The 60,948-nt window shown below is 41.0% G+C and overlaps 1 protein-coding gene and 1 pseudogene across 2 annotated transcripts; one reads left to right on the forward strand and one right to left on the reverse strand.

The window, feature by feature from the left end:
• Positions 1-8,693: 8,693 nt before the first annotated feature.
• Positions 8,694-41,020, forward strand: XKRX (XK related X-linked). 2 transcript variants are annotated; one of them, XM_064362606.1, is made up of 3 exons: positions 8,694-8,759; positions 30,857-31,125; positions 39,090-41,020. In XM_064362606.1, the coding sequence occupies exons 2-3, from the start codon at positions 30,870-30,872 to the stop codon at positions 39,833-39,835; spliced, it is 1,002 nt and encodes a 333-aa protein (XP_064218676.1). In that variant the 5' UTR covers positions 8,694-8,759; positions 30,857-30,869; the 3' UTR covers positions 39,836-41,020. The 2 variants fall into 2 exon arrangements, with proteins under 2 accessions (XP_064218676.1, XP_021522346.2); XM_021666671.2 differs by lacking the exon at positions 8,694-8,759 and adding an exon at positions 24,468-25,934.
• Positions 41,021-42,969: 1,949 nt separating this feature from the next.
• Positions 42,970-43,749, reverse strand: LOC135268216 (ribosome biogenesis protein NSA2 homolog; annotated as a pseudogene).
• Between the last annotated feature and the right edge of the window lie 17,199 nt (positions 43,750-60,948).

The following is a 60,948-nucleotide window of genomic DNA, read 5'->3' on the forward strand; positions in this document are numbered from 1 at the left end:
ACTCCATAATCACACGACACAATTCCTTATGATAAATCTCTCTCTCTCTTTCTATCTCTATCTTCCCCCACCCCCTCTCTCCCCTATTGGTTGTTTCCTCTGAAGAGCCCTGGTTAATACACACACTTACCCTTTTTTTTTCAAGATGGAGTTTCGATCTTATTGCCCAGGCTGGAGTGCAGTGGCGTGATCTTGGCTCACTGCAACCTCCACCTCCCAGGTTCAAGCGATTCTCGTGCCTCAGTCTCCTGAGTAACTAGGGTCATAGGCATGCATCACCACGCCCCGCTAATTTTTGTATTTTTAGTACAGACAGTGTTTCACCATGTTGTTCAGGCTGGTCTGGAACTCCTGACCTCAGGTGATCCACCTGCCTTGGCCTCCCAAAGTGCTGGGATTACAGGTGTGAGCCACTGCGCCAGCCTCCTGGCCTGTTTTCTTATGGTGTCTGGGCTAAGAATGGTTTTTACATTCTTAAAAGGTTAAAAAGAAAAAGAATATATGACAGAGACTGTATGTGGCCTATAAAACCTAAAATATTTACTATCTGGCCATTTTTAGAAAAAAATTGCCAAACTGCATCCCAGAATCATTACTAAAAGTGCCTCCTTTCATTCACAAACGTGTCCAGGTTAGGATGATACTCTATATGAACACTTACCTTTATCTGAATGAGGCACTTTATAGCCCTTTGAAAGGTCTCAGCTGAAGGCTTTTCTAAATATGTAGAATGATTTTTGGCCAACTGGAGGTTGCATTTTCCCCTTCTTTTCCCCATACTTGCCATCCAAGGGGAGCTGTCTATAGCTAAGATATAGCCCTCAAGGGAAGTAACCCACTTGATACTACTGTTTTTCTGTCATGCACAGAAATGTGTTAGAGGAATAATTTACTGTACCTTTCTCCCATCTTGATTTAGTTGTTTTCTTATTTTATAGATAACTCTGAATTCGTGTTATTTGCTTTGGTACCTGCTTAGAAGTATGGAGGAAAAGTATTGACTGAAGAAGAAGAATGGAAATGTGACTGAGACAGGCTCAATTCTGATTAGATCTTGTATTAGTCCATTCTCATATTGCTATTAAGGAATACATTAGACCTGAAAAGAGTTTTAATTGGCTCGCAGTTCCTAGTGGCTATACAGAAAGCATGGTACCAACATCTGCTCAGCTTTTGGGGAGGCCTCAGGGAGCTTTTACTCGTGGCAGGAGGTGAAGCTGGAACAGGCACATCACATGGTGAAAGCAAGAGCAAGAGAGTTGGGGGAGGTACCACACACTTTTAAACAACCAGATCTTAGGAGAATTCACTCACTATTATGAGGACAAGCCATGAGGGTTCCACCCCAATGGCCCAAACACCTCTCACTAGGCCCCACCTCCAACATTAGAGATTACATTTCTTTTCTTTTTTTTTTTTTTTTTTTTTTGAGGCGGCAGAGTTTTACTCTTATCACCCAGGCTGGAGTGCAGTGGCACAATCTTGGCTCACTGCAAACTCTGCCTCCTGGGTTCAAGCAATTCTCCTACCTCAGCTTCTTTTTTTTTTTTTTTGAGATGGAGTCTTGCTCTGTCACTCATGATGGAGTGCAGTGGCGTGATTGCGGCTCACTGTAACCTCCACCTCCCGGATTCAAGCAATTCTCCTGCCTCAGCTTCCTGAGTAGCTAGGACTACAGCATGTGCCACCATGCCCGGCTAATTTTTGGTATTTTTAGTAGAGATGGGGTTTCACCGTGTTAGCCAGGATGGTCTTGATCTTCTGACCTCATGATCTGCCCGCCTCAGCCTCCAAAAGTGCTGGGATTACAGGTGTGAGCCACCGCACCTGGCTTACTTTTTTTTTTTTTTTTGAGACGGAGTCTTGCAGCGTTGCCCAGGCTGAAATGCACTGGCACGATCTCGGCTCACTGCAACCTCTCAAGTAGCTGGGATTACAGGCTGCTCCACTATGCCCTGCTAATTTTTGTATATTTATTAGAGACAGAGTTTCACCATTTTGGCCAGACTGGTCTTGAACTCCTGACCTCAAGTGATCCGCCCACTTCAGCCTCCAAAAGTGCTGGGATTACAGGCATGAGCCACTGTGCCTGGCTTAAACCCTTTTTCTTTATAAATTACCCAGGCTCAGGCATTTCTTTATATTAATAGCAGTGTGAGAATGAACTAATACATAGACCTACACAATAATTTGTGAATATGATCTGCTCTGCTGTCTTTGGAACCAGAGAACAGGGTCTTACAGTGGGAATGCAGGCTGCCATCTTCAAAACCACCACCAAGCCAGAGAAGGAGTGGGGCAAGGATGAGTAAAAATGCCACAAAGCTCTCCTGCCATTTGAGTTTCTTTTTGTTGTTGTTGTTTCAGTGTTTACTTAGGTTGCTGTAAACCTTTGACTGTTTTTCAAAGTTCTGAAAGAGTTGGCTTTGATGATTTCTCTTTGTTTTTCTGTTTCTGTAGAGGAATAGGAGTTTAGAGCTACCTACTCTGCCATTTTGCTGATGTAACTCCCCTATATATTATAGTATTGCTTTTTTTAAAAAAAAATTAATATTTCAATGTCTCTGTTAATTTGGTTTTCTCTCTATTCCTTTTATCTTTTCTTTCTCTTTAAAAATGATCACATATTAAAATTGACTTTTTAAAAACACATCTATACCATTTTAACACATGTAGATTCATGTATCTACCACCACAATCATTATACAGAATGGTTCCATTATGCCAAAAAACTCCCTCTTGCTATCCCTTTATAGTTACACTTCTAGTCTAACCCTCCTATCCACTCCCCTCACCCCTAATTTCTGACAACCAATAATCTGTTCTAAAATGACACTGTTGTCCTTTCAAGACTGTTATGTACATGGATCCACCCATTTTAGTTCAGTTTTGGTTTGGTTTGGTTTTTGCTTTAGAAACAGGATCTCGCTCTGTGGCACAGGCTGGAGTGCAGTGATGCAATAACTTAAAACAATTTTTTAAATGATTTTTAAAAACTTTTATTTTAAGTTCAGGGGTACACAGGCAGGATATGCAGTTTTGTTACATAGGTAAACATATGCTGTGGTGATTTGCTGCACAGATCATCCCATCACCTAGGTATTAAGCCCAGCATCTGTTAGTAATTCTTCCTGATGGGACTCCTCCGCCCACCTCCTTCCACAGGTGCCCAGTGTATGTTGTCCTTACTATGAGTCCATCTCTCATCTTTTAGCTCCCACTTATAAGTGAGAACATGTGGTATTTGGTTTTCTGTTCCTGCATTAGTTTGCTGAGGATAATGGCTTTCAACTCCATCCACGTCCCTGCAAAGGACATGATCTCATTCCTTTTTATGGCTGCATAGTATTCCAGTGTATATGTATTACATTTTCTTTATCCGGTCTGTTATGGATGGGCATTTAGGTTGATTCCATGACTTGGTGCAATCACTTTTGAGGATGGCTTTTTTCATTCATTGTAATGCCTTTGAAATTCATCCAAGTTGTTGTGTGTATGAGTAGTTGGTTTGTTTTTATTGCTAAACAGTATTCCATTGTATGGCTAGAACCACAGTTTATTCTGTTCTTTGAAGGGCATTTGGACTGTTTCCAATGTTTGGCAATTATAAATAGAGCTGCTATAGACATTCATATGGAGGGTTTTTTGGTTTTGCTTATTTTTACTCTTATTTATTTATTTATTTATTTATTTTTGAGACAGAGTCGTACTCTGTCACCCAGGCTGGAGTGCAGTGGTGTGATCTTGGCTCCCTGCAACCTCTGCCTCCCAGGTTCAAGCTATTCTCCTGCCTCAGCCTCCTGAGTAGCTGGGATTACAGGTGCCCATCACCATCTTTTAGTAGAGACCGGGTTTCACCATGTTGGCCAGGCTGGTCTTGAACTCCTGGCCTTAGGTAATCTGCCTGCCTCGGCCTCCCAAAGTGTTGGGAATACAGGCGTGAGCCACTGCACCTGACCACTCTTTATTTTGAAATAATTACAGATTCAAAGAAAGTTGTAAAAATAGTACAAGGAAGTCCCATGTACCTTTCACCCAGTTTTAGCTAATGATAATCACTTGTGTAACTATAGTACAATATCAGAACTACGAAATTGGCATTGATAAAATGCACAAACTGTATTCAGATTTCACCAGTTTTACATGTACTCACTTGTGTGTATATAGTTTTATGCATTTTTGTTAATTTAAAACTAATTTTTTTTCTTTACCTGCCCATGCCAGCACCAGTGGCCAGGGCACAGGCCACATTTTTTAAAATAACAGTTTGATTGAGACATAATGCACATATCATACAATTCTCCCATTTAAAATGTGTGGTTCATTGTTTTTTAGTATATTAAAGAATTTTGCCTCTATCGCTGCTATCAATTTTAAAACATTTTATCACCGTCCCCCTGCCCCAAACTCTATACCACTTAACATCCGGTAGTCTTTTTTCCCTACCCCTAGCCATAGACAACACTAACCTACTTTCTGTTTCTCTGGATTGCCTATTTTGGACATATCATATAAATGGAATCATATATATGTAATCTTTGGACAGGCACCTTTCACTTAACAGTATTTTGAAAATTCATCTGTGTTGTGGCATGTTTCAGTAATTTATTTTTACTGCTGAATAATGTTCCATTGTATAGATATACCATATTATGTTTATTCATTTATTAGTTGATAGACATTTGGACTGTTTTCATTTTTTGGCTCTTATGAATAATACTGTGATGAATATCCATGTACAAGTTTTTTGTGGGCATGCATTTTCATTTCTCTTCATTATATACCTAGGAGTGGAATTGCTAGGTCATATGATAACTCCATGTTTAACCTTTTGAGGAACTGCCAGATCAGTTTCAAAGCAGCTATACCATTTTACAACCTCACTAGCAATGTATGTAGGTTCCAGTTTTGCCACATCTTTGCCATTACGTTTTGTTATCTGTCCTTTTTTTTTTTTTTTTTTTTTGAGACAGAGTCTCCCTCTGTTACCCAGGCTGGAGTGCAGTGGCTGATCTTGGCTCACTGCAACTTTCACCTCCTGGGTTCAGGCGATTCTCCTGCCTCACCCTCCCAAGTAGCTGGGATTACAGGCACCTGCCACCATGCCCGGCTAATTTTTGTATTTTTAGTAGAGACGGGGTTTCATTATGTTGGCCAGGCTGGTCTCAAATTCCAGACTTCAGGTGACCTGGACAGGCGTGAGCCACTACACCCGGCCTATAAAACTTCCAGTACTATGTTGATTCACAGTGGTGAGAAGTATACATCCTTGCCTTTTTCCTGCCTTTTTTCTGAGAAAAAATCTTAAGGAGAAAGCATTGTCTATCAACATTTTTTTTTTCACATGGAGGCCAGTGGCCTCCATACCACTGCCACCCCTACTCTTAAGTATGATGTTAGCCCTAATTTTTTGGTGGATATTCTTTACCAGGTTAATGAAATTACCTTGTATTTCTATTTTGCTAAGAGCCTTTATCATGAATGGATGTTGAATTTAGTCAAATGCTTTTTCTACATTGTTTGATATGATCATGTGGTTTTTATTTTTAAGCCTGTTGATAGGTGGATTACATTGATTTTCAAATATTGAACCAGACTTGTATACCTACAGTAAACCACAATTAGTTGTGAGGTATAATTATTTTTATACATTGCTGGATTCTATTTGTTAATATTTTATTTATTTATTTATTTTTGTATTTATGTTCATGAGAGATTGGTCTGTAGTTTTCTTTTCGTACTGTCTTTGTCTGATTTTGGTCTCAGGGTAATACTGGCCTCATAAAATCAGTTGGAATTCCCTCCTTTTTTCTGGCAAAAATTATGTAGAATTTGTGTTAATTCTTTAAATGTCTGGTAGAATTCTTAGTGAAACCATCTGGGCCTGGAAATTTTTCTTTTAGGAATTTTTAAACTACAAGTTTAATTTCTTTAATGGTTATAAAGCTATTCAAATTATCTATTTTGTATTGGATGAATTGTGGTAGTTCGTGCTTCTTGAGAAATTGGTCTATTTAATCTAAGTTATCAAAGCTATCCATGCAGAGTTGTTCATAGTATTCTCTTATTATCCTCTTTTATTCCTGATATTGGTGAATTGTGTCTTCTCTCTTTTTTCTTTGTCAGTCTTTCTAGAGGTTTATCAATTTAATTGATTTTTTTTCCCAAAGGATCAGCTGTTTGTTACAGTCATCATTTGTATGCTTTTTCTGTTTTCAACTTCATTGATTTACGCTCTTAACATTGTTACTTCCTTTATTCTGTTTGCCTTGGGTATTTTGCTATTGTTGTTCTATTTTCTTTTTTTTTTTTTTTTTTTTTTTTTTTTTGAGACGGAGTTTCGCTCTTGATACCCAGGCTGGAGTGCAATGGCGCGATCTCGGCTCACCGCAACCTCCGCCTCCTGGGTTCAGGCAATTCTCCTGCCTCAGCCTCCTGAGTAGCTGGGATTACAGGCACGCGCCACCGTGCCCAGCTAATTTTTTGTATTAGTAGAGACGGGGTTTCACCATGTCGACCAGGATGGTCTCGATCTCTTGACCTCGTGATCCACCCGCCTCGGCCTCCCAAAGTGCTGGGATTACAGGCTTAAGCCACCGCGCCCGGCCTGTTGTTCTATTTTCTTAAGGTGGAATGATTATTTGTTTGTTTCCCTTTTTCTTTTTTTTTTCCTGGAAGATTCTATTTAATTGGATTTAATTTTTTATTTTAGATTTGGAGGTACATGTACAGGTTTGTTATATGGGTATATTGCATGATGCTGAGGTTTGGGCTTCTAATGATTCTATTACCCAAGTGGCAAATATAGTACCCAATAGGTAGTTTTTCAACCTTTGTCCCCCTCCCTCCCTCTGTCCTCCTTTTTTCTAATGTAAGTATTTAGTCCTATAAATTTTGTTGCCAACACTGCTTTAGCTGCATTTTGATATATCGCATTTCTATTTGCATTCAGTGCTATGTATTTTTAAAATTTCCCTTGAGACTTCTTCTTTGACCTATGGTATATTTGTGTATGTTGCTTAATTTTTAAATGTTCGGAGATTTTCCCACTGTCTTTTAGTTTTTAAATTCTTGTTTAATTTGTGCTCAGAAAATATACTCTATGGTTTCAGTTCTTTAACATGGTTTCAGTTCTTTTGTTCAGGTTTATTTTATGACACAGGATATGATCTGTTTTGGTGAAGATTTCATGTGCTCTTTAAAAGAATGTCTGCTCTGCTGTTGGTGGGTGAAATGTTCTGTAAATGTCAACTAGATCTTGATAGTTGATGGAGGTGTTCACTCCTTCTATATCCCTTTTGATTTTGATCTGTTATTTGCTGAGAGAGAAATGTTACAAGTTTTGAACATAATTGTGGATTTATCTATTTGTAGTTCCTTTTCTGTTAGTGTTTGCTTCACGTATTTTGCAGCTCTGTTGTTTGGTGTATATAATTCCATTTTCATTTATTTATATAGGTTATGAATATATATTTTATATACATATTTAAGTGGCTGTTCTAATTATTGCATTATACATACATTATATATATTATGTATAATGTATGTATAATGAACCACAGTCTTTTAGTGTCAATATTTTAACCTTTGGGAAGTTTTCAGCTATTATTTTTTCAGAACTTTTTCAGCCCCCTAGTCTTTCTTCTTTTCTGCTGGAACTCCAGTGATATGAACGTTCTGTTCTTGTTTAATTTTCCTTCAGGACTTTGAGGCTCTGTTCATTTGTTTTCAGTCTATTTTCTCTCTTGTTCAGATTGGGTAGTTTTTGTTGTTCTATATTCAAGTTCACCAATTCTTTTTTTTCTGTCATATTCATTCTGCTATAGCCCATCCAGGGAGTTTTAAAATTTTTGTTTTATTTTTTAATTCTAAAATTTAATTCTAAAATATTCATTTAGTTCTTTTTTATATGTTCTGTTTCTTTGCTGAGACTTTTTTTCATTTGTTTCAAGCATAGTTTAAATTGCTTGTTGAAGCACTTTTATAACGATTTCTTTAAAATCCTCATCAGATAATTTCAACATCGGTGTCAGCTCAGCACTGGAGTCTGTGGATTTTGTTTTCTCATTCAAGTTGAGATTTTTCTGTTTCTTGGTATAAGTGATTTTCTATTGTATTTTTGACATTTTAGGTATTATGTTGTGAGACTAAACATACTATTTCTGGCTAGGCACAGTGGCTCACACCTGTAATCCCAGCACTTTGGGAGGCCGAGGTGGGTGGATCACCTGAGGTCAGGAGTTTCAGACCAGCCTGGCCAACACATTGTGAAACCCCATCTCTACTAAAAATACAAAAATTAGCTGGGCGTGGTGGCACACACTTGTAGTCCCAGCTACTTGGCAAACTGAGGCAGGAGAATCACTTGAACCTGGGAGGCAGAGGTTGCAGTGAGCCAAGATCATGCCAGTGCACTTCAGCCTGGGCAACACCGCAAGACTCTGTCAAAAGAATAAAAGTAAGCCAGGTGCAGTGGCTCATGCCTGTAATCCCAGCACTTTGGGAAGCTGAGGCGGGCAGATCACGAGGTCAGAAGATCAAGACCACTCTACTCCACCCTGGGTGACAGAGCGAGACTCCATCTCTCAAAAAAAACCCAAAAAACAAAACATCCTGTTTCTTTTTCCTTCTTTGGAGGCAGTCACCCTGTGTTAAATGTGGTGTGTGGGTCTGTGTTGGAGTGGATATATAGCTCTCTGCTGGACCCTGCTGACGCTGGCAAAAGTGAAGCACCTCGCCCCACCTTGTTGCCAATGGATGTAAGTAAAAATTTAGTTCCCCACTCAGCCTTGCAGATTCCTCCCTGGCAAAAGCATAGTACAGACTCACGTCACTTTGCTGCTGCTGGGTCAGATTGTAAGTTCTGCTCCCTGTCAGGCCTTGTTGACACAGGGATTAGGGAGAAGCAGAATACTGACATACTGTTTTGTTCTACCCTGTTGGCACTGGAGGGAAGGGTGGAAGTTCAGCTCACTGCTGGGGCCCTTCCAGGTGGGAGAATGGGGAATGGAAGGATGACTTGCACCAACTCATTGCTGTCAGGTAGGGATGGCCCCACTGAGACTACCCCAGTGGGGAAAGTGGAGTGCCATCTAGCACTACCTCTCATAGACTGGTTCCACCTCTTTGCAACTGAGGAGACAGGGTGGAAGTTCACTCCTGTTTGGTCCTGCTGATACCACTCCTGTGGGGGAGGCACAAGGCCTAGTTGGCCTGCCTAACTGCTGCTATGTGGAGGCAGACATGGGTATCTATCTTTGTTTGGCACAGCTGACACCACAGGGAAGGGGCAAATTTTCCTTTGATGTTTGATTAGAGTAGAATGGTTACTATCAAAAAGATTTTCTGTTCTACTAGGCCACTCCATTTCCTGGTCATTTAACTAAAGGGAACAGTCTTTTCTAGGGCCTCTTTTTTGGGTCTGGGCCTGTTGGCAGTTTCAGGTTGCAGGCTTCTCCAGCGTCCCATCTGGAATTTATGGAAGACAGCTCACTACTGTAGTGTTCTTTATATCCTAAGGTCCCTAGGCAATCCACCTTGTCTTCTCCACCTTTCAAAGTCTTCTCATGCTTGATTGTTTTTACATCAAGGTTTTCTGTTTTATTGTAAGAGGGAGGACTAGTGAGAAATGGGTCATTGATTTTTTTTTTAAAAAAGTACTTAATTCTTTCTACTTTCTTTGGGCATGCTACTTTGTTACTTATCTGTATTCTTGAGTTGACTGTTCAGTGCATTTATTGTCAATCAAAATAATTCATGTATTGGCTGGTCGTGGTGGCTCACGTCTGCAGTCTCAGCACTTTGGTAGGCTGAGATAGGTGGATCGCTTGAGTTCAGGAGTAGAATACCAGCCTGGGCAACATGGTGAAACTCTGTCCCTCCAAAAAAATACAAAAATTAGCTGGGCATGTTGGCTTGTGTTTGTAGTCCTAGCTACTCGGGAGGCTGAGGTGAGAAGATGGATTGAACCCAGGAGATAGACGTGGCAGTGAGCCAAGATCATAGCCCTGCACTCCAGCCTGGGCAACAGAGCCAGGCCCTCTTTCAAAAAAAAAAAATCATGTATTATCAGTTGAAATATATTTGAATATATTGAAATAAATAAGTGAATGTAATGCTACAACTTTCTTATGAACCACGTTAAGCTGGATAGGTTTTGATGGGTTCTGATTTCCCTGCTGATTATTTTCAAACACTTTATAATCTCTGTTTTGATTCTCTGTTTAACCCAAGGGTTGTTTAGAAGAATGTTTTGAAAATGCCAATTGGATAGATGGTAAGCAGAGCTGTCCTTTGTGCCTATAGATTTCCACATAAGGCCAGGCTAGGGTTTTTCTGAAAAGTTTTCATATATAAATGAGATTGGAAATTTGGTTCCCTGCTATTTTTTTCCCTATCTTTATTCTTCAGGTGTTTATTGTATACTCATTATATGTAATAAGTCTAAGTTGCTTTGCTTTGATGAGGAGAAAAAGCAAGTTAATGCATAGTTCCTCCCCTTCAGAAGTGTAGTATTTAATTAGCGTGATGATATGTATACACAAGCCATTTAAATAGCAGTACTTGACAATAGTGTCTAAAGTATTGGCCATGGGAGTTCATAGACAAGGAAAATCAGTGGCGCCTGACGTAATTGGGAGAAAGACCTGTCAGAGGAGGGAGAGGTATTTGAATTGGACCTTAAAGGGTAAGTAAGATGTAAATATGCAGAGAGGAAATGAAAGGATGTTGCTGGCTGAGAAACTGGCAAGTCCAAAGGCTACCATGGGTAGGGAAATGGGAAAGCTAAATTATGGTGGCAGTGGAAGATGAATTAAGTTTTAGTTGTGTTGAGTTTTAGATGATTATAGGACATCTAATTGAGGGATACTCTGGAAATTATTGATCCTCATTTAGTGATTAATTAGTTGAGCTTAACCTTGTCCAAAATAGTAGTCTGTTCTCTCTTGGCTTGGTCAGAGGAATACAGTGTTCTCGTTTAGATGTATTTCAGTTGCGTATATGTGTCACAGGTGGGGTACCAGGTATCTTCTACTTACCCCTCCTGATCCACTCTTCACCCTTTTATATTCCGCTCTGTGCCCCCAGAGGGCAAACTATGTGGATTACATTCGTGAGTTCCTTTCCCATTTTGGCTTCTGGTAGGGTTTGAGTGGTGGAGATCCCTGACAGGACATCACAGGAAGGGAAGAAATTGAGGTTATGGTGTGTATTTCTGGCTTCCTCCTGGTAGGATTGCCTCAGGCTAGCTACTGTCCCTTAACTAAAGGTCACAGCTCTCTCATGGGGACTCTCTCTATATCACATTCTTCTTTTTTCTTCTGTGTATTTCTCCCCTCATCCTCTTGTGCACGGGGTAGTAATGGCCTCAAATTATGCATTCTCCCTCCCTGTTGGTTTTCCTATACCCTGCCCACACCTTTGTAGATAGTCCTTTTGTTAAGCTTTCCACCAATTATGCTAATTTGAATGTGCCATCTGTTTCCAGCTGGGACCCTGACTGATAGAGATGAGATATCAATTTTCAAAGAATTAGAATCCAATGAAATAAGCCTAACAAAATATGACTAAATATGATTCAATCTGTCTCTCTCTGATTAATGTAGGCTCTTGCATCACTTTCAGATAATCATTCTGAACTGCAGTCTTTAGCGCGTAGATGTGTCGGGAGTGACAGTTCATGGAATATTAATAATAACTAGCATTTATTAATTACTTACTCTTTCCATGCACCACGCTAGGCAGGGGTTTTTTTCTTTTTCTTTCTTTTTTTTTTTTTTTGAGACAGAGTCTTGCACTGTCGCCCAGGCTGGAGTGCAGTGGCATGATCTCAGCTTACTGCAACCTCTGCCTTCTGGGTTCAAACGATTTTCCTGCTTCAGCCTCCCGAGTAGCTGGGATTACAGGCACCTGCCACCATTCCCAGCTAATTTTTTGTATTTTTAGTAAACAAGGGGTTTCACCATGTTGACCAGGCTGGTCTCGAACTCCTGTGATTCACCCTCCTCGGCCTCCCAAAGTGTTGGGATTACAGGTGTGAGCCACTGCACCCGGCTGCTAGGCATGTTTTTATGTGCATCGTTTCACTTAGTCTCCACAGCAACCCTAGGAAGTAGGTAATTTTGTTTATCTCCTTTTTATAGGCAAGGAAACTAAGGCTCAGAGAGATTAAATAGCAAACCGAGATTTCATAGCTAAGAAACAGTGGAACTGGGATTGAAATTCAGGTCTGCCTGACTCTATAGCTCATGTTCTAAATTAAAAATGTGGTCTTCAGATCAGCAGCATTGGAGGGCCTGTTAGAAATGTAGACTCTTGGACTTTACCTCATACCTGCTAAATTAGAATCTGCATTTTAGAAAGATCCCCAGGTGATTACATGCATATCAAAATTTGAGAAGCAGGGCTGGGCACAGTAGCTCATGCCCATAATCCCAGCATTTGGAGAGGCCAAGGCAGGCAGATCACTTGAGTTCAGGAATTTGAGACCAGCCTGGACAACATGGCAAAACCCTGTCTATTCAAAAAATATATATATATTAGCCAGGCATGGTGGCGCATACCTATAGTCCCAGCTACTCGGGAGGCTGAGGCAGGAGAATCACCTAAGCCCAGGAAAGTCAAGGCTGCAGTGAGCCACGTTCACACCACTGCACTCCAGTCTGGGTAACAGAGCAAGACCTTGTCTTAAAAAAAAATAATAAATAAAATAAAATTTGAGAAGCAGTACTATAAACCATGTTGCTAGTACAGTCTGCCTATTACAGGCTGCTATAGAAAGTTCTCTTTGATTGATGCTGGGTACTGTGACATGGTAAAAGCCCCATAAAACTGCATACCTCAACCATACTTCGGCTTTCTATTGAAACTGCTCTCTGTAACCCAAATGTGACAGGCAAACAGTCCAAACCCATGCCATCTTGGCCCCTGTGACTTAAGGGGCCAAGTAATTAAGTAATTAAGTACTGTAATTTCCACCCTACCCAGACAATGTGTAAACAAATGCTAATCTTGACTTTTGTGAACCACTTAAGTAACAATCAGAATGTCAAAGTCCCCTGGCCCTCGGAGTGTCCGGAGCCCCTCACCCTCATCTCCGCCCAGGAGGTGATTTACAGAATCCACTAGCCCTCAGAACGTCTGAAGCCCCTCACCCCCTGCCCCTCACCCTCACTCCCGAGGTGGTTTTATGGGTATAAAAGGTATGGACACCCTCCTTTCGGGGCCACGGGTTGGAGAGACACGAGTCCTCCGTGGCCGCCGGCAATAAAGACCCTGCAATTTGGCATACTTTTGTCTTGGTGTTGACTTTCTATGCTCGGGCCAGTACAACAATACAAAGAGCATTTACCCTTATGTGCTATTTATCACTGATGCCATATGGCCTTCTAGCTGGAATCTGACAAGACAGTGCTGCCATTTTTGAAACAAGGGCATTGAGATTTAGTCGTGAACCTTAACTTGGTAAGAGATGCCAGGAAACAGTGTGAACTGCTGCTGTTGTAGAAAGGAGAGCTTGGCCTCAGTTCACTGCCAGGAATTTTTTGTGGTTGGAGTTCAAGGATGCAGCATTAATTGCTGTGCTTAGAAACTCCCAAATTCGTGGATGCTTGGCTAGTTCTCAGAAAAACTGGTGCATTCAAAAAGTTTGATTTGGCTGGACGTGGTGGCTCACACCTGTAATCCCAGCACTTCGGGAGGCCGAGGTAGGTGGATCACCTCAGGTCAGGAGTTTGAGACCAGCCTGGCCAACATGGTGAAAACCCATCTCTACTAAAAATACAATAATTAGCTGGGTATGGTGGTGGGTGGCTGTAATCCCAGCTAGTTGGGAGGCTGAGGCAGGAGAATCACTTGAACCCAGGAGGCGGAGGTTGCAATAGGCCGAGATTGCACCATTGCACTCTAGCCTGAGTGACAAGAGTGAAACTCAGTCTCAAAAACAAAGCAAAACAAAACAAAACAAAAAGGTTGATTTAGTGTCCTTAGACTCTCCTTTCTACAGTGTTCACTTCCCATCCTTATTTCATAGTCACTACCTTTCCCTCATGTTCATCATGCCACCCGTTTCTTATTTCTGTTGATATCTGCTTTAAGAGAGCACATCAGATGATAAATCTATGAAAAGTGCTCTGTCTCACTAGTAATGAGGGAAATTCAAACTAAAAGCACAATGAGATACTGTTGCACACCCATCAGAACAGCTTAAATGAAAAAAGACTGACATTACCATGTATTGGTGAAGATGGGGATTTATCGGAACTTTTGTACACTATTGGTGGTTATATAAATTGGTACAACTACTCTAAAAAGCTATTTGGCAGTATTTACCAAAGCTGAACTTAGGCATACCCCAGTGACAAAGTAATATCACTCTTAGATATTTAACCAAGAGAAACTTTTCCACATGTACATAAGGATACATATACATATGTAGATGTCCATTAAAGGATTTTGTTTGAGACAGTAAAAAATGAAAAGCAACCTGAATGATCATCAACAGAGTGAATACATGAACTATGGTGTATTCATCTGATGGGATTCCATACAGTATTTAAAATGAATGAATTATAGCCATATGTAGCAACACAAAACTACAGCAAAATTTATCAAAACCATACTGTTGGCTGGGCAAGGAGGCTCATGCCTGTAATACCAGCACTTTGGGAGGCCAAGGCGGGCGGATCATCTGAGGTTAAGAGTTCGAGACCAGCCTGGCCAACATGGTGAAACCCCATCTCTGCTAAAAATACAAAAATTAGCTGGGTCTGGTGGTGGGCACCAATAATCCCAGCTACTCAGGAGGCTGGGGCAGGAGAATCGCTTGAACCCAGGCGGAGGTTGCAGTGAGCAGAGATTGCACCATTGCACTCCAGCCTGGGCGACAAGAGCAAAACTCCATCTCAGAAAAAAAAACATACTGTTGAGGAAAAAAAAGTTATAGAAAATTCTGTATAATAGCATTAAAGTATAAAAATATAAAACAATATCCTATTATGTTATATATTATTTGTGCATGCATAGATAGTAAAAGGAAAATTAAAAAAATATTTATGCTTATGGTACATGCATAGATTTAATGTTTATGTTATGTGCATAGAGAGTAAAAGGAAAAGAGCTCTCACTAAATACACACACACACACACACACACACACACACACACAGAGTCAGTTGCATAACTAGGACGAGAAGCCAGTTTTCCTTATTCTTCCTTTCTTTCTTTCTTTCTTTTTTTTTTTCATTTTTTTTCTTAATAAGCCTAGTCTTGTCAGATACTGGACTTTTCCTTATTCTTCCTTAGCCGAAGTAGTAGAGGCTTCAAAATCTAGATGGTCTGCACGGTCATTAACTTGGCTCCTTGTCTCCGGTAGCTGGGCTTTGTGTAGCTTAGAACATGTTATGGGAGCCTGGTAAGTTTGGCAGGAGTGGAGTTAGTATCTCTTTTACATTAAGGCAGAGGGCAAGGTTGCTATAAACTTTTTTTCCCCCACATTCTCATTCCCTGTCTACCGGCCAGGAATGCTGAGTTTGACCTGATTAAAGTTATGGTAATATGAAACACTAGTAAGCTGGTGACTGTTCCAACCTAAAGCTGAACTCCTCCAGCACTTCTCAGTCGTGTTTGACTAGCTTTGGCAGCAGCTGCTGGACACAGAGCCAAACCCAGAGAACCAAAAAGCTACAAATGGCCTCTGGTATGATTAAAATGGACTATTTGCATAGTAGTTGGATCAAAATTCTGAGTTCTGAACAACGTAGGTTTTCATGTAAAGGGTCTACAGGGTATAGGAGAAGACGAAATTCTGGAAAATGAAAGGCAGTACATGGCCCCTGTTCTCCTGAATCTACTGTGGTTACTTTTTTCTCAAATACTTAGCAATTGCCTTTAAATTCCCCAGGCTGTCAAGACCTCGAAAATCTACCAGAGGGGTATGTGAGATAGAGTGAGAAAGAGAGTTTTAGAAGGGCAGGCAAAAAGGAGGAAAATAAAAGAGGAGACTCTTTTGAATGGGTTGTTTCATTCCTTTGATGATCTGACCTGCCTTTTTTTATGCATTTGATCTAGTAATGACTCATGAGGATAGCCTTGGGAGATGTTTGGGTTCTAGTCCTAATACCTCTATTTCAGTGACCTTGAGCAGATCAACTAATGTCTTTGAACTTCAGATAGATACCTCATCTATAACATGGAGATAATAATAGTATTTACCTAATGTGGTTGTTAAGGTATGTAAAGTGCTCGGCATGGTGCCTGGCACAAGGTAAGTAAATAATTAATAAATTTGTGATGATCTTTCTTCTTGTTGTTGTTACAGTATCAGAGAAGCAAAGGAGGAGAGCATTTTGAGTAGGAGAGGAAAGTCTGGTCTACAGAATGCAAAATGCAGCAGAGAGGTACAGAAGGATGAGAATTGAGAGAAGGGAAGGTTTGAGGCTTGATTAGAAATGCTGAATGATAGGCTGGGTGCGGTGGCTCATGCCTGTGATCCCAGCACTTTTCAAGGCTGAGGCAGGTGGATCACCTGACGTCAGGAGTTCAAGATTATCCTGGCCAACATGGTGAAACCCCAACTCTACTAAAAATACAAAAATTAGCCAGGCATGGTGGTGCGTGCCTGTAATCCTAGCTACTTGGGAGGCTGAGGCAGGAGAATCCCTTGAACCCAGGAGGCAGAGGTTGTAGTGAGCTGAGACTACATTTCAAAAAAAAAAAGAAATACTGAGTGATATTTACATTTGAGATCCATCTTTTAAGCTCCTTATTTTTACTGGAAATGGGAATCAGAGTTTAAAAAAATTCCATCACTTTTTGCTCTCAGGAGACATATTTAGTTAAGTTCACAGGAAGCAATGTTTATAGGGAGAATATGTAAGAAGGTAGCTGCAGCTGTGACAGCCACAGCAGACTCTTTATGCTTGTCCATTAGAACTTTCTGTGATGTGGACATCTTCTATATCTGTGCAATATATCCATACACATGTGGCTATTGAGCACTTGAAATATGCTAGTGCTCTAATGTGACTGAGGAACGGAAATTTTATTTATTTATTTTGAGACAGAGTCTGGCTCTGTCACCCAGGCTGGAGTACAGTGGCATGATCTCAGCTCACTGGAAGCTCTGCCTCCCGGGATCAAGCGATTCTTCTACCTCAGCCTCCCAAGCAGCTGGGATTACAGGCATGCACCACCAAACCTAGCTAATTTTTGTATTTTTAGTAAAGACGGGGTTTCACTATATGTTGACCAGGCTGGTCTCAAACTCTTAACCTCAAAAAGTGATCCACTCACCTTGGCCTCCCAAAGTGGTAGGATTACAGACATGAGCCACAGTGCCAGGCCTGAAATTTTAATTTTATTTAATCTTAATTAGCTTAAGTTTAAATAACCATGTGTGGCTTGCGGCTACCCTAATGGACATTGCAGCTCTGGCTGCCCTGAAAAAGCCATCATTGTTATTAGGGGAGCAAGGCATATACTCTTGAGACCAGTTAAATACCAAAAGAATTGGGGTCAGACAGTAGAGACTTAGTTATTCAGAAAACAAGTGATGTCCTCTTGGCCGGAGAATTTAAAGAGAGTCTTGTAAAGTAAGTTACAGTGTTTGGATAGGAGGAAAGAAGGCAAGAGGTTATTCTGGATGGGTTGGAAGGGGTGGGCAAATATTTGGAGTTAAAAAATGTCTCCTACATGAGAAGTTTGAGGACAATGACTATTCTAAAATAGAGCACTCATATTGGGAATTAGGTGCATTTGGGCCAGAACATGGACAGTCTTGAATCCTAGCACACAGAGTTTAGGCTGTCCACAGATGTTTTGCAGGCTTAAAACACAGATTCTCAGGCCCCACCTTGACCTACTAAATCAAATTTTCTGGCTTGGAGGCTAAGAAATCAGTATTTTGAGCAAGCTTCTCAGATGTAGATGATGCACATTCAAGTTTGAGATCTATTAGATAGACAGAAAGGAGCCCACGGGAGCTTTTGGTGAAGGGAGTGATGTGATAACAGCAGTATCTTAGGAAGCTTAATAGGGTAGGACAGTGTAGAGTGTAGAGACTAGAGTAAGGAAACCAGTTAGGTGACTGTTAAAGTAGTTCAGATATGAACTTCACAAATTCAGATTTTCTTTCTGGCTGGTATCCTTGGAATTGTCAAATTGACTCCTAAAACTTCCTTGCAGGTCATATTTTAATTTTCAACACAATTTGTTTGCTATTTTAAATGAATAGGGCCCAGGCACCAAAGCCTGACTTCCTCGGTTCAAATCCAAGCTCTACTACCTCAGCGATTTTAGCTTAGACAAGTTTTCATAACTTTTCTGTGTTGCAACTTCCTTATCTATAAACTGGAGATGATTATAGCTCCTATCTCATAAGGGCATTGCAGGTGTTAAATTAGATCATAGAGGGCTCACAACAGTACTTGGCACATAGTAAGCACTCAGTAAATGTTGGTATGATATTATTTAAACAAAAGAACTCTTTAGTTTATTACAATTTGTATAATAATTAAAACCAATCAATTACCTTTTTCAAAAAAAAGAGTTAAATGTGCCCATTTGGTATGTTAAAACTGAGTTCTAGAGTTTTTGCTGAATGAGTTGTATTTCAAAGCATAATGCTTCCATTAATTTTATATATAACTATCCTTCATAAAATAAGTCTCAACAGGATGAATTGCTTTTCCCACTGATTGTGTTAACCTGTGGTTAGTTCTTGGCTATGAATGATATATCTTTTTAAACTTTGTCGTTTTGAAAACTACTAGCTTTCAGTGGATGCTATTTGTGTTATTTATATCCAAAGAAAAGAACAGACATTCTTTTGCTCTTCAGGGGAACTGATAGTGGAAATAAAATTTGATTTGTTATCTTGGTGTGTGGCCTGGGGTCCTGGTGTCACTTGATCCCTTGACTTACCCTGGAGGTGCGGCAACAGGTTTCTGAAGTAGTGAGAAAGTCTTTTCAGGTGCCTTACTTGAGAGCATGTTAACTTCTGGTTGCTGCTTCACTCTCCTTCCAGACCTCACTGACACAGAGGCTTCTAGCCTCTCCAGTTTCCTTTGCATTGTCAGCTGCCTGAAGCAACTCTCAAGATGCACCTTCAAGTCAAGTGCGGCATGGAGGGAAGGAAACAGCTAAGACCCATGATAGCTACCTACATACTTCTGAGCCAGTCTAAGCCAGAACATAGCCTCAGAAACTTCTTTCTGCTTTCAGAAACAAAGTCACCCCTAACTTTGTTCTCTTAGGTTCTGTTAGATGGTTGAAAAAGAGAGGTCTGTTACACGGTTGGTTAAGATTCTTTTTTTAATGTTTTGACGAGATTAATACATATATTCCCTGCCATCTCTCTAGTTGTCCATTTCCCTTCCCTGGAGGCAATCAGTTTCCAATTTCTTGTGCATCCTTCCAGAGATACTCTGCACATGAATGTATATATATATAACCTTATATTTTTTCTTTATATCCTTAAGTTTTATACAAATTGTAGCATACCATAAATGATAGCCTGCACCTTGCTTTTATCCCTTAATATATACTGGAGACCGTTTCATATCAGTACAGGCAGAGCTTCTTTATGGCTGTAGGGCAGCACTGTGTGGAATCTAAGTATTTCATAATTACTGCAGATGTACCAGAATGTATTTTAGCAGTTCTTTATTGATGGATGTTTACATTGCATCTCATCTTTGGTGATTATAAACATGATTATACATATTTCACATGTGAGAGTATAGCTTTAGGACACTTTGGTGATTTACCTGTTGAAGTGGCTGTATAACCACAGTGCTGTGTGTAGAATCAATTTGCCATGCTTAAATAGGGAGCCACAGGATGTTAGAGTTAGAAGAGATCTTAGAAATTCCAGAGAAACCCAAGATGACATGAAGACTTAGAGACAGATTCAAGACTAAATCCCACAGTGTTTTTGTTTTGTTTTGTTTTGCTTTGTTTTGATAGGGAGTCTTGCTCTGTCTCATACTCCTGGCCTCAAGTGATCCACCCACTTCGGCCTCCCAAACTGCTGGGGTTACAGGTGTGAGCCACCACGCCGGGCCATGGGTATTTCTTTATAGCAGTGTGAGAATGGACTAATACACAACCCTTATCATGGTGTATTGTGATTGAATATTTTTGTCAGTTCAATGTATAATCCAGAGGGTTTTCAGTTGTGAGCAACAGAAATTGACTGGCAAATTTAGGCAGAAAATGTGTATATTGAAAGCATATTGAACAGCTCACAAAATCACCAGCTGGACTAGAGAACTAGACTCAGGCCTACATAGCCAACATCACAGCTGCCACTGTTACTACCACCAATAGGAGAAAGAGACTCCCCCTAGACTACATGATGATGCAATGGGCAAACTAAGAGTGGAAAGCAACAGGAAACATCATGAAACTTGGGCCATTGCCAGATCACCTCCCTAGCACTAATGAATGCCTACCACCCACCACTCCTACTGCCATCAGTGTTAGCTCAGATTCTCCAAGGAGCAGATACTAAAAGATGGGATTAATTACGCAAGAGATTGATTGCGGGAAATGCCCATAACAGGGTAAGAACTGGAAGAGGTTGGAAGAGCTGTCAGATTGCAATGTAAACCTGACCTTTATGGATAAGAAAAGGCAAAAAGAAGGTTGGGAAGGAAGAATTTTGGACTGAAGAGCAGTTCTAATAAAATTTGCCCTGGCTGATGAGAGTCCTGTAGCCAAAGCTGCCTTTTGGAATAGGTCTGTCTTCCAGAAATGGATCTGACTTAGTATCCCTGCTATGCTCAGTCATTGGCTGGAAGCAGTGTGGCCTCAAAGCAAAGCAGCAAATATTGGGATGAATATAGAACATACAGAAATTTGGGGCCGGGAGTGGTGGCTCACTCCTATAATCCCAGCACTTTGGGAGGCCGAGGCAGGTGAATCAAGAGGTCAAGAGATGGAGACCATCCTGGTCAACATGGTGAAACCCCATCTCTACTAAAAAATACAAAAATTAGCTGGGCATGGTGGCGTGCGCCTGTAGTCCCAGCTACTTGGGAGGCTGAGGCAGGAGAATTGCTTGAGCCCAGGAGGTGGAGGTTGCGGTGAGCCAAGATCGCACTATTGCACTCCAGCCTGGGTAACAAGAGCGAAACTCCATCTCAATAAAAAAAAAAAAAAAAGAACATAGAGAAATTGATGCTTGAACACTACCTGGCATTCAGGGGGCAGCCTAGGTGTCACCTCAGATGACCAGTCTGTGGGAGATCAGTGCTCTTAATGGGGAAGGAGTTCCTAGAACCTCAGCAGCCTTATGACTGCCAACATTGCCAGCATCTTTAGTCCCAAGAAGAGCTGGAATCTAGAGATGGCCTGAGAGAGCAAAGAGTGTTTGGGCAGAAACGGCGAATTCTCTGTTAGCTTCTCCCAGCAGGGCAAAGGAACAGGGAAATAAGAGACCAGAGGATTTAGTGACCTAAAGCGCCAAAGAGTCCTAGGGCTGAAAATAGAGAAGTTGGTGGGTGAGGGGGATCAGGTGACAGAAACTTTACAGATCTATACCAGTCATGGGGGAGTCCAACAAAAGTATAGTAATAGGGGCTCTGACCTCAAGGAGCCTGTGATAATTTAGTTGGGGAATAAAAATGAATACACTTGAAATAATTTTGGTGCTATACTCTGGTATAAACAAAAAAAATGCTGTAGAAATTCTTGAGAAGGGACAGGTCATGTGGCCAGGGAACCTCTGTGAGTTGATGGCTGAATGAGACAGTGCTCATTCAGCCAGGGGAGTTTATGCCCCAGCTACAGTGGCCATGCCACAGCTTTTAGAGATGAGTGTGTCTGAGCCTTGCATGGTTTCATGGAGGAAGTATGGGGGAGGAAGCTTCATCATCATCCCCATTTGTCAAGCACCATTGTCATCAACAAGTGGCACCATAAACAGTCATTACGTATTCTTCCCTCACTAACTTTACACTTTTTAGGGGGAGGCAGGACAAACACAGAAATAGTTGAAGGACTAGGGGCCAGGTGCAGTGGCTCACGCCTGCAGTCCCAGCACTTGAGAGCCCGAGGCAGTCGAATCATGAGGTCAGGAGTTCGAGACCAGAGTGACCAACATGGTAAAACCTGTCTCTACTAAAAATACAAAAATTAGCCGGGTGTGGTGGCACATGCCTGCAGTCCCAGCTACTCAGGAGGCTGAGGCAGGAGAATTACTTGAACCCAGGAGGCAGAGGTTGCAGTGAGCCAAGATTGTGCCACTGCACTCCAGCCTGGGTAACAGAGAGAGACTCCATCTCAAAGAAAAAAAAAAAAAAAAGAGTTGTAGGACTAGTACAAGAGAGCATGTGCCAGTAGCACAACGACAGAGAAAGTCAGGGTTGGGGAGGCAACAGAAGGCTTCTTGCAGGAGGTAGCACTTGGGCTGACCCTTGAAAGAAAGTTACAGTTTGGACCAATGGAGAAAAGGGTGAAGGGGGTTGTAAATCGCATCAACAAGGCACAGAAGTGGGAGTGAGCAAGGCAAATAGGAGAAGTGAGAAAACTGGCTGGCCTTGTGGTAGGGGTCTTGTGGGCAATAAAGTTTGAGAGGGAAGTAGTGTGGTGATTATACAAAGCCTCAAATGACAGACAGAGTTATTTTGGAACAAAGTAGGAAGGCATTGTAAATTTGTGTATTTGTGGAGAGACAAGGCCATGGAGAAGAAGGAGGAAAGGCTAAAAGGTAAATGTTGGGATTCTACATTCTTCTTTGTAGCTTTACGCTCTCATGTTTTATTTTTTTATTATTATTATTATTATTATTATTATTATTTTGAGATGGAGTTTCACTCTTGTCACCCAGGCTGGAGTACAATGACGCTATCTTGGCTCACTGCAACCTCTGCCTCCCGTGTTCAAGAGATTCTCCTGCCTCAGCCTCCTGAGTAGCTGGGATTACAGGTGCCCACCACCACGCCCAGCTGATTTTTGAATTTTTAGTAGAGACGGGATTTCACCATGTTGGTCAGGCTTGTCTCAAACTCCTGACTTCAGGTAACCCACCCGCCTCAGCCTCCCAAAATGTTGGGATTACAGGCGCGAGCCATTGTGCCCTGCTGACTCTCCCATGTTAAGGGAAACCAACTCACTCTATCCCAGTGAAATGGGATGAGTTGGTCACTTTGCCTGAGATTCGCCTTGTGAACAGGTACCCAAGGAGCCACAAGAGGTTCTTCACCATATACTGGTGGTGGAGAACCTTGTCCCAATTGGAATGTCCCAACTAATAAGAAAAAGAACACTCTCTGAAGTTGTTCTCAATAGTGTTGTCCTCCTTCATGAAATGGAAAGGAGAAAGGAGCAGCCTCCTAGCCCAGCTTCTAGCACAGGTGCAGACCAAGATGGGGAGTCTGCTTCAGAAGACAACAACCTTTAGATGTTGAACCTGTCTCTGAATCAGCCCTGGGGAAAGGAGGCAGTAATCACGGAAACCTTAAAAAACAACATAATGACAGGACAATCTGTAGGCCATCATTTTGGTGCCTGCTACTTGGCCACTCCTCACATAGATTTGTTTTACTGACTTCCTGCAGCAAAAGGAGATTGGCACAGTCTCTGCTACACTGATATTATAATTATTGTTATTGAGACGTAGTCTTGCTCTGTCACCCAGGCTGGAGTGCAGTGGTGTGATCTCTGCTCACGGCAACTTCTGCCTCCCGGGTTTAAGTGAATCTCCTGCCTCAGCCTCCGGGTTTAAGTGAATCTCCTGCCTCAGCCTCCTGAGTAGCTGGGATTACAGTCAGGCACCACCACGCCTGACTGATTTTTGTATTTTTGGTAGAGATCGGGTTTTACCATGTTGACCAGCCTGGTCTTGAACTCCTGGCCTCAAGTGATCTGCCTGCCTTGGCCTCCCAAAGTGCTGGGATTACAGGCATGAGCCACTGTGCCTGGCCTACATTTATATTATTACCAGGAGGCAGTCGTTTTCTGTTTTTCTGTGAGGTTTAGAATTATGTAAATGAAGACATGCAAACAAAAGCTCAGTGAGATGGGGGAGGATTACACTTAATACAGGTAATTTTCAAAGCTCTTTAAGACACCCCTCTCAGTTTTCACTAACAGCACTCTCTTGGCTCTTTGCCAGTCTGTTTAGAATTTGGCACTTCTTCATAACCTTTCAACCAAAGACCTGTAAGTTCATTCTAAAGCTCCTATCCTGGCCTCATTTTGCAAGTGGAGAAATCAAGGCATAAAATAGGAGCTCAGTGTCTGTGGGCTGACCTTGAGTTTTGACCTCTATCCTGTTCCATCTTCCCTCGGCTGAAAACGCTGACCCAATTCTTCCCAGTTTCTCCCTCTCATGATATTATCTGGAGGGCGATAGGACCTAGGGAGGTTCAACCCTGCGGTCGAGGGAGACACACCTGCTTAACCGCGTGGGTAGAGTGTGGGAGCAAGCCACTTAACTAGTTAGGGAGGGCGGGGTAGAAGTGGGTGCCTGCTGCTCTTAGGGAAGAGGGAAGCTGTAGCTCCCACCTGGGTCTGGAAATGGCGGTCAAAAGTGCTTCTAAAGAGTGGTCCAAGCCTCCTTTTGTCCCTCTTCTCCTGGCCACCCCCCTGGAACTCTCCAGCTGGTTTTATTTGGCCCCAGCCATCCCGCCCATCTCGCCCGCCCCCACCGTCCTGGTGCCTCAGTTCTTGAAGCTGACGACCTTTCGCAGCAGGAATCACAAGCCAGGCAGGACCCTGGCACCAGACGGCGTCCAAGAGTTTGGCGACATCTGTCCAGCCAGGTTGGCGCCCCGCACGTCGTGCCTCTCACTAGCAAAGTTTCTCCGTGGAGAAGCAGCCTCTCCAGCCTTTTCTTGATCTTGTAGAGCGCGCGCACTCTGCTTCTCTCCCCCAACACGGTACTGGGAGACAGGGTGGTGACAATACTCCAGTCCTGGGCCCGGCGGTCTTGGGGGCGGGGCTTGGGGGAATCCGAGGAGCCATCCTGAGAACCCTGGACTCAGCGAAGGTCCTGAGGGCGCGCAGGTGAGCAGGCAAGCTAATAGCTACAGCCTAGCAGTAGCTAGGATACCCAGGCACTGAACTGAATCCCCCGAAGGGACGCTCGCTCATACTGCGCCCCATCTTCTGCCCTGGCTCAGCTCTCCGCTGACTTGAGAGGACACACTAGTCAGGACTCTTTGTGAGGAGCTGCTGAGTGTCGGTGCCCCGACAGAGTGGCTACTCCCTGCCTGAGGGACTGCGAAAGGAACCACCACGGAAGCTGCTGCTCTCAGGACTCTTCACTTCCCTGGAGTTGGACTCTGGATGGGGCGCTGGGATGCTTGCTTTTTTCTTGTTCCAGTTTCACAGCAAGTATGTTGACGATTGGAATCCTGGGTCAATTAAGAGTCAAGTTCAAAGTGGTACTCCTGGGCTTTCCATCCCAGACTCCAACTCGAATCTGAGTCTGGAAGACCGTGGTCTCTTGCTCTAGCTAGTGAATCTCCGTTCCCAAACTGGACTTGAGCTCTCCTCACCTATACTTGGACTGCAGCGGCTACAGGGTTCTCTTGGGGATGGGTGGGAGGGTGCTCTGAACACCAGACCACAACATTCAGAAAGAAACTCAACAATGGACAGAGTTTATGAAATTCCTGAGGAGCCAAATGTGGATCCGGTTTCATCTCTGGAGGAAGATGTCATCCGTGGAGCCAACCCCCGATTTACCTTTCCGTTTAGCATCCTTTTCTCCACCTTTTTGTACTGTGGGGAGGCTGCATCTGCTTTGTACATGGTTAGAATCTATCGAAAGAATAGTGAAACTTACTGGATGACATACACCTTTTCCTTCTTTATGTTTTCATCCATTATGGTCCAGTTGACCCTCATTTTTGTCCACAGAGACCTAGCCAAAGATAAACCGCTATCATTATTTATGCATCTAATCCTCTTGGGACCTGTTATCAGGTGAGCAACTTTAAAATCTTTTCCTTACCCCGCAACCCCGCAGAGAAAGATGATTTACAAGATGGATATTATGGCTCTAATCTAATCAGTTCTCTCATTTCCTCCCACTCTCGGCTTACCTACCATCCAAAAAAACTTATCTGAAATCTTAAATGCCACTATGATGAACATGTGGTATGTAGCTGTTTTCCAAAACAATGAACGATACCATTGACAAGACTTTATTAGAGAATGTTTGCTGTCTGGATTTGGGTTGTGTCAACTAGCATGGGAACAACAAGACATGATCTCCCTGTGCATGTAGGCCATAGCTGCAGAGTGCGTAATTTTATTTTTTTAATTTTTTTTTTCTGAGACAAGGTCTTGCTCTGTCTCTCAGGCTACAGTGCAGTAGCGCAATCATAGCTCACTGCAGCCTTGATCTCCTGGGATCAAGCGATTCTCCCACCTCAGCCTCCCAAGTAGCTGGGACCAAAGTATGCATCACCACACCTGGTTAATTAAAAAAAAAAAAAATTTGTAGGCTGGGTGTGGTGGCTTGCGCCTGTAATCCCAGCACTTTGAGAGCCCGAGGCGGGTGGATCACCTGAGGTCAGGAGTTCAAGACCAGCCTGGCCAACATGGTGAAACCCTGTCTCTACTAAAAATCAGCTGGGCATGGTGGCGCACATCTGTAATCCCAGTTACTTGGGAGACTGAGGCAGGAGAATCACTTGAACCCAGAAGGTGGAGGTTGCAGTGAACCAAGATCATTCCACTGCACTCCAGCCTGGGTGATAGAGTGAGACTCCATTGCAAAACAAAAACAAAAACAAAAATTCTTTTTTTTTTTTTTTTTTTGTAGAGATGAGGTCTCATTATGTAGACTGGGCTCAAGTGATCTTCCTGCCTTGGCCTCCCAAAGTGAGCCACCCCGCCTGGCCTGAGTATATAATTTTGACTCTACCTTTTGGATGCTTTGTAAATTGGGTAAAAGTTTTCTTTACCCTGAGCTGCTTGGACTGGTGCTACTGCCATTTTCAAATTTTCCAGAGGAATTTGACATCTGGAAAATATTTTAAACCATCTGTGGTAATCTGGTACCCCAACCCAATGTAGTTCAGTTCTCTGTTGGGTTATCAGTCTCCTGTTTATCTCTTTGTATATTTCTGCAATAAAAATACGAAGTTGGGAGAGGGCAAAGGAAGACAGTTCATCTCTCTATGTGGATACAGTAGCACAATTTAGCAGTATCAAGTATTTCCATTCAGATTGCCTTGAAGTGGAGAGAATGTACTTAATCCTAGGGAGACAAGTATCTGTGTCAACAGTCTCTTCTGGATGCTATGGGGTTTTCAAGGTAGAGAGATATTGCAAAACTTATGAGTTCAGGAGTAAGGAATGGACCAGGTTTGTCTTGATTGCAAGAGAGGCAGACAACTGCAGTCAGCCAAGGAATATGGGTCAGAGTGTTGCAATGGGAAGATACCTCATCATTAGACAACTAAAAACAGTCTGTGAAACTTATCAAGGATGAAACTCCCTCTTTTATAAAATTTCATATCTGTACCTATGTATAATTTTTATTTGTCACTTATACCTCAATAAAGCCAGAAAAATTTATCAATAAATTTTTAAGTGGGGAGGAATTGATTAGGCTCCATCAAAGAGAATATGGGATATCAACAGAAACAGTGGCCTGAAATTCAGGCGACTTGGAGTCTAGTCTTCCCTCTGACATTGACTAGTTGTGTGTTCTTAGTAAAATCTTTGAAGATGCCTTCACAGGAAGGCATGTACAGTTCCCTCATCTGTAAAGCAAATGGGTTAGTCTAAATTATGGGTCTCAAACACTTGCAGGGACCAGGCAAGTATCATAAATTAATGAAGCAGACCTAGTATAAGAAAAAACAGTAGCCTCGTGTGTGATGATAAATGAAAATGAAGTCTCAGTGTTAGAGAAATACTGAGGAGTAGTGAGTACCATGGTAATCTGAAGTCTGCATGACCTGCCTAAAGGAGGTAGCCCCTCTACAGCCCCAGCCCATTGTTTCCCTGTTGGAATTCAGACCCAGTATTGACAAATCCCCTAGCTTTTCAGGAGATGCTCCAAAGACAGGATTTTTATATGAAATGTATGATTTTAAATGTTCACAACTGACTAAAAAAACCAACAACAACAGCACAGGATGGGCAAAACCACATCTGTTCATCAGATATAACAGCGGGCCTATATGCATCTTTGGACTGGGTGATTTAAAGGTCCTTTACAGTTCTAAATCTTTGAAGTTAAGCTGTAAAAGGAAGACCTCATCTCGACCTTGAAACCAAGAAATTTAAAGATGTCACTAGAGGAGCAAATAAACCATTAATCTCTCCTTTTTCAAATACAATATATTGAGTTAACCAATTGAAAACTCTCAAGATACAAACTTCAGAAAGTACCCAGCTGCACCCTCCCCTCTTTTTGACTTCCTTTGTTTGTTTTGTGAACCCTCTGTGTGGAGTATTGAGTACTGTTTTTTATTTTTTGTTGTTTAACTTCCACTAGAAATGATTGGGAAGCATTTATAACCTCAGGCAGCTAAGCCCATAGCAGAGAAAAGATAATTAAAAACTCATAAATTATACTCTGGATTTGCTTATTTTCGAGGCCAATTACTTGTTAGATAGGTAGGAACTTGATCAGACACATGAAGATGCTTGTAGGGTCTGGCTCCCTTACATGAAATGCAAGCATGCTTCTGAAATGAAAATGTATTCTAATTTACTGAAGCTTGTAAATGGGTAAACATCCTTACTTAAACCGGAAAATAGCCTTGAGAATAGAAACATAAACGGAACATTTCATGCCACCAACTTCTCCAATACTGTTCTCCAATTTAGCAATAATATTGATGGGTTTGTGTTAAAATATAAACTTTTTCATTGAAAATCCACTTATGCAGAACAAGAATAGGAAAAAAAGTGTTGCTTTCTCTTCTCTGTTCTTTCCTTGCATCTTTTTCTTTCCCAGGTCTTAGAGTTTGTCCCTAGAAGGTGAAAGTTTCAAACTACATGCTTCAGAATGGTACACATGCATCAATCTTAGGGTGATCTGTGGAGACTGGCAGCCAGCATATGTTCCAAACTTTCCTATCAGGAGCTAAAGCCTGGAGAACATATCACTCTCTGAGCTTGTCTTTGGTCTACTTTTCTGTTAAATTTCATTGCTGTTGTTATTATCCTCTCCTCCCATAGTTACTTACCCTGTATTCTTTTCTTCCCATTCTTTCATTTACTCAGCAAATATTTCTGAAATATGCACTAAGTGATAAGAGCTGTGAACAAGATAAATACAACCCTTCACCTCAGTCTATTGGGGAAGATGTCTTAATTTCCACAAAAAATGTTTTTACTAGTCATAAAGTAGTCCATATGTTTTATTCATTCAAGGTAAGTGGGGAAGTGGTAACTCAGGTGTTCCAGAACAAGATGTTCTAGTTGCTTTTCTTCCACTTACAACATCAGAGCTGCTAAAGACTTCTGATTTGTATGGGAGAGATGGGAAGGGCATAGCAGGAAATGTCATCTTACCCTTATTCCAAAGATGATAGGCTTTAAAAGGGAGTTTTTTCTCTGTAAAGAAAGAATCCAATTTAAAAGGCTTTTGTCCACAAACAGGCCAGGAGGCACAAAAAGTAACTATTACAGTGATCTTTGGAGGGTCTAGGTATGTAGTTCATTTGGTTTTGAGTTGTTATCTTTTAAGTACCTTTGTTGCTTTCATGGCTTTCTATGTATATGAGAGATTTTTTTTTCCCTGATCTCTGCCAAGACTTTTTGGCTGTGATATAGTTGTGAGTCTTTTCTTGAAAAAGCAGAATCTGGCCAGGTATGTAGGCTCATGCCTGTAACCCCAGTACCTGGGAGGCAGAGGCGGGCGGATCACCTGAGGTCAGGAGTTCAAGACAAGCCTGGCCAACATAGTGAAAACCTATCTCTATTAAAAATACAAAAAAAAAAAAAAAAAACTTAGCCAGGCATGGTGGCACTCACCTGTAATCCCAGCTACTCAGGAGACTGAGGTAGAAGAATCGCTTGAACCCAGGAGGCAGAGGTGCAGTGAGCAGAAATCATGCCACTGCACTCCAGCCTAGATGACAGAGTGAGACTGCCTCGGAAAAAAAAAAAAAAGCAGAATTGTAAACCTTGATTATGAAGCTGAATGCTTTGAGTGAGGGCTGCATTACCTCATGAATTTGAGGTAAGAAAACAGGGCTTTTTGGAACCTTTATCATTTCCCTAGGAACATAATATATTGACTTAATACCGTTGTGTTCAAGGTACTTCTCTACCTGCCACAGGCCTATTCTTAAAAAGACAAAACAATTCCTCAAGTCCTCAAAGAAGTACTCCTGAAATGGTGTTCTTAGGTCAGTCGATGACTGAACAAAAAAGGATTTAGATTCATGTAACTTGTAGAAGGCGTGACCAACCCTTTGACTTATGAGAAATGATCAGAACAGAGGAGAGAAAAAGACAAAAAGTAGTGTAGGCTGGCCACGGTGTCTCACACATATCCCAGCACTTTAGGATCCCAGCACATTGGGTCAAGGCAGTAGGATTGCTTGAGCCCGGGAGTTTAAGACCAGTCTGGGCAACATGTCGAGATCTCGTCTGTACAAAAATAAAAATAAAAATAGCTGGCATGGTGGTATGCACCTGTAGTCCTAGCTACTCAGAAGGCTGAGGTGTGAGGATCACTTGAGCCCAAGAGGTCAAGGCTGCAATGAGTTATGATTGTGCCACTGCACTCCAGCCAGGGTGACAGAGTAAGATCTTGTCTCAAAAAAAAGTTTAAAAATAAAGTAGCACAACCTCCCCGTTATTTTTTCCCCTCATTACAACCGTCCTTCCCAGGACAGCTTTAGTTAAGTTCCCATGATGCTTTACTTCTGCAGATGTTTGGAGGCCATGATTAAGTACCTCACACTGTGGAAGAAAGAGGGGCAGGAGGAGCCCTATGTCAGCCTCACCCGAAAGAAGATGATAATAGATGGCGAGGAGGTGCTGATAGAATGGGAGGTGGGCCACTCCATCCGGACCCTCGCTATGCACCGCAATGCGTACAAACGTATGTCACAGATCCAAGCCTTCCTGGGCTCAGTGCCCCAGCTGACCTATCAGCTCTATGTGACCCTGATCTCTGCAGAGGTCCCCCTGGGTAGAGGTGAGTGGGGTCAGAAAAGGGGAGGGCTCCAGTTAAATCAATGGTCTCAGAAGTCTAGACCCAAGCTGTCTAATATACTGGCCATTAGCTTCATGTGGCTATTTAATTTAAAATTGAATAAAATTAAAAACTTCCTCATTAATACTAGCTACATTTCAGGTTCTCAGTAGCCATACGTGGCTAGCAACTACTGTATTGGGTGGCACAGGTATAATAAACATTTCCATCATCACAGAAAGTTCTATTGGACAGCACTGGTAGATAGTCAAAGAACTTGTGGAGTCAGACATCTCAAGCCTGCCAGATTTCTTAAACAGGTAAGCTGTTTAGACTAAAAATGTCACAGATAAACCTTCTCTGCGCCCAGAAAATGCTAGTAATACCAGCAGTCAGTAGGATGTTTTCCCTTGCCCAAAATGTTTAAATTATGCTGTTAGTTGTTTTGTTGGTTTAGGGATGGCAGTCTTTAATAAGAGGTTCCCAAATAGTACTGATCATCAGAATCATGTGATGAGCTTCTTTTTGAAATTATATCTGCTCCCCAGACTTGAATCAATCTTAGAGTGTGGGGGGACCAGGAATATGTATTTCTAAAAAGTACCCCAGTTGGTTTTGATCAGCCACATTTGGGAACCAATGATTTAATCATTTCTGCTAATGCCAGTGGAGAGAAAGAAAAGGAGTGTGGGGTGAATACTAATGAGAGTCAGGCCTGGTTCAAGTTCTGACTTTCACTATGATCTTTGGAGGAAGTTACAAAGCAATCACTGACCTAATTTCCCACTTGTAAAAGAGGGATCCTGAAATGAGTAAGACCTCTAGCAGAAGATGAAATGTGAGTCAGTGTTTTCAAAGTTGAGAGAAAATGTTGTTAATGAATTTTAACAGCCTGAGATTTGCTTCACCTGTTTGGGCAGGCGCTGGTATAGGTGTGGGTACAGCTTTGGACCATTTCCTTATTATTAGGTTCTGACCCTGTTTGGCAGAGTCCCATGTCTCAAAGAAGGTAAGGAGGAAATTTACCCTTTTGTCTTTTTTCCCCATTGAGAATTCTTCAAGTTCTATTTTTTGAAGCTTTTCACATATATTCCTAGTAGTTTGAGGAGAAAACTCTTTGGAAATGATGACGCTTTTCCTTCTGAGAATTTTGAAGGTCATCAAATCATCTAATAAAAATGACTCATGCCTGTAATCCTAGCACTTTGGGAGGCTGAGGCAGGCGGATCACTTAAAGTCAGGAGTTTGAAACCAGCTGGCCAACATGGTGAAACCCTGTCTTTATTAAAAATACAAAAAAAAATCATCAGAGTGCTCATGGATCATCTGTAATAAAAAAAAAAAAAAAAAAAAAAATCAAGGCTGGGCCTGGTGGCTGACACCTGTAATCCCAGCACTTTGGGAGGCCGAGGCGGGTGGATTACCTGAGGTCAGGAGGTTGAGACCAGCCTGGCCAACATGCAAAACCCCATCTCTACTAAAAATACAAAAATTAGCTGGGCATGGTGGCGTATGCCTATAATCCCAGCTACTTGGGAGGCTGAGGCACAAAAATCACTTGAACCTGGGAGCCAAGATCACGCCATTGCACTCCAGCTTGGGTGACAGAGTGAGACTTTGTCTCAAAAAAAGAAAAAAATCAGCCAGGCGTAGTAGCAGGAGCCTGTAATCCCAGCTACTTGGGAGGCTGAAGCAGGAGAATTGGTTGAACCTGGGAGGTGGAGGTTGCAGTGAGCTGAGACTGCGCCACTGCACTCCAGCCTGGGCAACAGAGCAAGACTCCCATCTCAAAAATAAATTAATTAAAAAAAAAGTATACATTACAAAAGTAATACTTGCACAAACTGACCTACAAGTAATTGTATATGCACAGAAAATTTCTGGAAAACTATACAAGAAACTACCTCTGCGGATCGGGAATGAAAAGTCAGCAGTCTTACTTTTTTTTTTTTTTTTTTTTTTGAGACAGAGTCTCACTCTGTTGGCCAGGCTGGAGTGCAGTGGTGCAATGTTGGCTCACTACGACCTCTGGCTTCTGGGTTTAAGCATTTCTCCCACCTCAACCTCCCAAGTAACTGGGACAACAGGCACGTGCCACCACACCTGGCTAATTTTTTTATATATATATATTTTTTAGTAGAGATGGGGTTTCGCCGTATTGGCCAGGCTGGTCTTGAACTCCTGACTTTATGATCCACTCCCCTCTTCCTCCCAAAGTGCTGGGATTACAGGTGTGAGCCACTGCACCTGGCCTAGCAGTCTTACTTTTTACTTTAAATTCTTCTATATGGTTTGAAAATTTTTTCATGATCATGCATTACTAGCTTTGGTCTTTATTATTTTTTTTAAATTACAAAAGTCAGACATGGTTATAGTAAAAATTAAAAACCATATAGAATAGATATAAAATAGGAAATGTGATCTCACTCCCCAGAGATAAATTCTGTTAATCATCCAGTATATATCCTTCTGGACTTATTTTTACTATGTAAACATGAACATACATACAACATATATTGTATATGTCTTTGTCCAAACATGGACTGTATGAAACATTCTGTTCAACAACATCTTTTTCAAAAGTACATTATGCTAGTACATATTTTCTCAAATTATTTATATATACATGTATAACAATAATAAGCATACGATATGGATTTCCTTTATATGAATTAGAATATTCATTCTTATTCTCCTAACTTTCTATTGATAGGATTCTATTGATTGTCTCAAAAAAGGAAAAAAAAAGGTAGCACAGCTTTCCCAAGTTATTTTTTCCCCTCATTACAACCTCCCTTCCCAGGACAGCTTTAGTTAAATTCCCATGATGTTTTACTTCTGCAGATGTTTGGAGGCCATGATTAAGTACCTCACCCTGTGGAAGAAAGAGGGGCAGGAGGAGCCCTATGTCAGCCTCACAAATTTTAATTTTTCACAAAAAAATTTTTTCTAATTAAAAATTATGCCACAGTGAACATATTTATAAATGTCTGTGTACTTGAATGAGACTTTGTAGGATAAATTTATAGCAGTAGAATTGCTGGGTGAAAGGATATGTATGTTTAAAATTTTATTGATATTGTCAAATAACTCTCCCCAAAAGATATATGAATTTATACTCTCACCAACAATATACAAATGTGTCTATTTCTGTTTCTTCATATCCTAAATGAAATATTATTTATTTGTATAATTATAAGATAATTGGCTTTCTTTGGTTATGAATGAAGCTGAGCATCTTTTTGTGTTTGGCCATTGTGTGTTCTGCAAATTGCTTGTTTATATATTTTACTCACTTCTTCTAGTGGGTTGTCTTTTTTATATTAATTTTTAGTAGCTATTTACTTATTCTTGTTATTAATCCTTTCTCTGCTGTGAATGGGTATGTATGCATATATTTGTATAATTTTTTGCTTGAACATACACATGTTTTAAATATGTATATACATATCATACATGTAATATATGTGTGATATATTATCCACAGTACATTTTGTAGTATCTTCGGGCATTCTGAAGTATTACATTTTTGTGTATTCAAATTCTTTATTGCTTTTAGATTTTGTGCCTTTCTTACAAAGGCCTATCACATCTGGTAGAACAATTTACCCCAATTTTCTAAGTAGATTAATTTTCAAGATCAATTTTTTAATTCCTCCAACAAAAAACAAAGCAAAATAATAACAACAAAAGAAAAACCATTTCATTAAGATTCTGACTGGGATTTGCATCAAATTACTTAGGTTATTTAGGGGCAATTTACATCTTTATAGGATTGATGGACTTCATATTGTGAAATGATAAATCTCTCCATTTTATTAAATATTTTAAAGTGTACCTCAGTAAAATTGTATAGTTTTCTTGCTGTGGGTCTTACATTTTTATAAGGCTTACATTCAGATGTTCTATCAGTTTTAAAATGACCTGATTTTCTAAGTACCAGGATAGTATCCAGGTAAAGTAAACCCACCTGCCATACTTTTAGAAATAGGGTGATGATGAAGATGATGAAGAAGAATAGGAAGAAAAGGAGGAGGGGGAGGAGGAGAAAAAGGATAAGAAAGAAGAAGGGAAGGAGGAAGAAGAAGAAAGAAGAACACAGCTAAAAGATAGTATTTACTAGGTTCTAGGCATTTCTCTAAGCCCTTTACATGTAAATGTTTATTTAATCTTTACCACAACCCTATGAGATAATTATGATTCTCATTTTACAAATGAAGAAACAGACACACTGAGAGTTTCGGTATATTCCCCCAAGGTCCCATAAGAAGCAAGTAGCAAAGATTGGATTGGAATTCAGGGTGTTTGCCTCCAGAACCTGTGTATTTTGTCCTCTTATGGCATGAGTCTATTTATAGGGACACAGATTGAAAATGTTTTTACATTTATTGGAAGCATCAGGATTTTTCCTTCTGTTACACTACTAATCAATAAATGAGTTCTAATGTAAGAGAAAGCATTGCCACACTTAGGTGGATATATGCTCTGACATTCCCACTTCTATAACTTGTATCAACTCTTGAAGATGGGACTGAGAATGGTTGAGAAAGCTGAGTCACCACCTCGAGAGTCTCCCATTCCAGTCTCTGAGATTCCAACACTCTACTTAAAACTGAAGAACTCAGAAACAGAGCTGTGCTTCCTTTTGGGTTTTCATGGAGGAAATCTTAAGTTTTCCTACATGAAAAGTAAAAGATTAAGTTGACATCTCTATGGCCACTGTTTCCCTAGATCAAGTGTTTTAATAGGAACGGAAAGCTCCAGCTTTTCTTTTGGATGAGTATTCCTCAGCCCTCCCACTTCTCTTCAGAGCACTGGATTTTTCTTAGTAATCAGCATCCTTTGACATAAAGGAAGAAAAGGAAAGGGCCACCTGTGTCATCTATAGTTGAGGCTTAGGCAGAACAGGTTAGAGAGCATCCTGGCTCTTTAGGGCCACTACTCTAACATATGGTGCTATGGATGTCATGGGCGAGGCAACAGGATTTTGAAATTTTTGAACCTCTCTGCTGCAAATTCAGAGATTTCTAAGATATGGGGGTAATGAATTGACATTGCTGATGACAAATATAAGCAACTCTGGGATATCAGTGAATTGAGAACTGAGGCACATAGATATTCAATGACCTCCAAAAGTTCCTATACAGCTGAACCAAGGATTTCCCTTCCCCTCCCCTCTCCTCCCCTCCTTTCCCCTCCCCTCTTTGACAGAGTTTCACCCTTGTTGCCCAGGCTGCAGTGCAATGGGGTGATCTTGTCTCACTGCAACCCCCACCTTTCCGATTCAAGCGACTCTCCTGCCTCAGCCTCCTGAGTATTTGGGATTATAGGCATGCACCACCACGCTCAGCTAATTTTTGTATTTTTAGTAGAGACGGGGTTTCACCACGTTGGTTATGCTGGTCTCGAACTCCTGACCTCAGGTGATCCACCCACCTCAGCCTCCCAAAGTTCTGGGATTACAGGCGTAAGTCACTGCCAAGGATTTCTAATTAGGGTTTTTTTCTTTTTGAGAAAGAATCTCACTCTGTCACTCAGGCTGGAGTGCAGTGGGGCGATCTCAACTCACTGCAACCTCCGCCTCCTGGGTTCAAGTGATTCTCGTGCCTCAGCCTCCTGAGCAGCTGGGATTACAGGCACGCCACCATGCCTGGCTATTTTTTTTTTCTTTTTGAGACAGAGTCTCACTCTGTTGCCCAGGCTGGAGTGCAGCAATACAATCTTGGCCCACTGTAACCTCTGCCTCTCAGGTTCAAGTGATTCTCCTGCCTCAGCCTCTGGGGTAGCTTATATTATAGGCACACACCACCATGTCTGACTAATATTTGTATTTTTAGTAGAGATGGTGTTTCACCATGTTGGCCAGGCTGGTCTCAAACTCCTAACCTCACGTGATCCACCTGCCTTGGTCTCCCAATGTGCTGGGATTACAGGCATGAGTCACCCCGCCCAATCTAATTAGGCAATTTATGCACCTCTCTGATCTCAGAAGTCTTCATTAATTCCACAGACATTTATTGAGCACCTACTATGTTCCAGGTAATGTGTTAGGCTCTGGCATACAGCAGTGAACAAAATAGACATGGTCCTCTGTGCCTTCATGGAATTTTCAATACACATTTTGATATGTCACTGGAGTTAAGTGTTCTAGAAACACACACAAACAATGTTAGTTCCTCAAAGAAGGTATACATCAAAGAAGGGACTTCTATTAGCAAGGGCATTCTCTATGAGTCTCCTAAGACTGGATTTTTTCAAATAGAGTTCTTTCTGCCTTATTCAATGTTTGCTCTGAAGCCTGCTTCATCAACAAAGTCTGCCTGATACCTTTATATGTACTCTTCTCATGTTAGTGACTTTTCAATGTTCTAAGACCCATGCATTTTAAAGAAGTTTAGTTTGTATATTTATATAATTATTAAAGTGTTACAGCATATGTTCATCATGGGAAATTTAGAAAATAGAGAACTTCAGAGAAAAAGATTTTTTGTTTTTTTGGTGATGGAGTCTCACTTTGTCACTGAGTGCAGTGGCGTGATCTCGGCTCACTGCAACTTCTGCCTCCAAGGTGCAAGCAGTTCTTCTGCCTCAGCCTCCTGAGTAGCTAGCTGGTACTACAGGTGCATGCTGCCATGCCTGGCTAATTTTCTGTATTTTAGTAGAGACAGGGTTTCACTGTGTTGCCCAGGTTGGTCTTGAACCCCTGAGCTCAGGCAATCTGACCCCTTTGTCCTCCCAAAGTACTAGGATTATAGGCATGAGCCACTGTGCCCAGTGAGAAAAAGATTTCTAAAACTGATATCAAATTATCGCACACACTAAAAGATATTTTGGTTCATTTTTTTCCATTTTTTTGCATTTATTTTGTTTTACTGTATATATTCAAGGTGTACAATGTGATGTTTTGATGTATGTATATTGTGAAATGATTACCGCAACCAAGCTAATTAACAGATTCATCACCTCACATAGTTACCATTTATGTATGTATGTGTGTCTGTGTGTATGTGTGGTAAAACCAAGATCCACTCTCTTTAAAAATTTCAAGTATACAATACATTATTGTCATAGTCATCATGTTGTACATTAGAGCTCTGAAACTTACTCATCTTATAAGTCTAAGTTTGCAGCCGTTGATCAAAATCCTTCCTTTCCCTAAACCCCCATCCCCTGGTAACCACCTATTCTACTCTGTTTATAGGAGTTCGACTTTTTTAGATTCCACATATAAGTAAGAAAATGCAGTATTTTTCTTTCTGTGCCTAGCTCATTTCACTTAGCGTAATGTCCTCTAGGTTCATCTGTGTTGTCACAGATGGTGGAGTTTTCTTCATTTTATGGTTGAATAATAATCTGTTGTATATATATACACACATGTCAGATTTTCTTTATTCATTCATCTGTCAACAGATACTAAGTTTGTTTCCATATCTTGGCTATTGAGAATAATACTACAATGAACATGGGAGTGCAGATACCTCTTTGAGATACTGATTTCCTTTAGGTATACACCCAGCAGTAAGGTTATTTGATCATATGGCAGTTCTGTTTTTAATTTTTTTGGAGAACCTCCATACTGTTTTCTATAATGGCTGTATCAATTTATGTTCCCAAAAACAGTGTAAAAGGGTCCTTTTTCTCACATCCTCGCCAACGCTTATTATTTTTTTTAAATAATAGCTATTCTAACAGGTGCAAGATGATATCTCATTGCACTTTTGATTTGTATTTTTGTGATGATTAGTGATGTTGAACACCTTTTCATATACCTGTTGGCCATTTATATGCCACCTTTGGAAAAAGTCTGTTCAAATTCATGCTATTTTTTTTCATATAGCTGTGATCATATGTTCATTTGCTCTTCACTGGAGCTCTCACGTCTCACCTATCATCTCTCTGGACCTCTGGGTTATAAGTATAGCCTTCATCACTAACATTAACTGATTGTGTTTTTGTTTTTTTAACAGTTGTGCTAATGGTCTTTTCCCTGGTATCAGTCACCTATGGGGCTACCCTTTGCAATATGTTGGCTATCCAGATCAAGTACGATGACTACAAGATTCGCCTTGGGCCACTAGAAGTCCTTTGCATCACCATCTGGCGGACACTGGAGATCACTTCCCGCCTCCTGATTCTGGTGCTCTTCTCAGCCACTTTGAAATTGAAGGCTGTGCCCTTCCTAGTGCTCAACTTCCTGATCATCCTCTTTGAACCTTGGATTAAGTTCTGGAGGAGTGGTGCCCAGATGCCCAATAACATTGAGAAAAACTTCAGCCGGGTCGGCACTCTGGTGGTGCTGATTTCAATCACCATCCTCTATGCTGGCATCAACTTCTCTTGCTGGTCAGCTTTGCAGTTGAGGTTGGCAGACAGAGATCTCGTCGACAAAGGGCAGAACTGGGGACATATGGGCCTGCACTATAGTGTGAGGTTGGTAGAGAATGTGATCATGGTTTTGGTTTTTAAGTTCTTTGGAGTGAAAGTGTTACTGAATTACTGTCATTCTATGATTGCCTTGCAGCTCATTATTGCTTATCTGATTTCCATTGGCTTCATGCTCCTTTTCTTCCAGTACTTGCATCCATTGCGCTCACTCTTCACCCATAATGTAGTGGACTACCTCCACTGTATCTGCTGCCACCGGCACCCTCGGACCAGGGTTGAGAACACAGAGCCACCCTATGAGGCTGAAGCAAGGCAAAGTGTTGTCTGATTCTATTTTCTCGGTATTTTAGGATGGGTTGGGAGTTGCCAAGAACAACTATGAAATTGAAGGAAAGGATGAGGCTAATGGCATTGTCTTGACTTTTCTGTTAAGCCTATCAGAAGAAAGAGCAACTCCCAATTAGGTTTTATTTTCTTAAGAGTTGCCACTATGTTTGGACACAGGAGGTATCCACTATATAGTTGGAAGGGTCAGAAATACCATTCACACCCTTCTTACCAGGTCAATTGGAATAACTTGCCTTCAAGCACTTTAGGCTTTCTAAAGTGACCTTCTCGCTCTGCTCATTTGCTTGATGCCTTTCTGAGCTTACCTGGGCTGAGCTGAAGTCCCAGAGTCCCACTAGAATATATCCTGACTGATCAGAAGATATGACAGCTTACCAGTTAAGGGTACCTCCCAGGTAACAGTCTGACTGATGTGGAACCTGCAACTGTCAGTGTGGCTGGAGTCTTTTTAATTCCAATGAGAAGCTCTGTCTGAGAAGAAAATCTCCACTATTAAAAGAATTGCTCCCCAAACAAATTAGCTCTCTGTTAGGATTTTACTAGTGGTCATTCAGCAGAGGCACTTCATAGGCACACTCTGAGGAGAAAGTGCAGAGTGGGATTCCTTCAGGGCATAAGCCAAAATGACTCTTTTTCTCAGGGACCTGCATAGGCCTCCAGCTTGTCTAGTGGAATCGTTGAGTGAAACCTCTCACTTAACTGCCTCATGAGCAGAGATTTCCTCCAAACCAGCTTTTCTGTGCTCTTGGTATTTTAGTACTTGATGTGGACCTCAGAGAAGTTGAACTGTAATTGACAATGTTTCTGATGTGTGGAAGAAATGAAGACTGCTTTGTGTCTACTGTTGTCCTGAGTATTTCATTTGTGTGTGTGTGTGTGTGTGTGTGTGTGTGTGTGTCTGTGTGTGTCTGTGTGTCTGTGTGTCTGTGTGTTTAGGGGAGAGAGAAGATAATGATGGATTGAGATGAGTGGCTAACACTCCAAGGTAGCGTGAAGGCAGAGGAGGGAAACAAGATCACATTAAATCACTATCAGTACTGGTTTCTGCCTACAGGATTTTCCTTTTTTTTTTTTTTTCCTTTTTGAGACAAAGTCTCGCTCTGTCACCCAGACCAGTGTGGTGGCGTGATCTTGGCTCACTGTGACCTCTGCCTCCTGGGTTCAAGCGATTCTCCTGCCTCAGCCTCCCAAGTAGCTGGGATTACAGACGCCTGCCACCATGCCTGGCTAATTTTTAGATTTTTAGTAGAGATGAGGTTTCACCATGTTGGCCAGGCTGGTCTTGAATTCCTGACCTCAAGTTGTCCACCCACCTTGGCCTCCCAAAGTGCTGAAATCACAGGTGTGAGCCACCTCACCCGGCCAGGATTTTACTGTATAATAAGGAGCATATGGGGGCCGGGCGCAGTGGCTCATGCCTGTAACCCCAGCACTTTGGGAGGCCGAGGTGGGTGGATCATGAGGTCAAGAGATTGAGACCATCCTGGCCAACATGGTGAAACCCCGTCTCTACTAAATATACAAAAAAATTAGCTGGGCATGGTGGCGCGTGCCTGTAATCTCAGCTACTCAGGAGGCTGAGGCAGGAGAATTGCCTGAACCCAGGAGGCGGAGGTTGTGGTGAGCCGAGATCGCGCCATTGTATTCCAGCCTGGGTAACAAGAGCGAAACTCCGTCTAAAAAAAAAAAAAAAAAAAAAAGGAGCATATGTTTATCAACCCTCTGTTCGTTCCTATACCCCCAGTGGATGAATGCATGTCTCCTTTTCTCCTATATCTCAATGTTTACATCTCATATCAGTTGGGTATTTCAATAGGAATGTCAGCCAGCTACCTCTGAGGTAACCAGGGGATTGAAGTTACTGTGGCCACTGCCTACTGGGACCAAATGTCCCAGCATTTACCCAACTAATGCTTGCCCCTCATAGACTAGGAAAATTACAAGAACTCCCAATAGTGTGTACCAGTTGTGCCCACCACAGTACTTCAGGAAATTGTGAACAATCTGACCTAGGACTTCCCATCCTCATCCAATTTTATTCTTGGTAGCGTGCTAAGAATTTACCATTAGTCATATCCCCACCTCTTATCAAATGTCAGGACATTATGTTGAGAGAGCTCTCTCTTCTAAGTAGCAGGGCTATTAACCACAGTTATCATATTTCTTGGTATGGCTAGCATGGTTTTCCCTTAGCCACTGTTTGGGGCTAAAAGGATTGTATACTTAATATGTGGGAGAGTGTATGGACTTGCTTTGAAGCAGTGGAGAGCTCCTGTTTTCAACCCCAACTCCCTCATTCCATTTTTCATAATGAAGAGACATAGGTTATTGTCATATAAAGCTTACCTGCTGTCTTCTAACTATGTTATTCAAGGTGAACCTGAAAGAAATAATCTATCAGACCTCCAGAAGAGTGCATCACTTCTTTGGAATTCAAGCAACAATTTCTCCCCAATATTTACCGTGCCCTCAAATAAGAGCAGGAGCAGCATGGAACAGTAATTTGGTCCATAAAAGCCATGTGACTCAGCTACTTAAGGAGTGGTGCTATTAAAACGTACAGGCACACACTGACCTAGGCAGGTCAATTCGAGATAGAATGGAGCTACACAAGGCAAAAAGTGTGCCTCAGTACTGGACCAGGCAAAATTTTCCTTCCTTGTGTCCTCCCCAACTTCCTCAGTGACGTAACATCCTGGGAATGCAGGCAGTTTAGGGGTGTGGAGCAGCTTCTGACCTGAAAAACCTGCTGCCCTCACCCATGGAGAAAAGACTCTAGTGATACATTATGTAAATGAACCCTTAGAACTTGCTATAGATGGTGGCCTTTTTGTTCTGCAAAAATCCTCGAGATAGACAGAAGACGGAATTGTGAAATATGGTAGTGGGGCAGGGCATATGCTCCCGTCCATTTGCAAACACTTAAAATTGACTACTCTCTTTTTATTCTGTGAAATCTTTTTTAAAAAACCATTTTAATGTTTACAATTTAATAAATAGATCCTTTGATGATTGCAGAGATGCAAGGCTGTTTGGTAGTATTCAGAAACATCACAGTAATGGCAGTTTTTTCAATTGGTGTGTAGTCCTCAATAATTATATATGAAATTGCTGTCAAACCAGTAAGATTGCATTTATACATCCTTCATTTTCAGGATTGTTGGTAACCCGGGCATATTTTCCCCAAATAACTTTGCCTCCTTGCATCACAAGGTCCAATTTGCTCACATTTACCTCCGTGACAGTACATTTGATAATAACACCCAAAGTTGTATACAGTGGAAATGAAGGATTCTTCTTTACACCAAGTATTGGTAGGCAAAAGGTGGCTTTCAGTTCATGATGTGTTTACATGGGCTTTTTTGAAATGCAAGCCATTAGCCTGATGAATCTTTCATATTTAGATGGTTCTCTTGTAAAGCCATCTCAAACAAAGCAGACTTTAGTAACCATCCTCTTCTATGCCTTCTTTCTCTTTCCTATTTTAATAACTTTTAATACTTCTGTTTCTCCCCGGGCACAGACTGTAGGCAGAGGGACTTCGCATTTTCCCGCCTTCTCTTTTCGTTTCTGTTTAATCGTATTGGAAAGTACTTTAGCTCGATATTGTCCCTCTCAGTTCAGCAGATAGGCAGGTACTGCTCCCTGTGGAGTCTTTTCATCATTCTTTTGTTTGGTATTTCTCTTTTCATGCATCTTGAGAATCTTTTTCATTTGTACTTTCTCAGCATGGTGCTATTTATGGTAAAGCTTAGCCTTCAGACCAGTCATTTTCTTTGCCTTCTTTGAATGTTCATGAGCCTCTTGGCTTTCCTTCTTCCTTTTTTTCTCATGGTAATCCAAATGATATCCATAGCGTTTATGGTGTAATTTAATATATTCGTTCTGTAGCATGGTGACTGCTGCAGAGCCACCAGTAGCAGCCCCTGGAGTGTGAAAATGCTCACAATTTTTGGGTCTGAGCGCCTTACGAGCTGACACTGCGCAGTACTCTCTGAAACCTTAAAGCAACATAGGGTACATGTGTAGAGACAAGTCTTGCTGAGTGGAGAGGAGGCAGAGATAGGGCCAGCAAATGGTTTCTGGAAAAGGCAGGCAGAACTATGAAGTTTGGGGAAAAGAAGTAGGCCATTGTAAGAACAGCTATTCTCATATTATTGGAAATTTGGTAGGCTAAGTATTGGGAAATTCACATGTTAGAAAAAGAAATAAAATAATAGTTTTCAATTTTATTTGCTCTGCAAGAACTTTGAAGACTATGGGCATAGGACTGTGAGGCACTGTGAGAGAACTAAATAGTAGCTTATATTTATGAGCACTTACTATATTCCTGGCATGGTACTGGTGCTTTATATGCATTTTTTTTTTTTGAGATGGAGTCTCACTCTATCGCCCAGGCTGGAGTGTAATGGCATGATCTCAGCTCACTGCAACCTCCGCCTCCCAGGTTCAAGCAATTCTCTTGCCTTAACCTTCCAAGTAGCTGGGATTACAGGCACCCACCATCATGACCAGCTGATTTTTGTATTTTTAGTAGAGACAGGGTTTCACCATGTTGGCCAGGCTGGTCTTGAACTCCTGACCTCAGGTGATCCACCCACCTCGGTCTCCCAAAGTGCTGGGATTACAGGTGTGAGCCACTGCGCCCGACCTATATGCATTATTTCATTCAATCCTCATGACAATCCTTATGAGGTAGGTATTGTTACCTCCCATTGTACAGATGATTCTAAGGCATAGGAAGGTTAAGAGGCCTGTCCAAGGTCATAGCTAGTGTCAGAGACAGGATTCAGTCCTATGCCCTCAGGCTCCAGAGCTTACACTCTTCATCATAGCACAAGCCTCTAAGTTCTCTTAGGTCCTTTGTGAAAGCATTTTAATGTGTTAGCAGTTTCAGCAGTATTTTCTGAGCTATGGCCGGGTTCATACCAAACAATGTTTCCTCCTAAACACTCCTTATCAGGAGGCACCACTGAATTCTCTCTACAGAGAGAAGTCCTAAAAAGCCTGGGATGAAAGCTGAGTGTATGCTCACATGCACTTGTAGATTTGTACTGGGAAAGTGAGGAGAAGGATGATAGAGGGGCCCATTTCTTTTCTAGTTTCAGAACGTTAACTCCTGTATGCCCCTCCTTACACACCTTTCAAACCATGGTTGTGGGAAGAAAACTGGAGAGAGCAGTTCCTGTTAAGGTATCTATGAACTCTGACTCCAGGAACAACCAATCAGACCAGTGCTGAAGCCCATTTCCATCCACTTTCTCCTGCTAGCACTGTTCTTACTCCTGCTGAGAAGCTGGTTTCTAGTTCTAGAGCAAACCAAGAGAAGTGGACTGTAGAGAATAATGCCCCTCCCTAGAGCATAGGTCAACCTTCAGTGCCCTTTCAGCTAACCCCTTCATGCTTGCACCTCATTTGGTTATGGTCCTTAACATTACAGAGTTTATTGTCACCTTCCAGGGTGAGGGTGAGGCAGGCATCTGTGGGGTAGGGTTCTCACCAGGACTTTCCATCTAAGCCCATGGGGTTCTATATCTAAGAAATTCTTTAGTACAAAATCAGCTGACTCTGGACCCTGTGAAATACTTACCTACTCAAGGTGGTTCTCTGAAGCCTTGTTCTCTGAAGCCTTTGCTATTGGGCTTTCTTACTGTCTTCAGAGGACACATATGTCCATAATCTTATGTCTTTCCTCCTGAAGAATTGGCACAATCAGTTACACACTTTAGACCTTAGAGCCCCTGGGGTGTACAGTGGAAATATGTTGAGTCTTGGCAAAAGAACATACACCATGTGAAACTGGAAAGTAGTGAGGCCAACCTGCGTGAGATATGTGAACTAGGTATGAAAAGAAACACATTTCGGCCAGGTGCAGTAGCTCACGCCTGTAATCCCAGCACTTTGGGAGGCCAAGGCGGGTGGATCACCTGAGCTCAAGAGCTTGAGACCATCCTGGGCAACATGGTGAAACCCTGTCTCTACTAAAATACAAAAAAATTAACCAAGCACGGTGGCGCACACCTGTAGTCACAACTACTAGGGAGGCTGAGGCACAAGAATCTCTTGAGCTCGGGAGGCAAAGGTTGTAGTGAGCCGAGATCGCACCACTACACTCCAGGTTGGGCTACAGAGTGAGGCTCCATCTCAAAAACAAAACAAAACAAAACAAAACACACACACACACACACACACACACACACACACACTCCACGCATGAAAATAATTCTCTGAATAGCACTTTATAATATGAAAAGCACATTTACACACATTATCTGTTCACCGATGCATCATTGTTAGGATAAGCCCTCTGAGTTGCACACGTGGATTTGCATTGTTTTATCTTTCAATTCACCAAGGATTAAGCTTTTATTTTTTGCCACGAAAACCTATATGGATATCTCAAAGTGCTGTATAGATCCTGAAAGACTTAAAAATGAATTCCATATACCTAGTGTAAGCGATGTGGGAGATAAACAGGTACTCTCACACGTTATTGGTATGAGTGTGAGATATTGATGTACATTTTGAAAGGTGATTTGTTATAATATTTGTGAAAATTAAATTGACAAACATTGTTTTCAGAATTTTAACCTCCAGAAAATTTTCCTATGGAAACATAGTCACAATTACACAAAGAGTTATGCATAGGGGTGTTAATGGCCCCACTATTTATAATGTTGAAAAACTGGTAACTTAAATTTCCATCTATGGGAAAATGACTGAACTCTAACAATTTCATAACTGAAATACTACCTAGCCATTAAGAGGAATGGGATAGCTGTATACAGTATGTGCTGAATGAAAAGATAAGAGACAGGCCAGGCGTGGTGGTTCATGCCTATAATCCCAGCACTTTGGGAGGCTTAGGTAGGAGGATTGTTTGAACTTAGGAATCTGAGATCAGCCTGGGCAACAGAATGAGACCTCAACTCTACTAAAAAGAAAAAGAAAAATCAGCCAGGCATGGTGGGGTATACCCCCGTAGTCCCAGCTACTTGGGAGGCTGAGGTGGGAGGATCACTTGAGCTCAGGAGATTGAGGCTGCAGTGAACCATGATCGCACCACTGCATCCCAGACTGGGTGACACAGCAAGACCCTGTCTCAAAAATTAAAAAGAAAAATGTTAAAAGTGACAAAAGCAAGTTGAAGAATAAAATGCATAAGATGAGGCTATAAAGAATCATTCAAAATTTGGAAGCAAGAGTGAGGGGAAGAATAATGACTCCTCCCCCGCACCTCCCTTAAAATCTTCATGTCCTGCTCCTCAGAACCTGTGAATATGTTGTGTTACATGGCTGGGGGAATTAAGGTTGCAAATCAGTGTACCTTAAAATAGGGAGATTACCTTGAATTATCCAGGTGTGCTTGATGTAATCACAAGGATCCTTATAAGAGAGAAGGTGATGTGAAGATAGAGGCAGAGAGATTTGAAGATGCCATGCTGTTGGTTTTAAAGATGGAGGAAGAGGCCACAAACCAAAGAATGCAAGAAAGCAGCTCCAGAAGCTGGAAAAAGCAATGAAACATTCTCTCATAGAAACTCCAGAAGGAATATGACCCTGCTGACATGTTGACTTCAGCCTTGTGAAACAGAGTTCTACCTTCTGATCTCCAGAACTGTTGAGAGAATAAATGTGTGTTGTTTTAAGCCACCTAGTTTTCGGTAATTTGTTACAGCAGCACTAGGAAACTAATACAAAAGGAAAGATGACTAGTTGATGCTTTAATGTCATGTTAAGATCATTTTTTAACAGGCCTCTCTGAGGGTCATCTGACTCTCTAGGTCTAGAGAATTGCAATTTAACACAATTGATGAGAGTCCAGTCATTTTACAATTCTGAAAAACTGGCAAGATGCAGTGACATCGTTTTCTGTCCACCTAAAGAAGACACCACAGGGAGAAGGAGAGGGATGAATAAGTGGAGCACAGAGGATTTTTAGGGCAGTGAAAATACTCTGTATAATACTACATTGGTAGGTACATATCATTACATATTTGTCCAAATCCATAGAATGTACAACATCATGAGTGAACCCTAATGTAAACTATGGACTTTGGGTGACATTCATGTGTCAATGTATCTTCATCAATTGCAACAAATGCACTACTCTGATGAGGGATGTTGACGAAGAAGGAGGCTATGTACTTGTGGGGGGCGGGGATATATAGAAAATCTTTCTGCCTTCCTCTCAGTTTAGCTGTGAACCTAAAACTGCTCTATAAAATGATCTTTTTAAAAAGAAAAACATGGAATATAACATTATTGGATGAAACAGACAATTATGTTAATAGTGACGATTGAATAGAACTGTCTTAGCTCTAAAATTGTAATTTTTTTTTTTTTTTTTTTTTAGTAGAGATGGGGTTTCACCATGTTGGTCAGGCTGGTCTCGAACTCCTGACCTCGTGATCTGCCCACCTCGGCCTCCCAGAGTGCTGGGATTACAGGCATGAGCCACTGCACCTGGCCTAAAATTGTAATTTTAAATGTATCTTTATAGAAATAAAACTATGTAGTAAACTATATGTTTATTAAATTATTTTTAAAAGACACCACTATTTTGGTTCTTATTGCCCTGTAGAACATTAACCAGCTTTGATTCTAATTTAGCAATCTTATTTTAGTATTCCTTTGGTTTTTTTTACTGACTATATATAAAATACTAGTTTTCATATCCTCTTTTGAGTTGGCTACCATCTTACTGGTTTCCTCCTCAATGAGTTAAATAAATCTTTGATACATATGAATTCTCTGTATGAAATGTATGCTTCTTTGTTTTAGAATTATTTTGAGAATCATATGTTAACAATGATCCCATTTTTGTAAAATACAAAACCAACAATATGGGGGTGGGGTTAGAGGAAAATGTTTCAAGATCTTTTCAGCAGTTCTCTGTTTGGGAAAGTGAGAGAGATTACTAGATTTCTCCTGTGTTTAGTGTTTTGCAACATTTAGATTTTGTATAAATTTACATGATATTTGTAATCATGAAGATATATTGCTTTAAAAGTAAATACATATGAAAATGATTCACACGCAGTGTGTGCCCTCAACAAGTTTAAGATCTGGCTGAAGATAGAGACTTGCTTCCTTCAACTAACTAGAAGTACAAGGCTAGTTATAGATAGGTGCCTTTGAAGGAAGGGGGCTATCATCTCTTGAGTGCGTATGAGATACCAAGGGCCATCTTGAATCATTTATATAGATTCATTTTATCATCACAGTGACTCTGTGAGGTAGATGCTATCTCTCTTTTTCATATAAAAAAGTTGAAGCTGCCGGGCGCGGTGGCTCAAGCCTGTAATCCCAGCACTTTGGGAGGCCGAGGCGGGTGGATCACGAGGTCAAGAGATCGAGACCATCCTGGTCAACATGGTGAAACCCCGTCTCTACTAATACAAAAAATTAGCCGGGCATGGTGGCGCGTGCCTGTAATCCCAGCTATTCAGGAGGCTGAGGCAGGAGAATTGCCTGAACCCAGGAGGCGGAGGTTGCGGTGAGCCGAGATCGCGCCATTGCACTCCAGCCTGGGTAACAAGAGCGACACTCCGTCTCAAAAAAAAAAAAAAAAAAAACACTCATGAAACAATTTTTAGACAAGGATAACTGACAGTGCTATGTACTTCCTACTGCATCACATTATGAGGTACATTAAGTCTGCATATCTTGTTTAGATTGATGCTAATATTGACCAGTGGGTTCAGGTGATGCCAGTGTATCCCCCCATTACAAAGATCTTTCTCAGCTTTTTACCTACTAATCATTGCCTAGATCTATGATTTCATTAAGGAATTGCAAAATGGGTGGTTTTTCTTTTTTTTTCTTTCTTTTTTTTTTTTTTTTTTGAGACGGAGTTTCGCTCTAGTTACCCAGGCTGGAGTGCAATGGCACAATCTCGGCTCACCGCAACCTCCGCCTCCTGGGTTCAGGCAATTCTCCTGCCTCAGCCTCCTGAGTAGCTGGGATTACAGGCACGCGCCACAATGCCCAGCTAATTTTTCGTATTTTTAATAGAGACGGGGTTTCACCATGTTGACCAGGATGGTCTCGATCTCTTGACCTCGTGATCCACCCGCCTCGGCCTCCCAAAGTGCTGGGATTACAGGCGTGAGCCACCAAGCCTGGCCTTTTCCTATGTTATCTTCTAGGAGTTTTATCATTTTGTGTTTTACATTTAAGTCTCTGATCCATTTTGAGTTAATTTTTTAAAGAGTGTTGTTAGGTCTGGATGTTCTTTTTTTTTTTTTTTTTTTTTTTTTTTGCATGCGTATGTCTGGTTATTCCAGTACTATTTGTTGAAAAGATCGTCTTTGATCCATGGTATTGCATTTTCTCCTTTACCAAACATCAATTGACGATTTACATGAGTCTATTTCTCGGCTGTCTCTACTGTCCCATTGATCTATATGTCTACCCTTTCACCAATACCACACAGTCTTGATTACTGTAGTTTTACAGTAAGTCTTGAAATTGGGTAGTGTCAACCTCTTCGTTCTTCCTGTTCAATATCAAGTTGGCTATTCTGGGTCTTTTGCCTCTCCATAAATACTTTAGAATCAGTTTATCAATACCCACAAAATAATTTGCTGAAATTTTGATTGAAATTGCATTCAAGCTGTAGAAGAAGTTGGAAAGAACTGACAGCTTGACAATATTGATTCTTCTTGTCCATGAACATGAACTATTTCTTCATTGATTTAGTTCTTATTTAATATATTTCATCCAAGTTTTGTAGTTTTCTTTATATAGAACTTGTACATATTTTGTTAAATTTATATTTAAGTATTTTATTTTTGGAGGTGCTAATGTAAAATTGCACATGAAAAGATATATGACATCATATGTCATTAAGGAATTGCAAATAAAAACTACTACACACCTGTTAGAATGGCCAAAATCCAAAACACTGATAATACCAAATGCTGATGAGGGTGTAGAGCAACAGGAACTCTAATTCATTGAAGGTGGGAATAAAAATGGTACAGCCAGTTTGGAAGACAGCTTTGGTAGTTTCTTACAAAACTAAATGTACTCTTACCATACAATCCAGCAATCATGCTCCTTGATAATGTGTTTTAAATTTCTATTTTTTTTTTTTTTTTTGAGACGGAGTTTTTGCTCTTGTTACCCAGGCTGGAGTGCAATGGCACGATCTCGGCTCACCGCAACCTCTGCCTCCTGGGTTCAGGCAATTCTCCTGCCTCAGCCTCCTGAGTAGCTGGGATTACAGGTACGTGCCACCATGCCCAGCTAATTTTTTGTATTTTTAGTAGAGACGGGGTTTCACCATGTTGACCAGGCTGGTCTCGATCTCTTGACCTCGTGATCCACCCGCCTCGGCCTCCCAAAGTGCTGGGATTACAGGCGTGAGCCACTGCACTCAGCCCTTTAAATTTCAAATTCTTTTTGTTCATTGCTGGTATATAGGAAAACAGTTGACTTTTGTACGTTAATCTTGTATCCTGCACCTCTGCTATAATTGTTTATTAGTTCCAGTTCCGGTAGGATTTTTTTGTCAATTATTTCAGATTTTCTACATAGACAATTACGTTCACTACAAAGACACTTTTATTTCTTTCTTCCCAATCCATATGCATTTTATATTCTTTTCTTGATTTATTGCATTAGTTAGGACTTCCAATAAGTTGGAATGCAGTGCTGAAATGAAACATTCTTGCCTTTTGTTGTTGTTGTTTGTTTTTTTGTTTTTTGCCTTGTTTCTGATCTTAGCAGAAAGCTCCAAGTTTCTCACTGTGAAGTATGATGTTAGTTGTAGGTTTTTATTTTTTTAAAATATATATTCTTTATCAAGTTGAGGAAATTCTCCTCTATTCCTAGTTTGTCAAGCATTTTTATTATGAATGGATGTTAGATTTTGATTTTGTCAGTTTTTTCTGTATCTATTAATCGGATCATATGGTTTCTATTTAGTTTGTTAATATGATGAATTACATTAATTGATTTATAAATGATGGAACAGACTTTCATTCTTGGGATAAATCCCACTTGTTCTTGATATATTATCCTTTTTATATATTGTTGGATTAAATTTGCTAATATTTTGTTAAGAATTTTTGCATCTATGTTCATGAGAGGTATTTGTCTGTTGTTTTCTTGTAATGTTTTTGTCTGGACTTGGTATTACGGTAATGCTGGCCTCATAAAATAAGTTAGGAATTGTTTCATTTTTTTCCACTTTCTGGGAAAGGTTAGAGGGAGTTGGTATCATTTTTCCCCCAAATGTTTGGTAGAATTATCTTAATTATCAAAAGTATGGGCATAGAGTTGTTTCCTAAACTGGAACTTAGGTTATTGATTTTAGGTCTTTCTTCATTTCTAATATATGCATTTAATGCCATAATTTTTCCCCCTTAGCACTGCTTTTACCCCATTCCACAAATTTTGAGATGTATTTAAATTTTCATTTAGTTAAAAATATGATTTAATTTCTTATTCTTTGACCTGTGAGTTATTTAGAACTGTATTGTTTAATTTCCAAATATCTGGGAACTTTTCAGCTATCTTTCTGTTACTGATTTTTAGCTTAATTTCTTTTTGGTCTGAGAATGCATTTCTCAGTATAGTATGAAGTAGAAATAGTATGATTTCTATTCTTTTAAATGTGTTGAGTGTATTTTATCATCCAAAATGTGATATCTTTTTTTTTTTTTCCCCCGATGGAGCTTCGCTCTTGGTATTGCCAAAGCTGTAATACAATGGCACAGTCTTGGCTTACCGCAACCTCCACCTCCCGGGTTCAAACAATTCTCCTGTTTCAGCCTCCCAAGTAGCTGGTATTACAGGCATGTGCCACCACGCCCAGCTAATTTTGTATTTTTAGTAGAGACAGGGTTTCACCATGTTGGTCAGGCAGGTCTCGAACTTCCATAATGTTGGATAATTGGAATTCTCCTTCACTTTTAAAGGATATTTTCTCTGGATGTAGAATTCTAGGTTGGCAGTTATTTTCTTTCAACACTTTAAATTATTCAATTCACCATTTTCTTGGTTTCTTTTCCCCCCTTGTTTACTTTCTTTTTTTTTATTTCAGTAGGTTTTTGGGGAACAGGTGGTATTTTCTTTACATGGTTTCTGATGTAATTCTTATTTCGTTCCTCTGTAGGTAGGTGGTTTTTTTTTTTTTTTGAGATGGAGTTTCGCTCTTGTTACCCAGCTTGGAGTGCAATGGCGCGATCTCGGCTCACCGCAACCTCCGCCTCCTGGGTTCAGGCAATTCTCCTGCCTCAGCCTCCCAAAGTGCTGGGATTACAGGCGTGAGCCACCGTGCCCGGCTAAGGTACCTATTTTCTTTCTTCCTTTTTTTTTTGTTTTTTTTTGAGACGGAGTTTCGCTCTTGTTACCCAGGCTGGAGTGCAATGGCGCGATCTCGGCTCACCACAACCTCCGCCTCCTGGGTTCAGGCAATTCTCCTGCCTCAGCCTCCTGAGTACCTGGGATTACAGGCACGCGCCACTATGCCCAGCTAATTTTTTGTATTTTTAGTAGAGACGGGGTTTCACCATGTTGACCAGGATGGTCTTGATCTCTTGACCTCGTGATCCACCCATCTCGGCCTCCCAAAGTGCTGGGATTACAGGCTTGAGCCACCGCGCCCAGCGGTAAGGTGTTTTTTTATTTTCTCTACTGCCTTAAGATTTTCTCTTTGTCTTTAGTTTTCTACTATTTGAATATGATATGCCTTGTATGTGGCTTTTTGGTATTTATCATCCTTGGTGGTCTCTGAGTTTCCTAGACCCATTGTATTACTTAGGGTTTTCCAGAAAAACAGAACCAATAAAAAAAAAAATTATATATGGAAAAGGATTTAATATAAGGAATTAGCTCATGTGATTATGGAGGCTGACAAATTCCAATATCCACAGGGTCAGTAGGCAAGCTAGAGACCTGGGAGAGCCCATGGTTTAGTTCCAGCATGAGTCTGAAGGCCTGAGAACCAGAAGAACCAATAAATTACTTTCAGTCTGAAGGCCAGCAGGCTTGAGAGACTCAGGAAGAGCCAGTGTTTCTCTTTGAATCCAAAGGCAGGAAAAAGCCAATACCCCAATACAAAGGCATTCAGGCATGCAGAGAAATTCTCTTTTACTTGAGTGAGGGCCAGGCTTTTTGTTTCATTCAGGCTTTAAACTGATCAGATGTTGCATTAGGAAGGGCAGTCCACTTTACTTAGTCTATTTATTTAAAGGTTCATTTCATCCCCCCTGAAAAAAGCCCTCCCAAGAACACCAGAATCATATTTGACCAAATATCTAGGCATCCCATGGCCCAGTCAAGTTGACACATAAAATTAACTGTCACACCTATGGAGTACATGATGGGCCAATGTCTCTGGGGTATGGCCTTTCATAAGTGTTTCTGTCTCTTTCAGGTGTTGAGCTTCCCCTCACTCCTTGTAGTTCTTTCCCTGGCTGATACATTGCACATCTATGTCTTTGAAGCCCTCTACCCAGTAGTTTGAGACTTTTCTCTCTTTATCTTTCTCTGTCTCTTTCTCTTTCCTTAGGTGAGATATGAAGACTGGAGTGGGGCTGGAGTAGGGGGAGGAGCAGGAAGAGGTGGAGTTCTCTTCTCCTATCTGGTATGGAATTTCACTGTTGCCCCCTGGCAATGTTCTTCCTGAGATTAAGGGAGAAGGGCCTGGGCAGTTTACTCAATGGGTCTCTCTTCACCTCCCCCTGCCAGTTCACAGTGTGGAGTAAAGAGAAAGGGGATGAACTTTTTCTGAATTTACCCCAGTGTTCCCTGTAAGAGTCTGGTGGGGTTCCTGGAGAAAAAGCTTGCAGAATGTGGGAAATCCCTATGACTGTGACCTGCAGAAACTTCTTAATCCTGTGCTAGCTTAATCTTGACCCCCAGCAATTCACCAAAATTTCTGGCGTTAATGTTTTTTCCTGCTTATGGTAACTTGCTTGTGGTTTCTGCTCCAGGGAAACAAATCTCAGGCCCTTTATCTCCCTGGGAGCACCAATCTCTCTGGATTTCAAACTGGTGGTTTGCCCTAAGACCTGAGTTCTCTGATTGGTCCAAGAAAAGACAATGGTCTTGTTCTTCAGCTTTTTAATTTTTATTATTTTTTATTAAGGTAAAATGCACATAACAAAATTCACCATTTTAACCATTTTAAAGTGTACAATTTAGTGGCTTTTAGTACACTGAAAATATTGTGCAACTATCACCTCTATCTTGTTCCAGAATATTTTTGCAAGAAAAGGAAACACCATACTCATTAAACACTCACTATCCATCTTCCTCTTCCACCAGCCAGTGGTAATCTGTAATATTCTCTCATTGAATTAACCTAATATGGACACTTCACATAAATGGAATCGTACAACATATGACTTTTTGTACCTGACTTCTTTCACATAGCATGTTTTCAAGGCCCAGCCATGTTGTAGCATGTATCAGTACTTCATTCTTTGTTATGGCTGAATAATATTACATTGTATGGATATAATATAAAATTGTGTTTATTCATCAGTTAATGGACATAAGGGTTGTTTCACTTTTTTGGCTACTATTGAAGCAGTGCCCTTGTCTGGGCTAAATACTTGAAGTTTGTCATCTCACACTAAGGAAATTCAGTACACAGACACACAAGAAGTGGGTTTAGGAGCAGCAGTTTAATAAGCAAAAGAAAGAGAAAGAATAGCTCCCTCCTGTGAGACAGACGGGCATCCCAGTGGGACATCCCAGTGGGACTTCTGGGCAGTTACAGGGTTTTATAGACAGGCTTGAGGAGGCGGTGTTTGATTTACATAGGGCCCAAAGATTGGTTGGACCAGGTGTGACATTTACATAGCACGTCAAGAAGCTGCCCATTCCACCCTAATCTTTTTGTTGTTCAAATGAGTTTTCTACTTGTCCAGCGCCATGTTGTCTGCTCCCTACTACACACATGGTTGGCAAGGAGAAGGAAAGATGGAGCCACCAAGTTGAGCATGCCTAGCCCCCAGGTAGCAATTTCCTATTGGAACAGCTGCCAGCATTCACCTGTGAAAACTTCCAACTTGCTTGTCTACGTCTACAGCTCGATTTTACAGGCTGCTTTTTGTTAGAAAAGAAATGATTTGGGGGCTGCTTTTTATTAAAAGGGAAACTTTACTGAAAACTTCCTTACCCTCACTATCTGCCTAAATAATTTTTCTTTAACTCATGTATCACTATGAATAATGTTACTATGAACATTTATGTACAAGGTCTTGTGTGAATATATCATTTCATTTTTCTTGGGTACGTACCTAGAAGTGGAATTGCAGGGTCATATGTCAACTCTATATTTAGCTTTTGAGGAACTGCCAGACTGTTTTCCAAAGCAGCCGTATTACTTTACATTCTCACCAGCAATGTAGGACGGTTTCAATTTCTCCACATCCTCTGCTAACACTTTCTAATTTTATGACTTTTAAAAAATTATAAAAATCCTAGCTTGTATGAAATGGTATCTCATTGTGATTTTGATTTGCATTTCCCTAATGCCTAATGATGTTGAGCATCTTTTCATGTGCTTTTTGGCCATTTGTGTATCTTCTTAGGAAAATGTCTATTCAAGTCTTTTTCCATTTTTAAAATTGAGCTGTTTGTCATTTTGTTGTTTAGTTGTAAGAGTTTTTTAAATATTCTGGATGCTAGAAGCTTATCAGATATATGATTTGCAAAGATTTTTTCTAATGCAGTAGGTTGTCTTTTGGCTTTCTTTATTGTATTCTCTGAGGCATTAAAGTTTTTTATTTTGATGAATTCCAGTTTTTACATTTTTTTCTTTTTTTGCTTATGCTTTCGCTCACCAAGTCCAAGGTCATGAAGATTTACCCCTTCTAAGAGTTCTCTCTTAACAGTTCTATGGTTTTAGCTTTCACATTTAGATCTTTGATTCATTTTGAGTTAATTTTTCTGTGTGGTATGAGAAAGGGTTTCACCTTCATTCTTTTGCATGCGGATGTGTAGTTGTTCTAGTAACATGTGTTGAGCAGACTATTTTTTACTCATTGAACAGTTTTGGCAACCTAAGCAAAAATCAGTTGACCATAGCCTTGCTCTACAAAAATGCTAACGGGGGTCCGTCAGGTTGAACTGCATGTTGCATAACATTGTGAAGGTACTAAATGTAATGGAATTGTACACTTTAAAATTGATACTTTTATGGTGTATAAATTTCACTTTAGTAAATAAATCATTTGACCATATATGGGTTTATTTCTGGACTCTCAATTCTATTCCAGTGATCTCCATGTCTACCCTTATACCAGTACCACATTGGTTTTATTACTCTAGCTTTGTAATGTGTAAGTCTTTCTGGTTTTTTCTTTTTCTTTTTTTTGAGATGGAGTCTCTCTCTGTTGCCCAGGCTAGAGTGCAGTGGTGTGATCTCAGCTCACTGCAACCTCCATCTCCTGGGTTCAAACGATTCTTCTGCCTTAGCGTCCCAAGTAGCTGGGATTACAGGCGTGTGCCACACCTGGCTAATTTTTGTATTTTTAGTAGAAATGGGGTTTCACCATGTGGGACAGGTTAGTCTCAAACTCCTGACCTCAGGTGATCCGCCCATCTTGGCCTCCCAAAATCCTGGGATTACAGGCGTAAGCCACCATGCCCGGCCAAATCCTTCAGTTTTATTTTTCTTCTCCAAGATTATTTCGTCTATTTAGAGTCCTTTGCAATTCCATTTAAAATTTACAATCATCTTTTCCATTTCTGCAAAAATGATGGCTAAGATTTTGACAGGGATTGCATTGAATCCATATATCACTTTGAGTAGTATTATCATCTTAAAACAATATTAAATCTTCCAATTAATAAATGTGGGATATTTTTCAATTGATTTAGGTCTTCTTTAATTTCTCTCCACAATGTTTTATAATTTGCATTATACAAGTCTTGCCCTTCCTTGGTTTAATTTACTCCTATGTATTTATTATTTTTGATGCTATCGGAAATGAAATTGTTTTCTTAATTTTACTTTTACATTGCTTCTAATGCATAGAAACACAACTGAATTTTTATGCTGATCTTGTAACCTGTAACTATTTAATTTGTTTATTAGCTGTAATTATTTTTGTGGATTCTTTAGGAGTTTCCATATATAAGATCAAGTTATCTGTGAATAATTTTACTTTTTGCTTTTCAAGTTGGATGGGCTTTCTCAATTTCTCTCTTTCTTTTTTGAGACAAGATCTCACTCTGACACCCAGGCTGGAGTGCAGTGGCATGATCTCGGCTCACTGTATCTGCTGCCACCCAGGCTCCAGGGACCCTCCTGCATCAGCCTCTTGAGTAGCTGGTACTAGAGGCACTAGCCACCATGCCCAGCTAGTTTTTGTATTTTTAGTAGAGATAGGGTGTCACCATATTGGCCAGGCTGGTCTGGAACTCCTAGCCTCAAGTGATCCGCCTTCCTTGGCCTCCCAAACTGCTGGGATTACAGGCAAGAGCCACTGTGCCTGGCCTGTTCTTAGTATTCTCTTAAGACAGTTTATTTAAAATCTTTTGCTAGTAATTACACTGCCTGTGCTTCCACGGGAGCAGTTTCATTCATTTCTTTATTCTTGTATATGTATGGGCCATGCTTTCTTATTTCTTTGCATGCTTCATAATTTTTTTGTTGCAAACTGGATATTTTGAGTATTAAAAGTTGGAACTCTGGAACTCAGATTCTTCTCCATGGCAGGATTTTGTTTCTGCTTGTTGTGGATTGTTGTTTGTTTGTTCAGTGACTTTTCTTTTTTTTTTTTTTTTTTTTTTTTTTTTTTTTTTTTTTTTTTTTAGACGGAGTTTCGCTCTTGTTACCCAGGCTGGAGTGCAATGGCGCGATCTCGGCTCACCGCAACCTCCGCCTCCTGGGTTCAGGCAATTCTCCTGCCTCAGCCTCTTGAGTAGCTGGGATTACAGGCACGCGCCACCGTGCCCAGCTAATTTTTGTATTTTTAGTAGAGACGGGGTTTCACCATGTTGACCAGGATGGTCTCGATCTCTTGACCTCGTGATCCACCCACCTCAGCCTCCCAAAGTGCTGAGATTACAGGCTTGAGCCACCGCGCCCGGCCTTGTTCAGTGACTTTTCTAAACTACTTGTTAAAGTCTGATTTCTTTGCTACATGTGACAATGAAGTCTGTGTTCCATTAGCCTAGTGGTCAGCAAGTGTTTTGATGAAATTTTCTTCTTAGTTCCACGAGTCGGAAAAAAAAAAAGAGAAAAGAGAAAAAGAAGATAATGCTCTTCTAGGCCTTGTCGATTGGCTCTTTTTTGAGGGGTATTCCTTCAATGCTTTGCCAACATATTTGCAACAGTGCCTCGGGCTTCATGTCCTGCTTGTGTGGAGTCTGATGGTTAGCCACCAGTGAAAGCTTAAGGTTCTCTCCAACCTTTACAGAGCATGTGTTCAACCCTGGGCATGTGCATGGCCTTCTCGTTTTTTTGGTTTAGGTGGGAGCTTTTGAAATCCTTTATTCCCCTAGGTATCTCCTTTCCCAGCCTCCTCCTTCCTATGCTTTTCAGTCTGTCTATTGCTAGTCCCAACTGCAATCTCTTGCCAAGGCTGCTGTGATCAGTACCTTTGACTTGAAATGCTTTTGGCAAATCCTCAAAGTAAGCTGCCCCAGACCTTGGAACATTTCAAGCCAGTTGAAAAAAAAAAAAAAAAAAGGCAAGCCCTTGGACCCTTCCTTCAGGGAGCCACCAAACAGTTCAAAATACACATCCATAATTCTTTGAGAATAGGTCTGTGTTGTTTCCCCTAGCAAAAGCTACTTGCACCAAGAATGTAGGCTGCCATTTCATAGCTGCCACTGATCTGGTGAGTAAGGGATAGCAGACAGGCAATTTTAAATGCCAAAGTCTTCAGTTATTACAACGTAGCAACTTCTTTCCTTATTAAGCTTTCCCGTCATTGGTGTAAATTTTTGACTAGATTCCAGAGTATTGTGAAAGTTGCTTCTGACAGTTTGACAGCTTATTAGTTACCTTTATGGAGGACAGAACCCTGGAACTATCTACACTGTCATTTTTAGTGACCTTGGCTTTTAATTTTTTGTAAGGACGTCAATGCCACTCTTAACATGCCTGAGTCAAAACCAGATGTCCCTTCATTATTTTTATGCACAAACTGTCTTATCATCGGCCAGTAGAATCCCCTCCAAGTTGGTTCCTTGTTTTTTTGGCAGAATTCCAGTAATCTTTGATAGCTTCCTTACTTTCTGCTGCAAGATATCCTGGGCTCATCTCATACATTTACTGACCCCGACCTGGATAGCAATTTCTCCAAAGGACTCTGTCTCCTTTCAGTGGGAAATGGTACTGAAAGACCAAAGCCTGGGTGCTAAAGGTATTTTTTGCTCTTGAGTTGTCATTGCTTCTAGGCTTTTCAGTGGAAAGAGCTAGGAAAAACATGTATATGTACATACACATATATTCATATATATGTTTAGATATATTATATTATATATCTATATATTTGTGGGGTTTTTTTTGAGACTGAGTTTTTTTTTTTTTTTTGAGTTGGAGTCTTGCTCTGTTGCCAGGCTGGAGTACAGTGGTGCGATCTCAGCTCACTGCACCCTCTACCTCCTAGATTCAAGTGAGTCTTCTGCCTCAGCCTCCTGAGTAGCTGGGACTACAGGCATGTGCCACAACACCCAGCTAATTTTTATATTTTTAGTAGAGATGGGGTTTCACCATGTTGGCCAGGATGGTCTCGATCTCTTGACCGCGTGATCCACCCGCCTTGGCCTCGCAAAGTGCTGGGATTACAGAGACAGTTTTGCTGTGTCACTGCCACTCAGGCTGCAGTGCAGTACTATGATATCAGCTCATTGCAACCTCCATCTCCTGGGTTCAAGCGATTCTCTTGCCTCAGCCTCCCGAGTAGCTGGGACTACAGGCATGTGCCACTACATCTGGCTAATTTTTGTATTTTTTGGTAGAGACAGGGTTTCACCATGTTGGCAGGCTAGTCTCAAACTCCTGACCTCATGTGGTCCACCTGCCTCAGCCTCCCAAAGTGCTGGGATTACAGGAGTGAGCCACCACATTCAGCTGAAAAAGGTATTTTTAAACATGAAAAATATAATGAGTTT

This window comes from Aotus nancymaae, unplaced genomic scaffold (genome assembly GCF_030222135.1).
Source record: "Aotus nancymaae isolate 86718 unplaced genomic scaffold, 86718_ANA_hifiasm-v0.15.2.pri h1tg000004l, whole genome shotgun sequence".
Lineage (NCBI taxonomy): Eukaryota > Metazoa > Chordata > Mammalia > Primates > Aotidae > Aotus > Aotus nancymaae.

Excerpts from the sequence above, each read along its gene's own strand:
- XKRX (XM_021666671.2), top strand. The coding sequence starts at position 25,600 with ATGGACAGAGTTTATGAAATTCCTGAGGAGCCAAATGTGGATCCGGTT. Across the intron at positions 25,935-30,856 it reads CTCTTGGGACCTGTTATCAG|ATGTTTGGAGGCCATGATTA; the intron begins GTGAGCAACTTT and ends TTACTTCTGCAG. Across the intron at positions 31,126-39,089 it reads AGAGGTCCCCCTGGGTAGAG|TTGTGCTAATGGTCTTTTCC; the intron begins GTGAGTGGGGTC and ends TTTTTTTAACAG.